Source organism: Anomaloglossus baeobatrachus, chromosome 5 (genome assembly GCF_048569485.1).
Source record: "Anomaloglossus baeobatrachus isolate aAnoBae1 chromosome 5, aAnoBae1.hap1, whole genome shotgun sequence".
NCBI classification, from domain to species: domain Eukaryota; kingdom Metazoa; phylum Chordata; class Amphibia; order Anura; family Aromobatidae; genus Anomaloglossus; species Anomaloglossus baeobatrachus.
The window spans coordinates 476,949,837-477,021,925 of NC_134357.1; the positions used below are offsets into that span (position 1 = coordinate 476,949,837).

At 43.6% G+C, this 72,089-nt stretch overlaps 1 protein-coding gene across 3 annotated transcripts; it reads left to right on the forward strand.

Moving 5' to 3' along the window:
- Nucleotides 1-940: 940 nt before the first annotated feature.
- LOC142310357 (uncharacterized) lies at nucleotides 941-59,240 on the forward strand. 3 transcript variants are annotated; one of them, XM_075347872.1, is made up of 7 exons: nucleotides 941-1,042; nucleotides 42,380-42,479; nucleotides 49,198-49,503; nucleotides 52,294-52,542; nucleotides 56,630-56,755; nucleotides 57,028-57,063; nucleotides 58,829-59,240. In XM_075347872.1, the coding sequence occupies exons 2-7, from the start codon at nucleotides 42,410-42,412 to the stop codon at nucleotides 58,876-58,878; spliced, it is 837 nt and encodes a 278-aa protein (XP_075203987.1). In that variant the 5' UTR covers nucleotides 941-1,042; nucleotides 42,380-42,409; the 3' UTR covers nucleotides 58,879-59,240. The 3 variants fall into 3 exon arrangements, with proteins under 3 accessions (XP_075203987.1, XP_075203989.1, XP_075203988.1); XM_075347873.1 differs by lacking the exon at nucleotides 941-1,042 and adding an exon at nucleotides 29,047-29,077; XM_075347874.1 differs by lacking the exon at nucleotides 57,028-57,063.
- The last annotated feature ends 12,849 nt before the right edge of the window (nucleotides 59,241-72,089 follow it).

Consider the following 72,089-nt stretch of genomic DNA (forward strand, 5'->3'; position numbering starts at 1 on the left):
ATGCCGCAAAGTTTATCGGACGGCGCTTCATGGTACAGATGGACAATGACCCCAAGCATACAGCCAAAGCTACCCAGGAGTTCATGAGTGCAAAAAAGTGGAACATTTTGCAATGGCCAAGTCAATCACCAGATCTTAACCCAATTGAGCATGCATTTCACTTGCTCAAATCCAGACTTAAGACGGAAAGACCCACAAACAAGCAAGACCTGAAGGCTGCGGCTGTAAAGGCCTGGCAAAGCATTAAGAAGGAGGAAACCCAGCGTTTGGTGATGTCCATGGGTTCCAGACTTAAGGCAGTGATTGCCTCCAAAGGATTCGCAACAAAATATTGAAAATAAAAATATTTTGTTTGGGTTTGGTTTATTTGTCCAATTACTTTTGACCTCCTAAAATGTGGAGTGTTTGTAAAGAAATGTGTACAATTCCTACAATTTCTATCAGATATTTTTGTTCAAACCTTCAAATTAAACGTTACAATCTGCACTTGAATTCTGTTGTAGAGGTTTCATTTCAAATCCAATGTGGTGGCATGCAGAGCCCAACTCGCGAAAATTGTGTCACTGTCCAAATATTTCGGGACCTAACTGTATCTCTGGCTGGGACACATGTGTAAACCTTTTGGGGTGAGGGTCTAATGGATCATCTATACCTGGGGTACTATTAGGTAGTAAGAAGTTGGCTTTGGGAGATTTTTTTTGGCTATAGCATTTATTGGGGTATTGTGGAGTGCAGTATTTGGGTTATACTGTACCTATTTTCCATTTCTTAATGCTGTGTAGGGCATGAGATATTCCCAGACTAAATTCCACAGGAATATATGACGGCTGTTACACAGCTATAGAAATGGAACAGCTATAAGACACACACACAGAAGAAGGAAAGTGAAAGTAGGAATACATTGCTTATTATGCTGAGAAGTTCACAACACAAACCAGTCTAATACCCTGCAGAGCTCCTATCTAATCCTGCGCCCTCCAACGGACCTTCCAAGACAGAAGTGAAGCCCCTATCATCCCTGCAGTGATCATACACATCTCAGGTAAGATACAAATGTTATATACCTCTATAGGGCAGGACACTAAAGAGTATATACCTGCAGGAATCAATATGAGTCTTAAGAAAAGGTTTACTGGGCGATCAGCTTATTGGTATCCAATAATACTCACCTCGTGTGCAGATAATGCTCCTACTCACTATTACTGCAGTCTGTCCTGTATATTGTGCATGTGAGCTATTGACATCTGTTATCAGCTGTTCTAATTGAAGTCTGCATTTTTGTAAAAATTGATATTTTGCCAATTTCCTTTCTGTACATACAAAGTAATCTCATATAAAACACAACAAGATATTTTGGTTTCTGTGCTGAGATAATCTTATATATGTGCCCCTGCTGTGTACTGTGTAATGGCCGTGTCTGACCGAACAGGGACACATTCTGATCATACCACAGCTCCTGGGCCAGGGAGAATTTAAAAAAAAAGTATACAGACTTTACAGGACAGCACAGAATCAAAGCTGCTGTTTTCTGTGAGGTAAAATATGTCCATGCCTGTTTAAAGATGTTTTACCTCACAGAAAGAAACAACTGTGATCCTGTGCTGTAATGTCTGCATACTTTTTTTACTTCCTCCCCTGCCCAGGAGATGTGGTATGATCAGACCATGTCTCTGTACAGTCAGACATGGCCATTGTATATATATACATATATACAGTATAGGGACACATATATCTCAGCATAGGAACATTTTTTTAACACATTCAATTGTTGAATCTCTTATTATTCCTGGGTTACGGTTCTATTGATTAACATGAAGTTTCTTTGTGGGACTATCCCTTTAAGAGTGGCTTGACATAAAGATCTGCAGGTAGTGTCCGACTAGACATGCTCGGCCTCTTTTATAGAAATGCATTGAGAGAAGCCTGATATGCAGGCATGCACATTGTATGTACTGTATGCAGTTACATATGTGGTCACTCGCAACAGCAATACTGGGGAATCCTGATAACATGTAGACCACACTGTCACAATTTAGAAGTCTGTGTCCTATAGAGTATCTACAGACTTTTTTGCCAAGACTGAGCAACCCCTTTATGCCTGGTAATACTGCATAAATGCACCACTCATTCAATTCAATATGTATGTTTAATACCTTTATATTCTTTTGTTCTCTGGTATCAACCATTATATACTAGGAAGAGTACAACATTTTGTATACTCTTCCCTTAGAGACTCCACCAGCAGAATAGTGAGTGCAGCTCTGGAGTATAATGCAGAATGCAACTCAGGATCAGTACAGGATAAGTAATGTAATATATGTACACAGTGACTGCATCAGCAGAATAGTGAGTGCAGCTCTGGAGTATAATACAGGATGTAACGATCAGTACAGGTTAAGTAATATAATGTAATATAATGTATGTACACAGTGACTGCACCAGCAGAATAGTGAGTGCAGCTCTGGAGTGTAATACAGGATGTAACGATCAGTACAGGTTAAGTAATATAATGTATGTACACAGTGACTGCACCAGCAGAATAGTGAGTGCAGCTCTGGAGTATAATACAGGATGTAACTCAGGATCAGTACAGGATAAGTAATGTAATGTATGTACACAGTGACTCCACCAGCAGAATAGTGAGTGCAGCTCTGGAATATGATACAGGATATAATTCAGGATCAGTACAGGATAAGTAATGTAATGTATGTACACAGTGACTGCACCAGCAGAATAGTGAGTGCAGCTCTGGAGTATAATACAGGATGTAACTCATGATCAGTACAGGATAAGTAATGTATGTACACAGTGACTGCACCAGCAGAATAGTGAGTGCAGCCCTGGAGTATAATACAGGATGTAACTCAGGATTTAGTAATGTAATGTATGTAAACATTGACTTCACCAGCAGAATAGTGAGTGCAGCTCTGGAGTATGATACAGGATGTAACTCAGGATCAGTACAGGATAAGTAATGTAATGCATGTACACAGTGACTGCACCAGCAGAATAGTGAGTGCAGCTCTGGGGTATAATACAGGATGTAATTCAGGATTAGTGATGTAATTTGTTAAAAACTGCTGCCCCTATGCAGATCATGTAAACGATATGTAACTTCCCATATTCCAAATCTGCTACCAGTTTAGCTCCTGGAAACCCCCATTTAGATTATATTACAAGTGGAGTTCAAAGTTTAAAGACTATAATTCCATTATCATGGTAATAGTCTTGCTGATTTGTTAAAGGTAAAAGTGACAGGTATAATGTCTGTACATCTCTATGTGATTGTAGCTCTGGACTATATAATACCGTTTGCACAGTGTGAATGTAAAGATAACATTTCCGCAGTAGAATGTGCCGTACCGTACAGTCCTGATTATATTTACATTAAGGCTGGGGCCACACGGGGCACTACTGCAATCCTCGCATGACACTCGGCTCACTCTGGCAGTACAACAGGAGCCGAGTGTCATACGAGGGTCCCTGCGACTGATGTCCGACTGTCTGAGCGGACCTCAGCTGCGGGGGGTGGGCCAGATCTGAGGAGGGGTGGGCCGGCGCTGTAGAGGGGAGGGAGGGATTTATCTCCCTCTCTCTTCCGTAGCCGGCTATTGCCATTCTCGCACTGCACTAGCGGTACACCGGTGTACTGCGAGTGCAGTGCGATTTCTCTCTCGCCCCTTACACTTGAATGGGTGTGAGAGAAAGAGTCTCGGCTTACAATCACAGCATGCTGCGATAGTTTTCTTGGTCCGATTATGGCTGAGAAAATAATCGCTCATGTGCGCTGACACACAGGCTAGAATTGGGCCGAGTGGAATGCGATGTTTTATCACACTCCACTCGCACCGATTTTCTGGCCGTGTGGCTTAGGCCTAAGGCTCATATTGCAGTAAAATCAATACACAATCTCAAAGTAATATTGTGTAGAGTGACAAATACTACTGTACATTGAATACAACTGGAATGTTGCTCAAAATTACACTCTCCAAAAGAAATAAGTCATTGAATCCCCAAATTACCGACATGTACGAAAGATTCCAAATAACATTCCGAAATGCTACACCGAAAGAATAGTCAAGTTCTCAATTTAAACTGTGATTCTTTGCCCAAAATCTACCATTACCAATTAATACTGTCAAATAGTACTCAAATAATGCCGCCATACATTGCCTGTTCACTATAAATCCCAAATTGTGTCCTAATAATACAGATATAGCCACTCGATGGTCCTCCAATGAACTGTTGCTTGCGTCATAGCATTTAAAATATCCTGAGAACCTAATTCACCTTTTTATGAGCAACTAGGGGATTTTTTGTATATGCAATTTTTGGCACCCTGTGTGGGAGGATGGCTATAATTAACAAGACGAGCCCTTCATGTATATACTTGTTAGAAGCTCCTTATACATAGATCACCACATTCACCAAACCAACCACATTTACGAGTAACCACTGAGCCAGCAGTGTTTATGGCTGAGCCAAGACATAGGCAATGTGACTTATGATCAAATATCAAATTTGATTTCTTTTGAACTTCTTGACCTTCCATTAGGTCTACAGTGGGTCAGAATTACGATAGCGGAGACATCAAACTTCACAATCTTTGAGATTGGTTTCTTTTTTGATTTCTTACAAATCTGAGTATCTAGTAAGGTATCAATACTTTTTCCAGGCTGTTATCAATCTAGAAATCCCCAAAACCTGTATGATTTTGCTAGAACGATAGCACAGATAAGGTTGTTGTCAATGTATATATACCAAATTCCCAAAACCCAGACAAACTCTGCTAAAACAAACTATAGTGAAGCTGCCACACCTTTAGGAAATATTCCGCAGGTAAACATTTACAAGAATGACATATGGTGACGGGCAGGTAATGTCGTGTATGTCTGCGTCTGTCTGTGTCTTTGACTGTGTGTCTCTATTTCTCTGTCTCTTTCCCTATCTGTCTGTCTCTGTCTGTCTCTTTCTGTCTCTCTCTATCCGTCTCCCCCCGACATCTTATTATCTCACACATAAGCTTCTTATACTAACAGTTTATTTTGTTTCAATAGCAACCACTCACAGCTGCTATTAATAACCTAATAGCTTGTAGCTCCATTGATTTTAATGGAGGCAGGTTTTTTGGAGAGTAACTATAAAGCGCAGGGTTACATTTTCCCGTCAAAACATAGTCTACGAAGCTCCCTGGGTCACATCAGGCGTCTGTGCAAAATTTTGTGATTGTAAATGCGACGGTGCGGATTCTTTTAGCGGACATACATACACACACACACACACTCACATACATACACTCATCTTTATATATTAGATTTCATTAAAATAAAAAGACATATATTGCATGGCAATTACAAATATTATTGTCTGTGGACGTACGTGTTTCGACCTGTGGTCTTAGGCCCTGTGCGCACACTGCATTTTTACCCGCGGTTTTACCCGCGGTTTTGCTGCGGAAATTTCTTGAGAAATGCTTGTGATCTTTCTGCAGACATTTCCTAGCAAAACCTTTGGGAATAAAAAATAGCTGTGCGCACACTGCGTTTTTTTCTCAAGAAAATTATTTCTGAAGAATTTCTTGAGAAAATTTCTTGAGAAAATGTGCATGTCACTTCTTTTCCGCAGGTAGCTGCGGTATACCCCCGGTATTTCACTCCATTCACTGTAATGTAATCGCAAAATACCGGGAGTATACCGCAGGTAGCAAATGATGTGCGGTATACCCCCCGGTATAGCCGCGATTTACCTGCGGTAATGCTCATCGCTCCCTGCGGTTTTGCAGGGAAGTGATGTCATTATGACAGAAGAGGAAGCGGAGCAGAGTAAACACACAGATCACACTCACTGGATGCCGCACAGAAGCACTTCCGTGTGACCTCCAGGTGCCCGTGCAGTCTGTGTCCCGCTCCAGCCCCGCGGCTGCACGCACAGCAGTATCAGTGTCTGCCCGCAGTATCAGCAGCTTGTCACCCTGCAGTGCGTGCTGCCGCGGGGATGCCGAGCGCTGCTGTCAGGAGGTGATATGAGATCATTACCTGCTGTGACGATCTCCTGCCTCCTGACGTCAGCGCGGTCACTGCCGTCTATGCCCGCGGCCAGAGACTGTCACTAGCGGTGATGTCACGGGCTCTCGCGATACTGCTGAGAATGCGGCGGGCATAGAAGGCAATGACAGCGCTGACATCAGCAGAGCAGGAGATCGTCACTGCAGGTAATGATCTCATCTAACCTCCTGACAGCAGCGCTAGTCATCCCCTGCAGTGACCTGGGCTGACCTATTGATGTTAGCTCAGGTCACTGCATTACTCTCCCAGCCAATGGGGAACATTCTGTTCTTCATTGACTGAGACAGTGACTATGGTATGGATCGCCGTGGGACCCCCTTATTGGATTACGCCGGACCCGGATTTGATTGTTCTTGTCAATAAATTGGTGAAAGATGGAATGTTTTGGGGAGTGTTTTTTCAAATAAAACTTTTATTGTTGTCTATTTTTTATTTATTACTGACTGGGTTTGTGATGTCGGGTATCTGATAGACGCTTGACATCACTAACCCCAGGGCCTGATGCCAGGTGACATTACACATCTTGCATCAACCCCATATATTACTCCGTTTGCCACCGCACCAGGGCAACGGGATGAGTTGGGGTGAAGCGCCAGGATTGGCGCATCTAATGGATGTGCCACTTCTGGGGCGGCTGTGGCCTGCTATTTTTAGGCTGGGGAGTGTCCAATAACAGTGGACCTCCCTAGTCTGAGAATATCAGACCCCAGCTGTCCGCTTTACCTTGGCTGGTGATCCAATTTGGGGGGGACCCCACGTTTTTTGTTTTAAATTATTTATTTAATGTAAAATAACGGGGTGCCCTCTGTTTTGGATTACCAGCCAAGGTAAAGCTGCCAGCTGTGGTCTGCAGGCTGCAGCCGTCTGCTTTACCCTAACTGGCTACAAAAGATGAGGGGACCTCATGTCGTTTTTTTTTAATTTATTTATTTTTTGTCTAAATACAAGGCTAGGCACCCTTTAGTGCCACATGAAAGTCACTAAAGGGTGCCATCTTAGAATATGCAGGGGGGTGGGACATTATATAGGTCTTTCTCATCTATTATCTATCTCTCTATCTATTTATCTATCCATCTTTCCCTCTATCCATTATCTGTCTGTCTATCTATCGATTATCTATCTATTATCTATATTGTTTATTGCAGTTACAGCATAAAAAAACCGCAGGGACCAACCTGCGGCAAAACCGCTGCAAAACCGCGGCAAAAACGTATGCATTTTTCCCGTGGTTTCGGTGCTGTTTTTACCACAGGTGCGGTAATCTTCAACTCCCAGAGGTTTCTCAAGAAATTTTCTTGAGAAAAACCACTTTTCTAGTGCGCACATAGCCTTAATTGTGATTTCAGATGCTGGGCTAGTTCCTGCATGCTGTGCACTGTGCGATGTGTGCAATGCTTCCTGTTGCCAGTTCAGATCAGCAAGAATGAGCCAGCAACAGATCAGTGCCAGAATACCCCTTGTGCAGAGACCAGTGACGTCAGTTGTGGAGGTGCGCCAGGTATTCTTATATCGCTCTTTTCCCAGCTCATTACTGCTTCTCTGACCCTGCAATAGAGAGTGCGCTGTCATTGTGCACAGTGCACAGTGATTAGCCCAGTCTCTATGACAAGTGTGACTGATGACACTTCATTTCATGGAGCAGACAGGCGGTGCGGCAGTGATTGCAGCCTCTGCTCCCTGATGATGTTTTGTTTGAGTATCCCAGCATGCATTGTTATTCTCAAGCAAAGTGTCAACAGAGAGGAAGTAGGGGGAAAAATACAATACAAATTAGATATTGTTTCCTAACTATACTAGGTAATTTTTAATGCAAGTATATTAGAATATAGTTTAGATTATAGCCCTAAATAGATAGGGATTTAGATGAAAATGACTTTGGCCTTTTGATACCTTTTTAAATATAAGAGCAAGATGAAGCTGGATTAAGACATTAGGTATAGAGCATTTACTACCGATATATTGGGTGCCAATGTGACGCCCTGGACCCCAGGGGTCACAGTACAGTAGCAACACACACACACGCCCCCTCCCCTGGTAGGGAACACCCGTCAACAAAACCCTTGTTGCCTCCTCCAGGGTCTGATGTCCACACCAGGTGGGGCGGAGCCAGGCGGTTGGCCCCACCCACGGAGGAGTACACAGGCCTGGAGGCGGGAAGGAGGTGGAGTGGAGTTGTGAAGTGGAGAGACTGTGTGCGTCTGGGTCGGAGCCCAGGCACAGTCAGCAAGGTCGGCAGACGGTGGTGGCCATCTGCAGGAGTTATTGGACGTCCGTGGAACTGTAGGACCGGGGTCGGGCGGTGGCCCGCCGGTACCGAACCGGGGAGCGGAGGGAAGCTAAGCACCAAGGCAGGGTACTCAGACCCCGACTGGGCTCGGAAGCCGCCGTAACGGTCAAATTCGCTGATTGCGGTCTGGACCTCAGGGGCTCCTTCCCACCCAAGTCCCGGCAGAAGGCAACAGCCCAACCCGTCCGGATAAGAGCCACCGCCAACGGCCAGAGATCCAAGGGCCAGCGCCTGCGGGCAAGACAGGCTCTCCCGACACGTACAAGCCGGGGAGCGGACCACCCGTGGGAATCCATAGGGGTCAAACACTTACACACAGGTGCAGGGAAAGAAAGCCGCCACCAACCCGTCCGGGGAGAGTGAAGAAGCCGCAGCCGACTTTGGGTCCCGTCCATCCAGCCATTTGGTTTACTACCTGAGTGAGTGCATCAGTGCCATCCGGCACAGCGCCGCACCGCTGCTCCGCATCCGCGCTGCCTCCCCGCATCGGCACCTGCACCTATCCCCTACCCACCAACATTCATCCATCCATCCCCCAACCGGGGCCCCGGGACCAACCGCCCCTTCTCACGGAGGGGCTAACACCTCAGCTGCTCCCCGCCATCGCTCCCGGGAAACCCCCGTCACCAGCAGCGGTGGTGCCCACCATCACCACAACCCCGTGGGTGGCGTCACAACCAACATCCCACCACCAAACCTTCCCCTTTCACTCATGGGCGAGGAGGCGCTGCTCGAGCCCCGGGTCCGGCCCCGTGCTCGAGCCACCGAGGAGCAGAAGCACAGGACCCGAGCGCCAGAGATTCCCCCAGGCGAGCGGCGTTCCCAGAAAATCCCCTCTCCACCCGCGGCACCAAGATCGCCATTTTGCACCTTTTAAAACTTGCTATCAACACGTAATTGAACAGAACTGGTACCAATAAACAATGCAAAAAAAGAGTTCTCGAGTTTCAACAATTTTTGCCTGATAAAAATCAAACAAACAAAAAGTTTCTCCACCTTCTCCTATGTAGCAGCCCGTGATGGCATCCAAATCCTGTACAAATTTTTCACGGACGCATAGACTTACATTGCCGAATTTCATCCCACAGCCGGATAAATATCGGACTTGTCGGTGCGATTTTGCGCCGATCAATTGGTCCGCAAACAAAATTAGCTATGTGCGATCTGTGAAAATCATAGATAGAACTAGTACGTGAAATATGTACATCTAAATGGGTCCTAAATATCTCAAGGTGGCACTGAGCGCGAAATACGTTTTTACTTGGCACCCGCTGTATCACTAGTATAAAGAATTAGAGGTGTAACGTGAACCTTCTAGGACCAGTGACAAACCTGTAATGGGACTCTCAAACCAACATGTGCACAGATTATGATTACCTTAACTCACGTGACCTAGATAAAAGCTACACCGATGATGGACATACCTTTACTAAATATCTGACATCTTCAGAGAAAAGGCGCTGTCAATAATGAGATATGGCGAAGGGTGGAAAATAAAGATAGATAGTTTCTTGAAACAAGAGCAAGACATATTGAGTTATTAATATATCAGGTGCCAAGTATCCAACACCCTTAGTAAATATCCTGCAGCTCTTCGTAAAAAAAATGGGCACGGGACAAGATCATTAATTGTGAAATGTGGTAAGGAAATAGAGAAGCAAAGCAATGTAAGCTCAAGGTGTTAGGTATAAAGCATATAGGTATAATGGTGCCAAGTCGCCAATTTATACCTTTTATATCTGCCAACAATTTGTGATTGGATGAAATAGCTTTCAATAAGGATTGCATAGAAGTTTTCTCAATTAAATTATCTGAAGGCAGAGGTGTCATTGAGTAATAAGCAGATTTTTACTTGGCACCTGATGTATCTCTATGAGAAATAATTAGCAAAGGTGTAACTAGGAGCGCCTGGGTCCGAAATCAGAATCTGTACAGTGTCCCTTGAGGTATCACGTGAACTGTATAATTAATTTACATGATCCACATAAACTGAAATGAAATTAGACTATACTGATGATGGTATATCTTGGTGGATTGGATGGTGGACTTTTGGTGGACTTGATGGTGGACTCTTGGTGGACTGGATGGTGGACTCTTGGTGGACTTTCTATACTGATGATGGTGGACTCTTGGTGGACTGGATGGTGGATTTTTGGTGGACTTTCTATACTGATAATCACATGCCTTTACTAAATATTTCAAAAATCTCCAAGAAATGGTATGAACTGGCAAGAAGGAGATATGGTGACAGGTGGTAACTGCTGCAAATTCAGGAACAACGAAAAACAGGCTCAGTGCTTTAGAGATAGAACAATGGTTACATGCATTCCAACCCTTAGTTGTTGGCATCGGGAAACCAGTCAATATCACAGAATGACAAACACCCTGTGAGGAATTGTGGGTGGCCACAACCCCAACATGCCTATTCTTTGCGCATCCATATCTATTCCTTCCATTCCATGCGTATTCTTTACAACTCCAAACCTGGCTCCTGCCCCCCTGAGAAGCTGGGGCACAAAACCCATGTAAAATCCCTAATTTCCTGAAGGTTTTATCAGAGTCCATGAGATTTAACAACTTTTCTAGAATTCTAGGAAGTGTACCTTTTTTTGTGAGCCTCCCTGACATTTCGAGAGTTGCCAAGTATAGATGTAATGGATGCCAGGTTCATAATTGACACTTGTTAAATCTGAAATCAATTTATCATTGGATGAAATAAGTTTCAATAAGCATTTCGCAAAGGTGTCCTAGATTTTACTTGGCGCCTGCAGTATCTGTAAGTGAAACTAGAAGCTTGTGGGACCTGGAACAAAATCTGTAACCTACCATGTGCAATTTATCATACTGGCATCTTACCCGCATCAGAAACCAGGACTCCGTGCCAACTACTGCCACCTATAGCAACTCATAATGAGGAATGATTTAGGAAATTGCACCACAATCTAAATTCTTGCTAGATCTGGTGTGAATCGATTTGCAGGACCACTTCGGTAAATTGGGGCTGTTGGATGGGAGCACTGGGAACCTCTTCCTACCTGCCAGGATCTGTGGCTCTTCTTTTTATTAATCGGCTTGGTGCAACGTCACATGCACATCATGCCATAACATTGAGGTTACCTAAGGTCGGGGAATCAAAAGAGGAATATGGAATGTCGTTATGTATAAAGCAGTTCACAGGGTAGCTGCCTGGAGGCCACAAATCACTGTAAATTTCCTAAATCATCATAAGGATAGGCCATCAATGTATAAGTAGTGGACAACCTCTTTAGTAGACGGAAAGTCTAGGGGTGTAGGGGTAGAAAGGTAGCCATCGCATCCAAGTCCTTGTACTAATATGGGTGCCAGGTCAACATTTGACCCCTTTTAAATTGGCTCTCAATATGTGATTGACAGAAGCTGTCATAGACGTGTTCTAGATGACCACTCCTTGAGGCACAAGTGGCGTCGACTACTAGGTGAGTTTTTATTTGGCTCCTACTATGGCTCCTTAATGAATCAGTAGAGGAGTAACTGGAAGATGCAATGGTTGACAACACCTGTATTATAAAGGGGAGTTCTGCTACACATTTTATTGGTGTTCCTGGAGTTTCAAGTTTCTAAATTTTGATAACAATAGGCAATAATACACAAAATTTTATGTACCTCCCATAATGATACAAGTGTAAACCTATACTTGGTTTTTATACCTTGGCCAGTCCAGGCCAGAAACGCGTTGGTATAAATAAAAAACGATTTGGAATCCCAAGCCTCTTCATTCCCTCAGAAGAGCATGCCTAAACATGACAGGCTCCATTTTTGTGACTGTTATCCTACTTAAGTCAAACATTCATTCAGGCAATGTCTCACGGAGGAGAAGTAAATAAACACGAGGGAGTGAGAGGTAGTAAAAGTCTAAACAGGTTGTGTAGGATGAGGTGACCTGAGAAGTCTACTCAGATGGCTGACTGATCAACACAAAGAAAAGAATCTTGCACTTTGTCTTACTTATAGTGATGAGCGAGTACTAAAAAGCTCGGGTGCTCGAAGCTCGGGCCGAGCCTCCCAAGATACTCGTGTACTCGGCCCGAGCAACGAGCCCAATGTTATCCTATGGGAGACCCGAGTATTTTTGTGAAATGACCCCCCGGCAGCATGTAGAAACCCTAAAAATGTCACAAAAGTCTCAGAAGAGTGCTCAAATGACATGGCAACAGCATGGGGAAGACCCCTTGAAGCATTTATCACTCAAAAGTCACAGCTGTGAACAATTTTGTCCGCGTTTCACGCCATTTTTACGGACTCACCAGAAAACCTTCCAAAATGACCCCAAAATGATTTTTCATGGCAGAAATGTTAAGGGCACATACCCAATAGTGAGATAGAGCTGGTGTATGTTACTTTTTGAGATTAATACATGAAAGATTTTACGTGAAAACATTGTGTGGCACTCCGATGTCCCTGAGAAGAGACGTACATGAAGGCCTCTTGAGTCTAATGTGCCCATTTTGAGGAAGTGAGTCTTTGTAGTATTTTCCTTTGCCAGGGCAGTCCAAAATTGTGAGGTTCACCAATGCCCCTGCATACAGACGTGCATGAGGGCCTGTAGACCTGAAGTGCCCATTGTAAGGAAGTGGGTCTATTGTAGTATAGCCCTTAGGCAGGGCAGCCAAAAATTGGGAGGCTCCACATTGTCCCTGGATAGAGACGTGCATGATGGCCTGTAAACCTGAAGTGCCCATTGTCAGGAAGTGGGTGTATTATAGTATAGCCCTTAGGCAGGGCAGCCAAAAATTGGGAGGCTCCACATTGTCCCTGGATAGAGACGTGCATGATGGCCTGTAAACCTGAAGTGCCCATTGGAAGGAAGTGGGTCTATTGTAGTATAGCCCTTAGGCAGGGCAGCCAAAAATTGGGAGGCTCCACGTTGTCCCTGGATAGAGACGTGCATGAGGGCCTGTAAACCTGAAGTGCCCATTGGAAGGAAGTGGGTCTATTGTAGTATAGCCCTTAGGCAGGGCAGCCAAAAATTGGGAGGCTCCACATTGTCCCTGGATAGAGACGTGCATGATGGCCTGTAAACCTGAAGTGCCCATTGGAAGGAAGTGGGTCTATTGTAGTATAGCCCTTAGGCAGGGCAGCCAAAAATTGGGAGGCTCCACGTTGTCCCTGGATAGAGACGTGCATGAGGGCCTGTAAACCTGAAGTGCCCATTGGAAGGAAGTGGGTCTATTGTAGTATAGCCCTTAGGCAGGGCAGCCAAAAATTGGGAGGCTCCACGTTGTCCCTGGATAGAGACGTGCATGAGGGCCTGTAAACCTGAAGTGCCCATTGTCAGGAAGTGGGTGTATTATAGTATAGCCCTTAGGCATGGCAGCCAAAAATTGGGAGGCTCCACATTGTCCCTGGATAGAGACGTGCATGATGGCCTGTAAACCTGAAGTGCCCATTGTAAGGAAGTGGGTCTATTGTAGTATAGCCCTTAGGCAGGGCAGCCAAAAATTGGGAGGCTCCACATTGTCCCTGGATAGAGACGTGCATGAGGGCCTGTAAACCTGAAGTGCCCATTGGAAGGAAGTGGGTCTATTGTAGTATAGCCCTTAGGCAGGGCAGCCAAAAATTGGGAGGCTCCACGTTGTCCCTGGATAGAGACCTGTTAGGTTCTTAGTGCCTCCGTGCTTGCATTTAAAAACCGCACGTGTGTGCCTGTTGGTGGCAGCTTTCCGCTGCATTTGTGTGAGTTTTGCAAAAACTTGGATATAACGCACAAGTCTAGTGAATACACATCAGCACAGCATTGCAAAATGCGCAAGGGCGTTGTCAACGAACAAGGAAGTGGACGTGATGGTGGTGCAGGCAGAGACCGAGGTTGTGTGCAAGCTCTAATTTCGCCACAACAAAGGGCCACATCTAGTCACTCGCACGTCCTGTCCCAAATTCTTGGGGACCGCAGCAGTACACTGCTCTTGAACCAAGACCAGTGTCAACAGGTTGTTAGTTGGATAGCGGATAATGCTTCCAGTCAGATTGGCACCACCACAAACACTCTGTCTTCCACACGGTCAAGTGTCAGTAGCCGTGATACTGCACCGCACATTTCAGAACCTGATCCTCCTTCCTACCACCAGGCCGAGTACACGTCCACGGACATTACTGATCCCACACTTGGACACTCGGAAGAGCTGTTCGTTCACGTTTCCATTCACAAATTCTGGCCTCTCGCCAGCTCCTGTTGAAGTGGGCCATGACGAGATTGTATGTACAGATGCCCAAATATTTGAGCAGCCACGTTCTCACGAAGTTGGCAACGTGTCTCAACAAGGGGTGGACAATGATGAGACACAATTGTCAGGAAGTCAGGAGGAGGAGCAGGGTGCGGAAGAGGAAGACGACGTGGTGGATGATCCAGTAACTGACCCAACCTGGCAGGAGGATATGCAGAGCGAGGACAGCAGTGCACAGGGGGAGGGAGGCGTAGCATCCCAACAGGCAGTAAGAAGCAGAGTGGTGGCCACAGGCAGACGTCAGGCAACTGTTCCCCGGAACAACACGACACAAGGTGCATGTACAAATGTTAGGTCTTCCCGAGTCTGGCTGTAATACTATTGTATGTATTGAGGATTTCGATTGCGTTAGGGCAATGACAACCAGAGACGAGTTCTTGGTGCAAGACGTTTATAATATGCAACCAGCAAATATGTACATAAACGGAACAAAAACACAGTAGAACATAAATACAGGAAATACCTTCCAGGAACGGAGCGAAAGGGAATTCCCGGGACCGCGCACCGGACTCCCCCAGGGAGACCACCAAGAGCGAACCCCTATACAGGGACTGTCTGGCAATCACCCCAGAAGCCCTAAATGCGCAGCAGCCGGGACACAAAAGGGCAATAGGTAAGTCCAAAAATGTCCGTACGTGATGTGAGTCCAGAGTGGTATTAAACGGAAGGAACCGGGCAGAAGTGCCGACCAAAGACGGCAAACGGAGTCCGGGCACAGCTAGATGATACCAGATGAAGTCCAGAGTCGGTGTCGGTTGTTTTCCAAGAGGATCCGAATAACAATCAGGAACCAAAAGCAGCAGGGCAGGAGCACACAGGAAGCAGTATACTCAGGCACTGGACTAAGCTTTAGGGGCGGCTTTTAAACAGATGGACAGGAAGTAGGGCAACAGAACAGAAAACTCCATGTTAACAAAGGGCAAGCTCTTTCAAAAGAAAACTGGAAAACCCGGAACTCTGACACTGGCAGTTTTTTAAGTTGGCTCCAGATGATTCTAAAAAGGCCATTTGCAACACCTGCCATGCCAGCATCAGCAGGGGTACCAAAACTAGCAGCCTGACCACCACCAGCATGATCAGGCACATGTCAGCCAAGCACCCGACTTTGTGGGAAGTACAACAGAGTCGAGGAGCAGTGCTTGCTGATGTCACTGCTACTTCTTCGCTGGTTGTGCATGTGAGCCAATCCCCTGTCCATGCTGCCTGCGAACAAGCCTCCTCCACTCCTGCACCTGCAGTTGCCTACGCAGAAAGAACACCATCATCAAGCACGTCCTTGTCCCAGCGCAGCGTTCAGTTATCCATTCAGCAAACCTTTGAACGCAGGCGCAAATACACTGCCAACACCCCACATGCCACAGTTCTAAATGCTAACATTTCGCGACTGCTTGCGCTGGAAATGTTGCCTTTTAGGCTGGTTGAGACAGAAGCATTCCGCGACCTGATGGTGGCAGCTGTCCCACGTTACTCGGTCCACAGCCGCCACTATTTCTCCCGGTGTGCCGTCCCCGCATTGCATAACCACGTGTCACAAAACATCACACGTGCCCTGAACAACGCTGTTTCAGCCAAAGTCCACCTAACCACAGACACGTGGACAAGTGCATGTGGGCAAGGCCGCTACATCTCGTTGACGTCACACTGGGTTAATATTGTGCAAGCTGGGACCCAGTCTGAGCGAGGGACGGAACACGTCCTTCACACACCAAGTTTTGCAGGCCCTACCTCAGTCAGGGTTTCACACACACTCTACAGCTCCGGAATGTCATGCTCCTCAGCCTCCTCCTCCTCCTGCGCATCCTGATCCACTTTACCCTCCACACCAGTCCCAAGCTGGAAGTGTCGCGGGCGGAGGAGGGGACGGTGCGCTCTCCCACTGCTCGGGTCCGGCTGACGCTGCTCTACGGCTGCTGCTGCTCGTTGGCTCGAGCGATGGCCGGATCCCGGGGACTCGAGCGGCGCTACTCGCCCGTGAGTGAAAAGGGGTGGTTTGGGTTTTGGGGATATTGTCCGTGACGCCACCCACGGTTGTGGTGATTGTGTGGACACCACCGCTGCTCTGGACGGGGATCCCGGGAGCCTGTGACAGGGAGCAGCTTTGTTGTTATTTCTCCCCTCCGTGGGTAGGGGGGTTGGTTGTCCCGGGGCCTGGTGATGGGGTAGAGATGGATGACAGGCGGGTTGCGGGGCCTGATGAGGTGCAGGGTCGCAGGGGCAGCGCTGTGCCGCACGGCACGGAGGTACTCACTCAGCCCAATGATGATGACACAGTTCACGGTAAAACAAGTGGCTGGATGGACGGGTCACTCGGACGGCTGCGGTTGTTCCTCCCTGCAGGTTAGTGATGACTGTCTCTCCCTGCACCTAAGTTAAGTGTTGGTAGTGATGGTTTCCCAACGGTAACCCGCTCCCCGACCTGGATATGGGCCGGAGGAGCCCCTTTTGCCCACAGGCGCTGGCCCTGGGAGACGGTTGCCCTTGGTGGTGGCGGTGTCTCCCCTTCACGGTTGTACGGTTGCCTTCTATCTGGACTTGGCTGTTTGGAAACCCTGAGGTTCCCTTCACTAACGGATTTGGCAAATTCACGGCGACACCAAGCCTTGCCGGGATCCGAAAGTCCTCTGCCAATGGTGCTGGCTTCTCTTTGTATACCGGTCCGGTACGGCCGGGTCACCACCCGTCCACGGTCCTTACGGCAGACTCCAATCGGCCTCCACTGCAGACGGTCACCACATCCTGCCAACCTTGCTGTCCTGTCCGGGCCACACACCCGGACCAACTTCAGGCTCTTTGCTGTCACTTTTCTCCTCTCTACTACTTTCCTCCTTCCACTTCCTTAGCTTAACTCTCACTGCCTGTGTTTTCCCTCCTCCTCGGTGGGTGGAGACCAACCGCCTGGCTCCACACCCTGGTGTGGACAACAGCCCCTGGGGAAGGCAACAAGGATTTTGTGTTTTGACTATGATATGCCTGCAGGGAGTGTGGGGTGTTTAAGTGTTGTGCTCTGTGGCCCCTGGCTTGTCCAGGGCGACACAGAAGCACTTCAGCACTGCCTCGGCGAAGCGGCAACAGGCAGTGCTGAAGCTAATCTGCATAGGTGACAAACCCCACAATGCAGAAGAGGTGTGGACAGCTCTGAAACAGCAGGCAGATCACTGGCTCACAACTCTGAACCTAAAGCCAGGAAAGGTCGTGTGTGACAATGGCCGGAACCTGGTGGCGGCTTTGAGGCGAGGCCAGCTGACACATGTTCCATGCGTGGCCCATGTGCTCAACCTCGTGGTTCAGCGGTTTCTAAAGTCATACTCAGAGCTGTCTGATCTGCTGGTAAAAGTTCGCCGCCTGTCTGCACATTTTCGAAAGTCACCTACTGCTTCAGCCGGCCTTGCCGGCTTAAGACGCCGTTTGCATCTTCCGGCACACAGACTGGTGTGTGATGTCCCCACGCGTTGGAATTCAACTCTGCACAAGTTGGTCAGGATATGTGAGCAGAAGAGGGCAGTTGTTGAGTACCTGCATCACCTAAGCCGTCGGGAAATGGGTCAAACTCCACACATAACACCTGAGGAGTGGAGATGGATGTCCGACCTATGCACCATCCGCCAAAACTTTGAGGACTCCACCAAGATGGTGAGCGGCGATGACGACATTATTAGCGTCACCATACCGCTTCTCTGCCTTCTAAAATGGTCTCTGCTCAAAAAACAACCATGATGCATTGCAGGCGGAGCGCGATGAGTTTGAGCAAGAAACAGTAGTGGGTGTGGGTGATGATAACACACAGCCCAGCCTCGTCTCATCACAACGTGCAGTGGAGGACTATGACGAGGAGGAGGATGAAGACATGGAGCAACTCTCTGGCCAAATTGAGGATATGACATGCAGTCATATCCTCGGTTCAGCGTGGCTGGCCAGAGGACAGGGTAGATGATGAGGAGGAGGAGGACAGCATGTTCAGTCATCGTGTTGGTCAGGATACTGAAGTGATGGCTGTTAAGAGTCTGGCACACATGGCTGACTTTATGGTAAGCTGCCTGTCTCGTGACCCTCGCGTTAAGAACATCTTGGCCGACAATCATTACTGGTTGGTAACACTGTTAGACCCACGCTAAAAGGAGAACTTTATGTCTCTTATTCCCGAGGCGGAGAGGTCAGGCAAAATGCAGCAGTTCCAGAAGGCCATAGTCACGGAAGTAGGCAAAGCATTCCCCTCACAAAACGCTAGCGGCATAGGTCAGGAATCAGTGGACAACCAAGGCGTACAGCCGAGAGGGGCACAAGTCCAATCCGCCAGAGGTAGGGGAACAGTCTTTAAGATGTGGGACAGTTTTCTCAGCCCCTCACATACCACAGCCCCTGAGGTGAGGGGTAGTGCCACAAGAAATCCTAAGTTTGGCCAGATGCTCAAGGAGTACCTTGCAGATCAAACAACTGTACTCCGACATTCCTCTGTGCCTTACAATTAATGTGTATCCAAGCTGGACACGTGGCATGAATTGGCTCTCTACGCCTTGGAAGTCCTGGCCTGCCCTGCCGCTAGCGTTTTGTCAGAGCGTGTTTTTAGTGCCGCAGGTGGAATCATTACAGATAAACGCACCCGCCTGTCAACTGTAAATGCTGACAGGCTGACTCTGATCAAGATGAACAAGGGTTGGATTTGGCCAGACTTCACCACACACACCAACAGCAAATTACAGCGGAATTTAAAGTTTGTAACGGGAATTTGCCATGTACCTCCACTCACCCATGGTAACACACTTCTGGACTTTGGCTAATCGCTGGACTGCTCCTCCTTCTCCTCATGCGCCATCATGGTGACCGTTACAATAGTTAAGCCGTTGTTTCAGGTATACCCCCAGTGGTAAATTTTTTCGCCCATTCTTTCTGAATGGGCATTACAACGACAGGAGACCCGCTCCTTTGCAATGGGAACAATGTTTTGAGGCCCTCATGCACATCTCTATCCAGGGAGAATGTGGAGCCTCCAAATTTTTGGCTGCCCTGCCTAAGGGCTATACTGCAATAGACCCACTTCCTTACAATGGGCACTTCATGTTTACAGGCCATCATGCACGTCTCTATCCAGGGACAATATGGAGCCTGACGCTGCCACCGACTGCCACACACGTGCTGTTTTTAAATGCAAGCACGGACGCAATAAGAACCTAACTGGTTTTTAGGAGCGACAATTACTGAGAAGTCTGACACTATCAGACACTGCTGACTGACGTGTATTATACACTAGACTTGTGCGTTATATAACAGTTTGTGCAAAACGTGCCCCTGTACGCTGCCACCGACAGACACACACGTGCTGTTTTTAAATGCAAGCACGGACGCAATAAGAACCTAACTGGTTTTTAGGAGCGACAATTACTGAGAAGTCTGACACTATCAGACACTGCTGACTGACGTGTATTATACACTAGACTTGTGCGTTATATAACAGTTTGTGCAAAACGTGCCCCTGTACGCTGCCACCGACAGACACACACGTGCTGTTTTTAAATGCAAGCACGGACGCAATAAGAACCTAACTGGTTTTTAGGAGCGACAATTACTGAGAAGTCTGACACTATCAGACACTGCTGACTGACGTGTATTATACACTAGACTTGTGCGTTATATAATAGTTTGTGCAAAACGCGCACCTGTACGCTGCCACCGACAGACACACACGTGCTGTTTTTAAATGCAAGCACGGACGCAATAAGAACCTAACTGGTTTTTAGGAGCGACAATTACTGAGAAGTCTGACACTATCAGACAATGCTGACTGACGTGTATTATACACTAGACTTGTGCGTTATATAATAGTTTGTGCAAAACGCGCACCTGTACCCTGCCACCGACTGCCACACACGTGCTGTTTTTAAATGCAAGCACGGACGCAATAAGAACCTAACTGGTTTTTAGGAGTGACAATTACTGAGAAGTCTGACACTATCAGACACTGCTGACTGACGTGTATTATACACTAGACTTGTGCGTTATATAATAGTTTGTGCAAAACGCGCACCTGTACGCTGCCACCGACAGACACACACATGCGGTTTTTAAATGCAAGCACGGACGCAATAAGAACCTAACTGGTTTTTAGGAGCGACAATTACTGAGAAGTCTGACACTATCAGACACTGCTGACTGACGTGTATTATACACTAGACTTGTGCGTTATATAATAGTTTGTGCAAAACGCGCACCTGTACCCTGCCACCGACTGCCACACACGTGCTGTTTTTAAATGCAAGCACGGACGCAATAAGAACCTAACTGGTTTTTAGGAGCGACAATTACTGAGAAGTCTGACACTATCTGGACTGTTTTAGACTGTGTACACCAGCCCCAGATATGATGAAGGCTGGTATACGGTCACCACTAGGAATGGCTATATACCCTGCCTGCCTGCCTGCCTGCCTGTATACTGCTACAATAGTCCTGACAAGGACTCTTCTGGTCACTAGCCTGTATTCCGACCTGGCTATACCCTGCCTGTATATAGCAACAATAGTCCTGAGAAGGACTCTTCTCCTGTACTCCGACCTGGCTATACCCTGTCTGCCTGTATACAACTAGAATAGTCCTGAGAAGGACTTTTGGTCACACTGTTTGCAGCCCTGCAACTGAAAAAGCTATAAAGGGCCGCAAAGCTTTCCCTGAATCAGCGACACTCTCCCTGCACTGACTGTCTGGATAGCTGTGAGCAGAGCACAGCGCGCCGGCCGGTATAAAGGCTCGGTCACGCTGTGCAGGCCGGCCAATCACTGCAATTCCACAACTAACAGGGCTGTGGCATTGCAGTGGTCTGCCAGCCAATCCCTGCATGAGGGCTGGCTCTCAAAAGAGCGCCAACATGCAGAAATGAAGACCACGAGTACAGCACGAGTATCGCGAGATTACTCGGTCCCCGCCGAGCAGCCCGAGTACAGCGATACTCGTGCGAGTACCGAGTAGTTACAAGCATGCTCGCTCATCACTACTTACTTAGGCTACTTTCACACATCAGTTTTTTTCCATCAGGTACAATCCGGAAAAAAACGGGGTAAATGGATCCGGTACCTCATCCGTTTTATCCCCATAGATTTGCATTGTTACCGGATTGTACCTGATGGCTTTGCGTTGCATCCGTTTTTTTCCGGATGCGGCAAAATTAATCAAAGCGGCGGCCGGAGGCAACGTGTCTTGCAACGTTTTTTGTCCGGCAAAAAAAACGCATCCGGCGCGATACGGCGTGTTTTACAATGAAAGCCTATGTACGCCGGATCCGGCGCAATGCGGTAAAAAATGGATGCGGCTACCGGATCCGTTTTTGTAAACTGCGCATGCACCAAATTAATTAAAAAAGCTGATCCTTCAAAAAAACGGACAAACCGGATGCAAAAACGGATGCAAACCGTATCCACCGGATCCGGTTTTGTACGCATCCGGCATAACGGATCCGTTAAAAACCGGATCCGGTGGATACGGTTTTACATTTTTTTGCCGGATCCTTTGGATCAGGAAAAAAAAGGATTGTGCCTGAATGCAGAAAACTGATGTGTGAAAGTAGCCTTAATTGCACTTAGTAAGAATTGATTTTCAACTTTTTAAGATGATTCAGTCATTCGCTCACAGGTTTGTGCCCATGAGGATATAATGTAGGTCACTGACATCTCATTTTTAGTAGTTTATCCTAATGACTCCTTTAACCTCTTCCCTCTGCTTCCAATTTTCCCTTTTATTTTTTCCTCTCCTTCTTCCAAGGATGTTATTTTTTCCATTGATATAGTATGAGGGCTTGATTTATTTTCCTAAATAGATATAGTTTTCATTCACACCATTCATTTTTGAAAAAACAATGGGAAAAAAAAGAATTGATTTGTGGCTTTCACTGTTCGGTAAGAATGACCTGGTGATACGATTCTTAGGGTCAGTATGATTAAAGTATGATTTATTTTTTTTATTATTTAAGTGGCAAAAAAAAAAATCTAATGTGTAAATGAAAAAAAAAATTGGAGACCCGTAATATTTTTTTGTTTTTTGTTGTTGGAGGTGTGCGAGGGCTTGTTTTCAGCATGGGCGAGCTGTAGGACAGAGAACCAATTTCCATTTGTATCTTTTATTAGGCTGTATGCTGTAATTTTGGTAAAATTAATATTTTTCCTGCCTCAATGAATGTTAAGATTTGTATAACCCTGCCCACAGCACTTATTGGCAACTTTCTGTGTACACTGTGCATAGCCAGAAAGCTGCTAATCAGTGGTGAGGGATTGCTTACACAGAGCAGGAGGACTACATAGTAGATAACAGTCCTCTAGTGATAATCTCCTGCTGCTAAAACAGTGATTTTATTAAACCTACAGTAAACAGCCCTACCAGTGATGCATTGCTGGAATCATGGTGATTTAATTGTCTGTAACGATGCATACTAAAAATCCCCTTTGTTATTTATTCCTTAAAAGGAACCTGTGACCTATTCACCTTTTGGGCAGTCCGATATGATCCGGTCGAAGGGGTGTCTTTAGTCTCGGTTTGGCACCTCCTCCATCCTTGAGATTGCCGTCCTTCTTGCTTCGTGTGGATGATATGTTCTACGCCATATATATATATAAATAAAAGAAACAATCTTCTATGATGCCCACGGCAATCAGCACATTATCACAATGAAGGTGCAAACTTGGTGCAATACCAATAAAGTAATGTCTGTGTGAAGAGGAAGTATGGTAATTAGAATTATAATCTCTCCCCTCCCCCACAAACATAAGAATCTTTCCCCAACAACAGAACTTGTCAGACAGCGTCCGACTAATCTGTTTGCACAAGTTTATGATCAAAATAAGGAGAGCTTGGAAACATTTACATCCAAGTAATAGATAGATAGATAAGCCTGGTCAATGACCTGAAGAGGGCTGGGATCACAGTCTCAAAGATTACCATTAGTAGCACAATATGCCATCATAGATTAAAATCCTGGAGGTCACACAAGGTCCCCGTGCTCAAGCCAGAACATATCCAGACCATTTGAAGTTCCCAATGACCATCTGGATGATCCGGAGAAGGCGTGGGAGAAGGTCATGTGGTCAAATGAGACAAAAATAGAACTTTTTGGTATCAATACCACTCGCCATGTTTGGAGGAAGAAGGATGAGTACTAGTTCTAGGGAACACTGTCCCAACCGTGAAGCATGGGGTTGAAAATATCATACTTTGGGGGTGCTTTTCGGCAAAGGGGACAGGACGACTGCACCATAAAGAAGGGAGGATGGATGGGATCTTGTATCACGAGATTTTGGCAAACCACCTCCTTCCCTCAATAAGAGCATTGAAGATGGGTCATGGTTGGGTCATCCAGCACGACAATGAGCAGAGACACACAGCCAGGACAACTAAGAAATGGCTCTGTTAAAAGCATTTCAAGGTCCTGGAATGGCCTAGCAAGTCTTGATAGATAATAAGAGTAATAGTAAATAAATTACTAAACTCATACTCAACTCTTCTCGGCCCTCTCCCTAGCTGCACCGCCTCAGCTGCTTTTCTGCCTTCTACAGATCAGCTCCTCTTCCTTCTTTTTCTATCTGGCCTTCCATCCAGCAGGCTACATCACTGAGTAGGCCTCACAACATTTATTATTGTTGTGTGTCAAGCCCCAAATGACTGCACAAGGCCTAAAGGGCTCGCACTGGGGGTAATAACAGCGTGATCGAATGTAGTGTGCACCCCCAAAAAAATTAGAAAAAACTTGCCCACCTGCTCCCAGAAGTATTCTGTTATGGCTGGCAGCATGTGAGCAGAGACGTGAACTCACCAATTAGTGATTTCTATTGATGTTCAGGTCAAGTCCGGTTCCCAAACCGAACTTTATCTGAAGTCCGGCTGCACACGCTAAACCAAACTTCAACAAGTCCACTCATCTGTACTTACAATACAAATAATTGCAGAAACACGTATTAAACTTGATAAATTTAAAATTAATTTGCTCATCTCTGTATGAGATTAATATAAAAATATAACATAGAGAAGATGAAACATAGATAAGTGGATTGATATGAGATATATATATATATATATATTTATATATATATATAACTACTATAATACTGCCTCGTGCGTACAAGAACTATAATACTGCTCTAATGTACAAGACGATAACTACTATAATGCTGCCCCTATGTACAACAATATAACTACTATAATACTGCCCCTTATGTACAAGAATATAACTACTATAATACTGCCCCTATGTGCAAGAATATAACTACTATAATACTGCTCTAATGTACAAGACAATAACTACTATAATACTGCCCCTATGTACAACAATATAACTACTATAATACTGCCCCTTATGTACAAGAATATAACTACTATAATACTGCCCCTATGTGCAAGAATATAACTACTATAATATTGCTCCTATATACAAGAATATAACTACTATAATGCTGCCTCCTACAGTGCCTACAAGTAGTATTCAACCCCCTGCAGATTTAGCAGGTTTACAGATTCGGAATTAACTTGTGATTGTGACATTTGGACTGTAGATCAGCCTGGAAGTGTGAAATGCACTGCAGCAAAAATGAATGTTATTTCTTTTTTATTTATTTTTTTTTTAAAATTGTGAAAAGTTTATTCAGAGGGTCATTTATTATTCAACCCCTCAAACCACAAGAATTCTGTTTGGTTCCCCTAAAGTATTAAGAAGTATTTCAGGCACAAAGAACAATGAACTTCACATGTTTGGATTAATTATCTCTTTTTCCAGCCTTTTGTGACTAATTAAGACCCTCCCCAAACTTGTGAACAGCACTCATTCATGGTCAACATGGGAAAGACAAAGGAACATTCCAAGGCCATCAGAGACAAGATCGTGGAGGGTCACAAGGCTGGCAAGGGGTACAAAACCCTTTCCAAGGAGTTGGGCCTACCTGTCTCCACTGTTGGGAGCATCATCCGGAAGTGGAAGGCTTATGGAACTACTGTTAGCCTTCCACGGCCTGGACAGCCTTTGAAAGTTTCCACCCGTGCCGAGGCCAGGCTTGTCCAAAGAGTAAAGGCTTATCCAAGGACAACAAGGAAGGAGCTCCGGGAAGATCTCATGGCAGTGGGGACATTGGTTTCAGTCAATATCATAAGTAACGTACTCCACCGCAATGGTCTCCGTTCCAGATGAGCCCGTAAGGCACCTTTACTTTCAAAGCGTCATGTCAAGGCTCGTCTACAGTTTGCTCATGATCACTTGGAGGACTCTGAGACAGACTGGTTCAAGGTTCTCTGGTCTGATGAGACCAAGATCGAGATCTTTGGTGCCAACCACACACGTGACGTTTGGAGACTGGATGGCACTGCATACTACCCCAAGAATACCATCCCTACAGTCAAGCATGGTGGTGGCAGCATCATGCTGTGGGGCTGTTTCTCAGCCAAGGGGCCTGGCCATCTGGTCCGCATCCATGGGAAGATGGATAGCACGGCCTACCTGGAGATTTTGGCCAAGAACCTCTGCTCCTCCATCAAGGATCTTTAAGATGGGTCATCATTTCATCTTCCAACAAGACAACGACCCAAAGCACACAGCCAAGAAAACCAAGGCCTGGTTCAAGAGGGAAAAAATCAAGGTGTTGCAGTGGCCTAGTCAGTTTCCTGACCTTAACCCAATTGAAAACTTGTAGAAGGAGCTCAAGATTAAAGTCCACATGAGACACCCAAAGAACCTAGATAACTTGGAGAAGATCTGCATGGAGGAGTGGGCCAAGATAACTCCAGAGACCTGTGCCGGCCTGATCAGGTCTTATAAAAGACGATTATTAGCTGTAATTGCAAACAAGGGCTATTCCACAAAATATTAAACCTAGGGGTTGAATAAAAATTGACCCACACTTTTATGTTGAAAATTTATTAAAATTTAACTGAGCAACATAACTTGTTGGTTTGTAAGATTTATGCATCTGTTAATAAATCCTGCTCTTGTTTGAAGTTTGCAGGCTCTAACTTATTTGCATCTTATCAAACCTGCTAAATCTGCAGGGGGTTGAATACTACTTGTAGGCACTGTATGTACAAGAATATAACTACTATAATACTTCCCTTTATATACAATAATATACCTACTATAATACTGCCTTTATGTACAAGAATATAACTACTATAATACTGCCCCCCTATGCATAAGAATATAACTACTATAATACTGCCCCCTATGGACAAGAATATAACTACTATAATACTGCCTCGTGCGTACAAGAACTATAATACTGCTCTAATGTACAAGACGATAACTACTATAATACTGCCCCTTATGTACAAGAATATAACTACTATAATACTGCTCCTATATACAAGAATATAACTATTATAATGCTGCCTCCTATGTACAAGAATATAACTACTATAACACTGCCCTTATATACAATATTATACCTACTATAATACTGCCCCCTATGCATAAGAATATCATAGTATCATAGTATTATAGTTTTTAAGGTTGAAGGGAGACTCTAAGTCCATCTAGTTCAACCCGTAGCCTAACATGTTGATCCAGAGGAAGGCAAAAAAAAAACAAACTACTATATAACTACTATAATACTGCCCCTATGTACAATAATATAACTACTATAATACTGCCCCCTATGGACAAGAATATAACTACTATAATACTGCCCCCTATGTACAAGAATATAACTACTATAATACTGCCCCTATGTACAATAATATAACTACTATAATACTGCCCCTATGTACAAGAATATAACTACTATAATATTGCCCCTATGTACAATAATATAACTACTATAATACTGCCCCTATGTACAAGAATATAACTACTATAAAACTGCCCCTATGTACAATAATATAACTACTATAATACTGCCTCTATGTACAAGAATATAACTACTATAATACTGCCCCCTATGCACAAGAATATAACTACTATAATACTGCCCTCTATGTACAAGAATATAACTACTATAATACTGCCCCCTATGTACAAGAATATAACTACTATAATACTACCCCAATGAACAATAATATAACTACTATAATACTGCCCCTATGTACAAGAATATAACTACTATAATACTGCCCCTATAGATAAGAATATAACTGCAATAATACTGTCCTCTATGTACAACAATATAACTACTATAATACTGCCCCTATGTACAAGAATATAACTACTATAATACTGCTCCGATATACAAGAATATAACTACTATAATGCTGCCTCTATATATAAGAATATAACTGCAATAATACTGTCCTCTATGTACCAGAATATATCTACTATAATACTGTCCCCTGTGCACAAGAATATAACTACTATAATACTGCCCCCTATGTACAAGAATATAACTACTATAATACTACCCCCATGAACAATATTATAACTAGTATAATACTGCCCCTATGTGTAAAAATATAACTACTATAATACTGCCTCTATGTACAAGAATATAGGATAACTACTATAATACTGCCCCTATGTACAACAATATAACTACTATAATACTGTGCCAATTCACAAGAATATAACTACATAGAATCTATAAAGTTGGCCAAAGCCACAAAGTTGCTATGTGTTTATCAGTGACAATTATATATCATAGAAAAAACAGCCATGTTAACTACCATGATACATCAAAATAAATGTTATTTTGCAGATTTAATAAAATAATTGGATCATCTTAAAGGGTAATTGGTCCATTTATATAATTTACATCTTGGTATGCACAAAACAATTACACTATGTAAATAATTTCACAGGTTTTATTCAGTTAAATCCTATTTTTAATAAGGTACCCAGTGCAAAGTCAGTGAAAAATATGAAATTTACACTGAAATGGGCAAATACAAAGAATAATCTATACATACTGTACATAAGGTATCATGCACTCCTATTATATACAGTATAAACAGCCATTAGGCCTTAAGTGCTAAATTCATTATTTCCTGAACCATTGTGGAATTTGTTCTAAAAGTATTTTAGATCCTAATAAGAATAAGGTAATAATTCTCAGACCACTAATCCTCTGCTGTTTACGCCCACGCACGTTTCGCCTCTTACTTCCTCAAGGAAATTATCTTTTCTTGTAGTCAAGACAACAACAAACTAAGGATTAAATCTGGGCTTGGCTCTTTTGGACAGAACAACAGAATGATTAGCAATGCAAATGACTGAATTATTGTAATTAACACTCTATTTAAGGAAAGAAGATGCGTGACACCAATGTGTTATGCTCTGCATTAATACATTTATTTAAGGAGGTGAAAGTTAACTTTTCTTTGAACTAAAGGAAAAGTATATTTCATAGAGCTACATATTATTCTCTCTGGACATCCTTCAGGAAGTGCACAAAGAAAATTGAGAAACAGTAAGAAACGTAAAGGGAGGGACAAGAACCAGCTTTTTCAGCTTTGTTTTGGCAGAGGCAGAACATTCTGCATGTCCATGTGTCCACATGATGTCTACCTTGTAGTATTTGGGGAAGGTAAGTGAATCCAATGATAGATTAGCAGATTCAGCTAAGAAAGTTTATGTGGAACACATAGAATGGGGTCTAATCCTAACTTAACTTTAGGATTCCTAAGGACAAACCCACAATGTAGGTTTATTGGCTTTTTTCCTTTCTTGGGACCAATATATTGAAGGAATAGAGCATCTCTTTTCTTGAAGCCAGCCACCTTCTCCGCAAACATAAGTACCGTACTACTCTCCTCACATTCAGAAAATGAACATCTTGATCTTAAGGGGTACTTTGCGCACTACGACATCGCAAGCCGATGCTACGATGCCGATCGCGATAGTCCCCGACCCAGTCGCAGCAGCGATATCTTGTGATTGCTGCCGTAGCGAACATTATCGCTACGGCAGCTTTACATGCACTTACCTGCCCTGCGTCGTCGCTCTGGCCGGCGAACTGCCTCCTTCCTAAGGGGGTGGGTAGTGAGGCGTCACAGCGACGTCACACGGCAGGCGGCCAATAGAAGCGGAAGGGCGGAGATGAGCGGGACGTAAACATCCCGCCCACCTCCTTCCTTCCGCATTGCAGCCAGGACGCAGGTAAGGTGATGTTCCTCGCTCCTACGGCTTCACACACAGCGATGTGTGCTGCCTGCTGGAATGAGGAACAACATTGTACTGTCGCTGCTGCGAAATTAGGGAAATGTCGGACCCTACACCGATCATACGATAACGACACTTTTGCGCTCGTTAATCGTATGTAAAAGGATTCACATACTGCGATGTCGACAGCGACGCCGGATGTGCGTCACTTTCGATTTGACCCCACTGACATCGCACTTGCGATGTCGTAGTGTGCAAAGTACCCCTAAGGGTCAGTGGAATCTGAATGAAAAACTGGAAAAATAATTTCCTGTCCAAAGAAAGATAAGAAGACACTTTTGGTCGAAGAAGGAGATGGCATTTCATGCCAGGCCACCTTTAAGATCTCTAAAATAAGGAGCTTTACATGCTAGTGTTCATAGCTCATGCATCTTGCTGAGAAGATTGCCACTGAAAATGCTGCCTTCCAAGAAAGATACCTTAAAGGGAAGGTGTCATCAAAAAAAAAAAAAGATTCCAATAACTGAAAAAATGTAAAGTAATAATGTTTTAATGTTTAGTTTAAATATTATTTTTTTTTAATTGAGCAAAATAAAAAAAAAATGAAAAAGTTTGATATTTTCCACTGTTAAACACTAGGGGGAGCAGCTACTGAAATCCTACTGATTTTCCACTGTAGAAAAAGCTCAGATTACAGCCTGCCGTAAAGTGGGCAGAGTCTGCTCTCCTGTGTGTGATGTCGCCTCCCCCCTCCTAATCTGAGTGTTTACAACAGATAACAGAGAATGACATGTAAGGACACAGTGCACAGCCATTTTGTTGATGACCAGAAATGTCTAAAGTGTCACCAAGGACAGCAGGAGTATCACTCAGGACAGGATTAGATACATGGCCCTGCAGACAGTATCACACAGGATAGGATTAGATACACGGCTCTGCAGACAGTATCACACAGGATAGGATTAGATACACGGCTCTGCAGACAGTATCACACAGGACAGGATTAGATACATGGCCCTGCAGACAGTATCACACAACATAGGATTAGATACACAGCTCAGCAGACAGTATCACACAGGATAGGATTAGATACACGGCTCTGCAGACAGTATCACACAGGATAGGATTAGATACACGGCTCTGCAGGAGTATCACACAGGACAGGATTAGATACATGGCCCTGCAGACAGTATCATACAGGAGAGGATTAGATACACGGCTCAGCAGACAGTATCATACAGGATAGTATTAGATACACAGCTCAGCGGACCATAACACAGGCTAAGATTAGATACACAGCTCAGCACACAGTATCACACAGGAGAGGATTAGATACACAGCAGTGCAGACCATATCACAAAGCAGAGGATTAGATACAGCTCAGCAGACAGTATCACACAGGAGAGGATTAGACACACAGCTCAGCAGACAGTACCACCCAGGAGAGGATTAGATACACAGCAGTGCAGACCATATAACACAGCAGAGGATTAGATACACAGCTCAGCAGACAGTATCACACAGGAGAGGATTAGATACACAGAAGTGCAGACCATATTACACAGCGGAGGATTAGATACACAGCTCAGAAGACAGTATCACACGATAGGATTAGATACACAGCCCTGCAGACAGTATCACACAGGAGAGGATTAGATACACAGCTCAGCAGACAGTATCACACAGGAGAGGATTAGATACACAGCTCAGCAGACCATATCACAGAGTAGAGGATTAGATACACAGCTCAGCAGACAGTATCACACAGCAGAGGATTAGATACACAGCAGTGCAGACCATATCACACAGCAGAGGATTAGATACACAGCTCAGCAGACAGTATCACACAGGAGAGGATTAGATACACAGCTCAGCAGACAGTATCACACGATAGGGTTAGATACAAAGCCCTGCAGACAGTATCACACATGAGGATTAGATACACAGCTCAGCAGACAGTATCACACAGGAGAGGATTAGATACACAGCTCAGTAGACAGTATCACACAACATAGGATTAGATACACAGCTCTGCAGACAGTATCACACGATAGGATTACATACACAGCTCAGCAGACAGTATCACAGGACAGGATTAGATACACAGCTCAGCAGACTGTATCACACAGGAGATTAGATACACAGCTATGCAAACAGTATCACACAGGATAGGATTAGATACACAACCCTGCAGACAGTATCACTTGTACACACACAGGTACTCACATGCAGTGGCTCGCACACACACACACACCCCACCCCTGATGGGGACCTTGTGCGCCACACACACACACACACACACACACATCACCCCTGATGGGGACCTTGTGACACTGGCACACACACACACACACACACATCACCCCTGATGGGGACCTTGTGACACTGACACACACACACACACACACATCACCCCTGATGGGGACCCTGTGACACACACACACATCACCCCTGATGGGGACTTTGTGACACACACACACAGATCACGCCTGATGGGGACCTTGTGACACACACACACACACACACACACATTACCCCTGATGGGGACCTTGTGACACACACACACACACACAGCAGAGCCGGGTGAGCTGCGGTGGCGGGCAGAGCCGGGTGAGCTGCGGCGGCGGACAGAGCTGGGTGAGCTGCGGTGGCGGACAGAGCCGGGTGAGCTGCGGCGGCGGGCAGAGCCGGGTGAGCTGCGGCGGCGGACAGAGCCGGGTGAGCTGCGGCGGCGGACAGAGCCGGGTGAGCTGCGGCGGCGAACAGAGAGGGGGCTTGGGAGAACGAAGGGAGGGAGGTGTCATTGGAGACGGTAACAGCGGGGGGAGGGGCGGCGTCAGTAGCTGGGGCAGAGCAGGGGCTGGGGAGAACGGAGGGTTGGGGTGTCATCTGAGACTGTAACAAGGGGAGGAGAGGGGCGGCGGCCCGTACTCACACATTTCGGCGGGTGACAGGGGTAAAGTGGAGCAAACAGCACACGCTGTGAGCTCCACAATAATGGCGCTGAACTCCTCCCTCTTGTGTTCTGGACAGCCCAGGGGGCGCATCCACGTCACAGCAGACGCCCACTGTAACGTATGGCAAGGGGTCGGAGCCCGACTATCAGAGTCTATGCACAGGGGCTGACATAAAGGAAGGAGTTACTGTCGTTACACACATGGAAAATCCAGCATGGCAGCCCCCAGTGCCTCCAGTAAAATAAGAATTACATAAAAACTAAATAAGCTGCGATTTTCATTTTGTATTAGAAATACTTGATTTCATAATCACTATTTTTAATACAAAAATAAAAAAACGCGATACCTTCCCATTAAGCCAGCATCTTCCAAAAGTTGAAATGAAGGAGAACAAATGATAAATCCTACAGAAGAGCTTGAGGATGAATAGATCAAGGTTCTGAATGTCTTTAAAAAGTTTTCCTGAACAAAGAGGTAAGGGAAATGCAAAGGAAAATGCAAAAAGTTAATTTATGAGTGTTATACTTAATTCTTTATTAAATTATTCTTTATGGAAGAATTTTCAGCATCTTAAGGGAGGAATTTTTGGGGCAGGACACCCTTAAATTCTACTACATACTTTAGTATGTCTCAGTACTCAGTACTGTCTCAGATGGGTACACCGTGACGAGGTGAGACAGCTTTTTACCTTTTTGCAAAAATGTATACACTAAGTACCCTGTTATTAAGCACTTGCAATTTATTTATTTATATTCAGGGTATTTTTCATACAATTTTTCTCCTTGGTTTTTTCTAGTCTTAAGGCTGCAATTCACATGCTTAAAGTTGCATGTTTACTGAACGTTGTTTCAGCTCAGGTTTTTGTGTTTTTTGTATGTTTTCTTGCTTGGTTGCAAGTTGGGGGCGCAGCCCTCCTAGTACTGAGACTGAACAGCTGATTGCGTCTCACTTTGCTGTGTATTTTATCTGGGACACAGCTAACCACTTGCCACCATCCATATTGGAGTTCTGACATGACACAAGTCAGGTATTGATAATGTTTTTAACTTCAGTAGGTTAGGGACTGTCTCAGATGGGTACACCGTGACGAGGTGAGACAGCTTTTTACCTTTTTGCAAAAATGTATACACTAAGTACCCTGTTATTAAGCACTTGCAATTTATTTATTTATATTCAGGGTATTTTTCATACAATTTTTCTCCTTGGTTTTTACATACTTTAGTTGTTGACGGAGAATGATCAGCAAAAATGGTGGAAATTACTTCTTCTGAGTAGCCCAGGTTGATGAAACGTCTCCTTTCAGTTTCCAGACTGTAAGCCATAGAGTTGTGTCTATGTAGCAAATGCTTGTGTCTCAGGAGATCTTTCTTAATAATTTCCCTTTGAAAGATCTAATAAAAGAGGCAACCAACATGGTCAAAAAGGAGCAGTCAGGATGGCTGTTGTTATTTCCTTCTTGATTTTATGCCGAATCTTTAGAATGAAGTGTAAATCAGCAATCCCAATTAGTTAGTGTGCAAAAAAGCATTAAAATATACTCCTTTATTAATATAGACCTAAAAAGAGCAACGTTAATTACTCTAATACAAACAAGTCAAACTCATAAAGCCATCACCATCTACGGTGAATACACCATGGTCACTTAGGTCAGCCAATTAAAGGACATACCCAACAGGGGTCCTAGTTGTGGTCCGTCCTTGTGAGGACGGAAGTCTGGGGCAGCAGTTATTTCTTTTTTTGAACCCAAGGAGTGGTAGGGTCAGTATATGGTGGACAACTCTACTGATTGGGATCAAGAGACTGCATGACCTCACACGAAAAGGGACTGGGTGAGACCATTCCTTTTCTAATACCTGAAAATCTATTGCGTAATAACGTATTTGTATGACTGACCACTGTCAGGAAGATGAATGCATATTGATTTGTTTTTTAGGTATTATTTCTTTTGTTGTGTTTTTTTGTCAATTGGACCACTGTCCTTTGCTCACAGCAACATCACTTTTTGGTTTTGTTTGTTTGGTTTTTTTCTTGTGTTTATTTTCTCTTGTGGCCATGGTGTATTCACCGTAGATGGTGATGGCTTTATGAGTTTGACTTGTTTGTATTAGAGTAATTAACGTTGCTCTTTTTAGGTCTATATTAATAAAGGAGTATATTTTAATGAATCTTTAGAATGAAGAGAAATTGAGGAAACAAATAAATGAACCGGTCTGTCCAATTGTATGGTTAACTGAATAGGATAACTGAAGTGAGCACTAATATATATATTATGAGTGCTAGCCAAAAATTACATACTGTATACGGATAAGGCTGCACATCAAACTTAGATAATAGTATAATGCCTCAAGCATATGGACAAATATTGGAATATACAATGAAAAATGCTACTTGCTAATTTGAGCATGTGAATAATGAATTGCATACCTGCCATGAATATTAGGAAAAAGGAGATATTTAGCAATCGCATTGATCAATGTAACTGAGCCCCAAGGCCTCGTCAAGGCATATCTCTATATTGGGGTCCCTAGCTCTGTGACCCTAACTGTGTGTCATCTCATTGCAATTAAAAACTGCTATGGGTGGAGAGGGGTAACTAAGGACTTTCTTATATAGGAGATGGAAAAAACATGGCCGAAAGGGGCGGAGCTGTGTTCACATTCAGAAAAAAACTACATATAACTGAATAGGATAACTGAAGTGAGCACTAATATATATATATTATGAGTGCAAGCCAAAAATTACATACTGTATACGGATAAGGCTGCACATCAAACTTAGATAATAGTATAATGCCTCAAGCATATGGACAAATATTGGAATATACAATGAAAAATGCTACTTGCTAATTTGAACATGTGAATAATGAATTGCATACCTGCCATGAATATTAGGAAAAAGGAGATATTTAGCAATCGCATTGATCAATGTAACTGAGCCCCAAGGCCTCGTCAAGGCATATCTCTATATTGGGGTCCCTAGCTCTGTGACCCTAACTGTGTGTCATCTCATTGCAATTAAAAACTGCTATGGGTGGAGAGGGGTAACTAAGGACTTTCTTATATAGGAGATGGAAAAAACATGGCCGAAAGGGGCGGAGCTGTGTTCACATTCAGAAAAAAACTACATATAACTGAATAGGATAACTGAAGTGAGCACTAATATATATATATTATGAGTGCAAGCCAAAAATTACATACTGTATATGGATAAGGCTGCACATCAAACTTAGATAATAGTATAATGCCTCAAGCATATGGACAAATATTGGAATATACAATGAAAAATGCTACTTGCTAATTTGAACATGTGAATAATGAATTGCATACCTGCCATGAATATTAGGAAAAAGGAGATATTTAGCAATCGCATTGATCAATGTAACTGAGCCCCAAGGCCTCGTCAAGGCATATCTCTATATTGGGGTCCCTAGCTCTGTGACCCTAACTGTGTGTCATCTCATTGCAATTAAAAACTGCTATGGGTGGAGAGGGGTAACTAAGGACTTTCTTATATAGGAGATGGAAAAAACATGGCCGAAAGGGGCGGAGCTGTGTTCACATTCAGAAAAAAACTACATATAACTGAATAGGATAACTGAAGTGAGCACTAATATATATATTATGAGTGCAAGCCAAAAATTACATACTATATACGGATAAGGCTGCACATCAAACTTAGATAATAGTATAATGCCTCAAGCATATGGACAAATATTGGAATATACAATGAAAAATGCTACTTGCTAATTTGAACATGTGAATAATGAATTGCATACCTGCCATGAATATTAGGAAAAAGGAGATATTTAGCAATCGCATTGATCAATGTAACTGAGCCCCAAGGCCTCGTCAAGGCATATCTCTATATTGGGGTCCCTAGCTCTGTGACCCTAACTGTGTGTCATCTCATTGCAATTAAAAACTGCTATGGGTGGAGAGGGGTAACTAAGGACTTTCTTATATAGGAGATGGAAAAAACATGGCCGAAAGGGGCGTAGCTGTGTTCACATTCAGAAAAAAACTACATATAACTGAATAGGATAACTGAAGTGAGCACTAATATATATATTATGAGTGCAAGCCAAAAATTACATACTATATACGGATAAGGCTGCACATCAAACTTAGATAATAGTATAATGCCTCAAGCATATGGACAAATATTGGAATATACAATGAAAAATGCTACTTGCTAATTTGAACATGTGAATAATGAATTGCATACCTGCCATGAATATTAGGAAAAAGGAGATATTTAGCAATCGCATTGATCAATGTAACTGAGCCCCAAGGCCTCGTCAAGGCATATCTCTATATTGGGGTCCCTAGCTCTGTGACCCTAACTGTGTGTCATCTCATTGCAATTAAAAACTGCTATGGGTGGAGAGGGGTAACTAAGGACTTTCTTATATAGGAGAAGTCCTTAGTTACCCCTCTCCACCCATAGCAGTTTTTAATTGCAATGAGATGACACACAGTTAGGGTCACAGAGCTAGGGACCCCAATATAGAGATATGCCTTGATGAGGCCTTGGGGCTCAGTTACATTGATCAATGCGATTGCTAAATATCTCCTTTTTCCTAATATTCATGGCAGGTATGCAATTCATTATTCACATGTTCAAATTAGCAAGTAGCATTTTTCATTGTATATTCCAATATTTGTCCATATGCTTGAGGCATTATACTATTATCTAAGTTTGATGTGCAGCCTTATCCGTATACAATTGTATGGTTAGACCGTCTAGGACCATACTATTATCCAATTTTTAGAGAGAGCAACAATTAGTAAGCTGACTTGTGTATTTGGTTGTAAAACAATCCATGGAAAAAAGGTATCCCTCTTGGAGGTGATGAAACAGAAGCTCTTCTTGTTCACGGTCCACTCTTCTAGTTTGACATTCCAACTCTACCAGGACTCTCTCATATTGTAAGTCCCTTTGATAAGAACTGATTCCTATCAAACATCAAATTCTTTTCTACTATTTTCTACTATTAATAGAGCACAATCCCTAGAGTTGAGATTTGGTTTTTGTCCCCTCTTTGCTTGTTCAGGTAGATGGAGGCAGATTATTATTTATTTATTTATTTTATTTAATGACCTTCAGCTCGATCTTGAGCCATGGCAACTTGATTGTTGAATGCTCTGTAGGAAGATCGATCTTGTGCATACCAAAATAGGTGCACCAGGGTCTTCTCTGCCATTGTCTTGATAGTATCAAGCCATTGGTTTGCTGGTCTTCCACTTTGCCATTTTCCTTCTATTCTTCCAATCAGGATGTCCTTCTCCAGTGATTGCTGTTTTGGAATGATGTGTCCAAATTAAACAAGTTGTAGCTTGGTGATCCTTTCTTGGAGTGACATGTGTAACTTGATCTGTTCCAAAATTGATTTGTTTGTTCTTCTTGCCATCTATGGTATTGATAATATCCTTCAAGGAGGCAGATAGATTGTCCATTTATACTAAGACCCTCCTATTTGTAAAGAAGATCTTGAAAATGATTCCACCTGAATAAGAACATTTAGAAGAATCAGATTGTTCCAAGTTCTTTGAGATGCGAGGTGATGAATAGATTTTGAGGTTTCGATCTCTGCTGTACCCATGTAATACCAACATAGTTACTACAATCCTCGTTTCACTGAAGTTTACGACTGAAGACTCCAACCCTTGAAATCTAGCTTTTGCCACCATGTAAGATCTTGGACTATCTTATAATGGGATCTCATAATTGAATCAGAGCATCAGATAAATATCAGCCATGAAGTTTATAGTCTGAGAAAAAATTGCATTGCACTCAGATGCCATTCTAGTGCTGTCTGATTTTCACTGACTGTCCATTAGGAGAAGGTGGACAAACGCTTCTGTACCGCCCCGCTCTCAGCAGCCGAGCTGCTCGGATCCGGACCTTCTGTGGGTGGCTCAAGGGTCTTCGGACCCGGAGGTCTCGCGGTCACTTCAATCAAAAAGGGGGGGTTATAGTGGTGGATGTAGGACGTATATGTATGGGCTGAGCCGTATTAAGTTTGTGACGCCACCCACGGTATGTGGTGAGGTTGGACACCACCGCTGCAGTTACGGGGCACCCGGGGGAGATGTTATGCAGCAAGTGGTTAACCCCTCCGTGGGCAGGGATGGTGGCCCTGAGACCCGTTAGGGTTTGGTGCGGGGAGATGGGCGACTGCAGGGTGCTGGTGTACTTGATATTGAAGGAAACACACGAGCCTCTGGTAAACCAAGGTGATGGTGGTCGGTGCCCGCAGCCGGCTGTGTTCTGGTCCCCCACCCAGCTGGTGGTCTCTGTCTTTCACCTGCACCTTTGTAAAATGGTGGACTGCCTGTGCTTGCAATTTCAGGAGTCCGCTCACAGCTGGATGTGGCCTAAGGAGCCCTTGCCTGTACACGCTGGCCCGTGGGATCTCTGAGCCCTGGCGGTGGCCTTTTATCCCCCTCGGTGGGCTGTTGTCTTCTAATAGGACTTTAGGTGGGGCAGGACCTCTAGTCCTTGCCTCAATCGGTTAATTAACCAGTTCCAGTAGCTTCTGGACTTGGCTTCAGGGTCCGAGTACCCCCCTGTGTGCTCCGGTCTCCGAGTCGGTTCCCCGGGTCGGTACCAGTGGGCCACTACCCTGTCCCGGTCCACCGAGCCGTCTTACCGGCTCCTGCAGACGGAGACCGCGGTCTGCCTCCTAGCCAATGGCACCAGGGCTCCTACCCTGGCGCCATTCAATTTGGGGTATTCGCCTCTGCTGGAGCTGGACACAGCTCCAGCCCACACTCTTCTCCAACTTGAACTCTAACACTCGTCTCTAGACTAACTGTTTTCCCGCCCCGGGCTGTCTAGACTCCTCGGTGGGCGTCTTCCAACTGCCTGGTTCCCCCCCCTGGTGTGTCTACCCAGCCCTGAGGGGGGGTGACTAGGGTTTTAACCCCTTAACGACCCATGACGTACTAGATACGTCATGGATCGTGTCCCGGTAAGCCCCGCCCCCTGCCGCCGGCGGGCGGCGGCGAGACGCGCACATATCAGCTGTTATCAACAGCTGATATGTGTGCCTGCTAGCCGCGGGTGGAATCGCTTCCAACCGCGGCCATTAACCCCTTACATTTCGCTGCCAAAGTCTTGGCAGCGATATGTATATGGGCGCCGCCATGACAGTGACTTACCCCGCCCCCGCCGGAAGTCACGTGACATGATCACGTGACTTTCGGCGGTTGCCATGGTAGCACAGGGTCATGTGATGACGCCTGTGGCTAACATGAGTCACTTCCTCTCAATGCCGGAATACAGCCGGCATTGCAAGTGAAGCAGCAAATCTGCAGTTCTCAGCTCTGTAGCTGAGATCTGCAGATTGTGCAAAGCGATCGGATTGCTGATCGCAATAGCCCCCTAGGGGGACTAGTAAAATAAAAAAAAAAAGTAAAAAAAAAAGTTTTAAAAAATTAAAAAAAAATAAAAAAACCTAAAAGTTCAAATCACCCCCCTTTCACCCCATTGAAAATTAAAGGGTTAAAAAAATAAAAAATACACATATTTGGTATCGCCGCGTTCAGAAATGCCCGATCTATCAAAATATAAAATCAATGAATCTGATCAGTAAACGGCGTAGCGGCAAAAAAATTCCAAACCCCAAAATTACGTTTTTTGGTCGCCGCAAATTTTGCGCAAAATGCAATAACAGGCGATCAAAACGTAGCATCTGCGCAAAAATGGTACCGTTAAGAACGTCAGGTCAAGACGCAAAAAATAAGCCATCACTGAGCCTCAGATCCTGAAAAATGAGAACGCTACGGGTTTTGGAAAATGGCGCAAAACGTGCGCCACGTTTTTCGGACAAGCTTGTGAATTTTTTTTAACCCCTTAGATACAAGTAAATCTATACATGTTTGGTGTCTATAAACTCGCACTGACCTGAGGCATCATACCCACACATCAGTTTTACCATATAGTGAACACGGTGAATAAAATATCCCAAAAACTATTGTACAATCCCACTTTTTTTGCAATTTTTCCGCACTTGGAATTTTTTTGCCGTTTTCCAGTACACTATATGGTAAAACTTATGGTTTCATTTAAAAGTACAACTCGTCCCGCAAAAAACAAGCCCTCATATGGCAAGATTGATGGAAAAATAAAAAAGTTATGCCTCTCGGAAGAAGGGGAGCAAAAAACAAAAACGCAAAAACGGAAAGTGCCCGGGGGATGAAGGGGTTAATGGTCGGCTGATGTCACCTGTGAGGGAACGGTGTTGTGCAGGGGCCTGCTTGTGACTACCTGGCCCGGCCAGGGCGTCACACTTCTTCTTCTCCACGTATTTGAAAAGCTGATGACACTCAGGTGATAATCTATTCAAACTCTGATTAAAGGCTGATCAAAATAATTGGTCCATTTTTCTTGTATCTGAAAAAAAACAGACATCTCAATGAGGCCTAACACTATGGTGAATTTGTTGTGGACAGGTGACAGTCCCATTTCCCAGGAATCACTGAGGTGCTTTCTTTTCTCTTTTTGTTAGCACCCAAAACAGTCCCACCACCCCACCTCCCCCGAATTAACTGTTCAACGCAGTATAGATATAGTGAGGGCTAATGCTTATATAGCAGAAGCGCAAAGTCCTGTACTCATTTTGACTTACCTCCTGTATTATACTCCAGAGCTGCACTCACTATTCTGCTCGTGCAGTGACTTTGTATATACATTATACTACTTATCCTGTACTAATCCTGAGTTACCTCCTGTATTATACTCCAGAGCTGCACTCACTATTCTGCTGGTGCAGTCACTGTGTACATACATTACATTACTTATCCTGTACTAATCCTGAGTTACATCCTGTATTATACTCCAGAGCTGCACTCACTATTCTGCTGGTTCAGTCACTGTGTACTTACATTACATTACTCATCCTGTACTGATCCTAAGTTAGATCCTGTATTATACTCCAGAGCTGCACTCACTATTCTGCTGATGAGGCTTACTCCATAGATAAGTGGATGAGTCTTTTTATCCATGAAAAATGTTATGACTCCCAATTAAGAGTCAAGCTTCACCAATAAGTGATTAATATATGTGGAGACATGTTCAAAGTTATGATAATAACATGGAACACTGAATATAGGTCATGTTTGAAGCATCTTGGAAAAGCTTGTTCCCACCAGGTTCTTACCTGCCTCACACACCTAATGATTGCGGTTATAGTCATGGCTTATAGCAATGGATGGATAAAAATCATTAAACAATCAGCTAGTTCTACTCCATATAGAGCTTTGTCTTACAAACACTATGCCATAAATGTCACCTATGGGACCTGCACCTGAAGAATGGGCCTTGTTTCATAGGGTTGTATGAGGTGGCCTCTAATGGTCTCGTTATGTCTTATCTTCTAGGCCACCTATAGTTTCCTTGTGTAGCCTCCTGGTTGTTTACTCAGATTTAAATGGGCCCCCTCTAAGCCCAATGAGATCTGGCAGTTGCCAAGGGTTGTCGGGGGCTGATATTCTCTTATATTTACCCAATTGTACAAGTCAAGTCTCAGTTAGATTTGGTGTGACATGACATGTGCTTCAAGCCACAATGAAGTTGCCCAAGGCCAACTAATCAGAAGAAGATGTTGTTAGTGAAGAGGCGATTCTACTGCTTCCATTCAGCAGCCACTGTTGTGGCCAATTGACTGGGACGGGCTAATATAATTTGCACCAACTTTACTCCCAGTCTAAACGTTTGTTTTTTTGCAGCATCACTGAATCCTTTTGTGTGTTTTGTTCTCTTTGCAGGTCCTTGTCTACAAATTAAAAACATCTGAAATGTTTTGGGGTCAAACAAGGTCACTCCTACTACAACTGCTCATCATCCATGGAGTCTGGTGTGCTGATCGTAAGTATGGTTCTGTGGAAGGTGACGTGGTTGGGGTTGCATGTAGTGCCAGGTGCCTAAAGGGAACTATTTGTGTATTTGGACCATGGAACAAGACATGGGCAGTGATTGAGATAGAATGTTCTGGTAGTGGTGAGAAAATGTGCTAATATTAGACCCTATGCAGAGTGAGATACGTAGAGATGAGGGAGGGCTAGTTTTGGGACCACCAGAAGTGCTAATTCTCTGTGAGTAGTAACGTAGGGGATCAATATCAATGCTGGTTTTGGAGATTAAAAAAAAAAGCACATGCCAAATTAAATGTCCTATTTTCATTCTTTGTGGTTTGAAGTTTAGCTCTCCTCCAGAAGGAAAAAACACCATAACTACTACTAACTACAGTATATGATGTTTCAAAGGGCTCCGATAGAGAGCCAACCAAATTCAACCCTGTACTGGAAAGGAGCAAAAAATTATCAACTGTGCTGTCTAAATGTGGTGTGAAAAAGTTTGTCCCTTCATGATTTCTTATTCTTTTGCATGTTTGTCATACTTTAATGTTTAAGATCACAAAACAAATGTAAATATTAGAAATAGATAACGCAAGTAAACAAATAATGTAGTTTATAAATTAAGGTCTTTATTATTAAGGTAAAAAGAAATCCAAACCTACAAGGCTCTCTGTAAAAAAGTGATTGCCCCCTAAACCTAAACAACTTTGGGCTACCCTTAGCAGCAACAACTGCAATCAAGCATTTGCAATAACTGGCAATGAATCTTTTACAATGCTCTTGAGGACTTTTGGCATTTAGCTTTGCAGAATTGTTGTAATTCAGCCACATTGGAGGGTTTCGGAGCATGAACCGACTTTTTAAAGTCAGACCACAGCATTTCAATTGGATTAAGGTCAGGACTTTGACTAGGCCCCTCCAAAGTCTTAATTTGTTTTTCTTAAACCATTCAGAGGTGAACTTTGCTGATGTGTTTTGGATCATTGTCCTGATGCATAACCCAAGTGCGCTTCAGCTTGAGGTCATGAACTAATGGCCGGACATTCTCTTTCTGGATTTTTTGGTAGACAGCAGAATTCATGATTCCATTTACCACAGCAAGTCTTCTAGATCCTGAAGCAGCTAAACAGCCCCAGACCATCATAGTATCATAGTATCATAGTTTTTAAGGTTGAAGGGAGACTCTAAGTCCATCTAGTTCAACCCGTAGCCTAACATGTTGATCCAGAGGAAGGCAAAAAAAACCCAATGTGGCAAACAAGTTCCAATGGGGAAAAAATTTCCTTCCTGACTCCACATCCGGCAATCAGACTAGTTCCCTGGATCAATACCCTGTCATAAAATCTAATATACATAACTGGTAATATTAAATTTTTCAAGAAAGGCGTCCAGGCTCTGCTTAAATGTTAGTAGTGAATCACTCATTACAACATCATGCGGCAGAGAGTTCCATAGTCTCACTGCTCGTACAGTAAAGAATCCTCGTCTGTGATTATGATTAAACCTTCTTTCCTCAAGACGTAGCGGATGCCCCCGTGTTCCAGTCGCAGGCCTAGGTGTAAAAAGATCTTTGGAAAGGTCTCTGTACTGTCCCCTCATATATTTATACATTGTGATTAGATCCCCCTAAGCCTTCGTTTTTCCAAACTAAATAACCCCAAGTTTAATAACCTGTCTTGGTATTGCAGCCCACCCATTCCTCTAATAATCTTGGTGGCTCTTCTCTGCACCCTCTCCAGTTCAGCTATGTCCTTCTTATATATCGGTGACCAGAATTGTACACAGTATTCTAAGTGCGGTCGCACTAGTGACTTGTACAGAGGTAGAACTATATTTTTTTCATGAACACTTATACCTCTTTTAATACATCCCATTATTTTATTAGCCCTGGCAGCAGCTGCCTGACACTGTCCACTAAAGTGAAGTTTACCATCCACCCATACATCCAAGTCTTTTTCTGTGTCTGCTTTACCCAGTGTTCTAAAATTAAGTACATAATCATAAATGTTATTTCCTCTACCCAAGTGCATGACCTTACATTTATCTACATTAAACTTCAATTGCCCCTTCTCAGCCCAATCCTCCAATTTACATAAATCTCCCTGTAATATAAAATTATCCTCCTTTGTATTGATTACCCTGCAGAGTTTAGTATCATCTGCAAATATTGAAATTCTACTCCGCATGCCCCCAACAAGGTCATTTATAAATATGTTGAAAAGAAGCGGGCCCAATACTGACCCCTGTGGTACCCCACTATGAACTGAGACCCAGTCCGAGTACGTACCATTAATAACCACCCTTTGTTTCCTATCACTGAGCCAGTTTTTAACCCAGTTACACATATTTTCCCCTATCCCCATTATTCTCATTTTATGTACCAACCTTTTGTGTGGCACCGTATCAAAAGCTTTTGAAAAGTCCATATACACAACATCCACTGCATTTCCCTGGTCCAGGCTTGAACTTACCTCTTCATAGAAGCTGATCAAATTAGTTTGACAGGATTGATCCCTCATAAACCCATGTTGATATTCTGTCATAAGGTTATTTTTCTTGAGAGACTCCAGTATAGCATCTCTCAAGAACCCCTCAAGGATTTTACCAACCGTAGAGGTTAAACTTACCGGCCTATAATTTCCCGGCTCAGTTTTTGTCCCCTTTTTGAATATTGGCACCACATTTGCTATGCGCCAGTCCTGCGGTACTGACCCTGTTATTAAGGATTCTGTGAAGATTAAAAATAATGGTCTATCTATCACAGAACTCAATTCCTGTAGTACTCTGGGGTGTATGCCATCCGGGCCCGGAGATTTGTCAACCTTAGTGATTTCGAGGCGGCGGCGTACTTCCTGCTGGGTTAAGCAGGTAATATTCAAGGGTGAATTTATGGTATCACTGGTCATGTCATCTGCCATGGCATTTTCTTGTATAAAAACCGTAGAAAAAAAGTCATTCAGCAGGTTGGCTTTACCCTCATCCCCTTCCACCATTTCACCAAGACTATTTTTAAGGGGGCCAACACTATCGCTTTTCAGTTTTTTACTGTTTATGTAGTTAAAGAATATTTTAGGATTATTTTTACTTTCTCTCACAATGAGTCTCTCTGCCTCAAACTTAGCTAACTTAATTTGCTTTTTACATATTTTATTTAATTTTCTATAATTATATAATGCCTCATCACTACCTACCCTCTTTAATTCTTTTAAGGCTTTCTGTTTTTCTTTTATTGCTTCCCCTACAGCTCTATTTAGCCATAGGGGTTTCCTCCTATTTCTAGCATGTTTGTTCCCATAGGGTATATATTCTGCACAAGCCCTATTCAGGATGCTCATAAAAGTCTCCCATTTGCTTTGTGTACTTTTATTACTTAGTACATCATCCCAGTTTATTGCACTAAGATCATCTCTCAACCGTTTAAAATTTGCTTTCCTGAAGTTTAGTGTCCTTGTAGCCCCTCTACTAGACATCTTACTAAAGAATACGTGAAAACTTATTATTTTGTGATCACTATTCCCCAAGTAACCGCCAACTTGTATATTTGATATGCGGTCTGGCCTATTGGTTAGTACAAGGTCTAGTAGTGCTCCCCCTCTTGTGGGGTCATGTACCATTTGTGAAAGGTAATTATCTTTCATTGTTATCAAAAATCTATTTCCTTTGCTGGAACTGCAAGTTTCTGTTCCCCAATTTATATCAGGATAGTTAAAGTCCCCCATAATAATTACCTCTCCGAGATTCGCTGCTTTATCAATTTGCTTTATGAGGAGATTCTCTACCTCTTCCATAATATTCGGCGTCTTATAACACACCCCTATCAGTATTTTATTATTCATTCTCCCCCCCCTTATCTCCACCCATAGGGACTCTACATTCTCAGTACCCTCACATATGTTGTCACGCAGGATGGGTTTTAAGGATGATTTTACATATAGACACACACCTCCCCCTCGCTTATTTGTACGGTCATTCCTGAATAGGCTATAACCCTGTAAATTAACAGCCCAGTCATAGCTCTCATCCAGCCATGTCTCTGATATCCCCACTATATCATAATTTTCTTCCAACAATATTAATTCTAATTCCTCCACCTTATTTGTGAGGCTTCGGGCATTAGTGTACATGCACGTTACGTATGACTCTGTACCTGTATTCCTGCTTACTGTATTAACTGTCCTAACCCTTCCCCCCGTACCACCCCCAATTTCATTACTTGTGCCCTGGTCACTATCTGCACTACATTCGCCTTCTATAAAGTGAATACCCTCGTCCCCCATTCCTAGTTTAAACACTCCTCCAACCTTCTAGCCATTTTCTGCCCCAGCAGAGCTGCACCCTCCCCATTAAGATGCAGCCCATCCCTAGCATAGAATCTGTAGCCAACTGAAAAGTCGGCCCAATTCTCCAGGAACCCAAAACCCTCTTTCCTACACCAATTCCTGAGCCACCTGTTAACCTCCCTGATCTCCCTTTGCCTCTCTGGTGTGGCTCGTGGCACAGGTAGTATTTCCGAAAATACCACCTTTGAGGTCCATGCTTTAAGCTTACAACCTAATTCCCTGAAATCATCTTTAAGGACCTTCCACCTACCTCTAACTTTGTCATTTGTGCCAATGTGTACAATGACCGCTGGGTCCTCCCCAGCCCCTCCCAGTAATCTGTCAACCCGATCAGCGATGTGCTGAACTCGAGCGCCAGGAAGACAACACACTGTTCGGCGATCCCTGTCTTTGTGACAGATTGCCCTATCTGTCCCCCTAATAATTGAGTCCCCCACTACTAGTACCTGTCTTGTCTGCCCTGCACTCCTATTCCCCCCCTTACTGGAGCAGACACTCCTCTGGCATTCAGAGGTCATGCCTTGCTGCAGCAATGCTACCCCTGTAATGACATCCCCCTCATCTGCCAAGTTTGCAAACCTATTGGGGTGTGTCAGTTCAGGACTAGCCTTCCTAGCACTTTTACCTTTACCCCCCTTTCTAACTGTCACCCAGCTACCTACCTCACCGTCCTGCCGCTCCCTACTACGATCCTCCCCCACATCTGACCCAACAAGCTGCTGCTCAGTGAGCAGCAAACTCCTTTCCATATTGCTAATGCATCTCAGAGTTGCCAGCTGCTCATTTAGATCCAGTATCTGGGCTTCCAAATGTGCAACTTGCGCACATCTCGAACAACAGTATGCACCCTTGAACGGCTTTTCAAGGACTGCATACATGAGAAATGTAGACCATCCCACTACCACCACATTCTGAAATGCTGTGTTATTTTTATGCCAGATGTAATGGGACATACACCTTCCAAAAATCTCGTCTGTCCACAAAGTATTCTTCCAAAAGTGTTGGGGATCAACAAGATGTTTTCTGACAAAACTGAGAAGAACCTTTATGTTCTTTTGCTCAGCAGTCGTTTTTGTCATGGAACTCTGCCATACAGGCCTTTTTTGCCCAGTCTATTTCTTATGGTGGAGTCATGAACTTTGACCTTAACAAAGGCAAGTGAGGCCTACAGTTCTTTGGTGGTTGTTGTGGGATCTTTTGTGACCTCTTTGAGGAGTCGTCGCTGCGCTCTTGGGCTAATTTTGGTCTGCCAGACACTCCTGGGAAGGTTCATCACTGTTCTATGTTTTTCGCCATTTGTGGATAATGGTTGTCACCGTGGTTCACTGGAGTCACAAACCTTTATAAATAGGTTTATAATCTTTCCCAGACTGATAGATCTCAATTTCTTTATTTCCCATTTGTTCCTGAATTTCTTGAATCATGGCATGATGTCTAGCTTTTGAGGATCTTTTGGTCTGCTTCACTTTGTCAAGCAGGTCTAATTTAAGTGATTTCTTGATTGAGAACAGGTATGGTGGTAATCAGGCCTGGGTGTGGCTGGAGAAATTGACCTCAGCTTCCCAAACATTTGATTACCCTACGTTAATTTAATTTATGTTTAAAAGGGGACAGGCAATCATTTTTTCACTTAGGGCACTGTAGGTTTGGATCTCTTTCTCCCTTAACAATATAAATCTTCATTATAAACTTCATTTTGTGTTTACTTGTGTTATCTTTGTTTAATATTTAAATTTGTTTGGTATCTGAAACATTTTAGTGTAACAAATATGAAAAAGAATAAGAAATCAGGAAGGGGCAAAAACGTTTTCATACCACTGTAGCTTTTACATGTCTTAGACATTGACATACAGGGTACTCACCTATAGGGGGCCTAAGAGAGACAACTTTTATCCTTTAGTACTTTGTACCAAAAAGATCAAAATATCTTGACATGAGACCCTTACTAACACAATTATTGGAGTGGAGAGGACCCACATGAGATCCTTGTATTCTGTTATACATGTTTGTCCTGCTATAGTCTAAAAGTACTGGCTGACAGTTGTTATGTGGTGGTCTCAAAGGAAACCTATTTTGTTGAAATACCATGCACTTTACAAACCCCAAGTTAAAGAGCTAAAAACATTGAAAAATTGATAAATATTTTGTGGGTATAGGTTTAGTAGAGCTAGAAGATCTAGAACTACTGACAATTCTGGGCTTAGGAGTCCAGCGGATGGTCAGTCACTGAGTAGGACCGCCCACTGGACTCCTAAACTGAGAATAAGCAAATATTTAAATAAATAAGTTACTAATTCCATTTCCACAAAACATATATCAGTCTGCTGATCTCCTACTGCTCTATAATGGATTCTCTTTAATGTTTCTTCTCTTTCTCCTTTTTTCCAGTGCTTGAAGCCAGTTGCAGTAGAGTGTGTTATTTATATGGGAATTCCGTGACCCTCACCTGTGATGTGACGCACAAACTTGAGAACATCACAGTGCTAAATAAAACGGATAGTCGTTTGTTTGAATATAATTTGCTTACAATGGGAAGTCAGACCACAAAAGATGGAAAAATGACCATTGCATATGCAGATAATAAAGTGACGGTGACCACCTCCAAGGATCAGTTTTGTGGTGAATTTAAATATTGGCTGTTTCTGGACTCAGGTAACTCCAGTTTTCACAATGAACCCATCGACATCGTTTCTGGTAAGAACTTATTTTTTTTTTTACTATCACCTTAAGAGGAATTTGCTTGCCATGAATAAATGCTCTTTTAGCAGGACATATTAGAAAGTACTGATCCCCATAAAAAAAACCCCAGACTATTCCAATGAGCATTTAGTGCTTGTACGTAAGCGCCAGACAAGTGCAATGACAGTCCTCCCATACTATGAGACTGGGAGTATTGGGCTCTTCTCTAGACCTCAGACCATTATTATCTCCCTGGTTTTCTAGTTAGGCCGGGGCCACATGGGGACTAATGTGACCCTCGCATGACACTCGGCTCAGGCTGGTAGCACAGCAGGAGCCGAGTGTCACTCTGACTGAGGTCCGATCATGCGATCGAACCTCAGCTGCGGGGGACGGGCCGGCACTGAGGAGGGACGGGCCAGCTCTGAGGAGGGAAGGGCCGGCACTGAGGAGGGGAGGGAGGGATTTATCTCCCTCTCTCCTCCGTTGCCGGCTATTGCCATTCTCCCCCTGCACTCGCGATACACCGGTGTACTGCGAGTGCAGTGCGATCTTTCTCTCGCCCCATAGACTTGAGCGGGTGTGAGAGAAAGAGTCTCGCATTACAATCGCAGCATGCTGCGATTGTTTTTTCAGTCCGATTGTGGTCGAGAAAATAATCGCTCATGGGTGCTGGCACATAGGTTAATATTGGTCCGAGTGGAATGCCATGTTTTATCGCATTCCACTTGGTCCGATTTTCATACCGTGTGTCTTAGGCCTTACTCTCGACTTTGAGTAAGGAAAACTCAAGGTCAACCGTAACCGGACAGTGACCTTCAACAGTAACCGTTCTCTCTCTCTCTGATCTCACCGGTTCCCTCATGGCAGTAATTCTGAGATCTCACTCTTTGCGCAGTATTGGTCAGACTCTTAGGACCGTCAGGACAACAAACTCTTAATGGAAACCATGATGTGTCGCTGCACACAGACACACACACTCATGATGTAAGCACAACTTTATGGACGTCAGCCTGTTCTGTCCTACCGACATTGTGAGGCAGATTTCGTCACCACAATCCTCACCATTACCATCTGCTCGCTTTCATTGACACCTGATAGCCCCACATGCTATAATAACTGGGTATGGCAACTCTACTGAGAATAGCGGCCCACCAGACTATTGCACTCAAGACCCCCAAGGGTGAACAAAATGTTCTAGTAAATACAAAACATGGGACACTTTAATGGTAACCATTGTTTTAATTTGTATTTTCTAAATCAATAGTAGACCTGAAAATAAGTAACTTTATAATATATCTTATGACACAAATTTGCTTCTTTCTCTGCCAGAGTTGATCAGTCATTATCAAAATTCTCAATTGTGAGGTAAAATCTTTATTCAGTGAAGACTTTCCCATTGCTGAGATAAGAGATGGCGGTTGGTGATGATGAGATTCTATGATGACGGGAAGAGCTAGTGGCAGAGGGAGGAGCTAGAGGGAGGCGCTAGAGATAGAGGGAGGTGCTAGAAGCCGAGGGAGGGGCTAGAGGCACAGATCCACCCATTCCTCTCTGTTCTATCTACATAGAATCTCATCAGCACCAACTGCCATCTCCTATGTTAGTAATGGGAAAGTCTTCATTGAATTCAGATTTTACCTCAGAGTTGAGAATTTTGAAAATGACTGATCAATACCAGCAGAGAAAGAAGCAAATTTGTCTGATAAGAAATATTACAAAGTTGCTTATTTTAATGTGTACTGTTGATTTATGAAAAAAAAATTAAAACAACAATTCCACTTTATATAAAAACAGACTTCTAGACAAAAGTCTCTGAGCATACAGTATAAAAAAGCCACAATCAACATATACCAATATATATATATATATATATATATATACAATATATGTGTTTCCAGGTTACTAACTGTAGGCGTACACCTAATAGATATGCCAACTCTAAAGCGGGCTTTACACACAGCAATCTCGCAAGCAATATCGCTAGTGAGCGTACGCGCCCCGTCAGTTGTGCATCACGGGCAAATCGCTGCCTGTGGCGCACAACATCGCTAACACCCGTCACACTATACTTACCTGCCTAGCGACTTCGCTGTGGCCGGCGAACCGCCTCCTTTCTAAGGGGGCAGTTCGTTCGGCGTCACAGCGACGTCAATAGAAGCGGAGGGGTGGAGATGAGCGGGACGAACATCCCGCCCACCTCCTTCCTTCCTCATTGCGTGCGGCTGCAGGGACAGTGATGTTCCTCGTTCCTGCGGTGTCACACATAGCGATGTGTGCTGCCGCAGGAACGACGAACAACATCGTACCTGCAGCAGCAACGATAATCGGGATAGGAACGTCTGGACAACGATCAACAATATGGTGAGTATTTTTGATCATTACCGGTCGTTCCTGCGTTTCACACGCAACGACGTCGCTAACGAGGCCGGATGTGCGTCACGAAGTCCGTGACCCCAACGACATCTCATTAGCGATGTCGTTGCGTGTAAACCCCGCTTCAGGCTGTGTGCACACATTGCATTTTTGCTGCCTTATTTTTAGGCTTTTTTGCTTGCAGATATGTCACAAGCAAGTCCTGATGCCAGCAAAGTCAATGAGAATCTTGAAGTCTTGTTCAGACACTGAGAATTTTTGCCTTGCAGATTTGGTGCAGAAAATAATCGGCAGCATTTCCATTCTTTCTGCATTTTTGGCTGCGTTTTCAATGAAGTGTTGGGGGTGTAAAGTCTAAACCCCCAACACCACTGGCACTACCCCAGTACAAATTACTTAAAATTTAATAGTTTTACTTTTACTTCCCAGGTTGTTCTCGAAACAGCAAAAACAAGGAGCTTGTATGTGAAGTAGAGACTATGCAAGAGAATGCAACAATAGTCTGCAAAGATAATGATGCACGTGTGTACCAGGAGATCAGAAAAGAAAAACTGTCTGAAAAGAATTTACAGATTCATCTGAATACTACTAAAGAGATGGAGAACAAGGATATATGCTGTGCTGTGTCATCCGATATAGATAGTGCAAAAGAAGAGAACAGCTTCAATCAATCTTTAGGTAATTACTGCTACCATTTGCTTGTTCTATGACATGATCCTAATGGGGCAACATAAGGTACTAAAGCCAAACAGACAATCCATGATTCCCCATGCAAATTGCCTCTTAAAGGGAATCTGTCAGGTGATTTTCTAGTACAATACTAATGTTATGTTTAAATAGGGCTTAAGGAGACCTTTTAAGGTGGTGTCACACATAGCGACGCAGCAGCGATCACGACCAGCGATCTGACCTTATCATTATCGCTGTTGCGTCGTTACATGGTCGCTGGTGAGCTGTCAAACAGGCAGATCTCACCAGCGACCAGTGATCAGCCCCCAGCCAGCAGCAACGAGTGGAAGCGTAACTAAGGTAAATATCGGGTAACCAAGGAAAGCACTTCTCTTGTCTTGGTTACCCGATATTTACCTTAGTTACTAGGGTCCGCCGCTCTCACGCTGCCAGTGCCGGCTCCCTGTTCACAACACTACTAGCCAGAGTACACATCGGGTTAATTACCCGATGTGTACTCCAGCTACGTATGTAGGGAGCAGGGAGCCGGCACTGCCAGCGTGAGAGCGGTGGACGCTAGTAACTAAGGTAAATATCGGGTAACCAAGGAAAGGGCTTCTTGGTTACCCGATGTTTACCGTGGTTACAGCTTACCGCAGCTGCCAGACGCCGGCTCCCTGCTCCCTGCTCGCTTCAGTTCGTCGCTCTCGCTGTCACACACAGCGATGTGTGCTACACAGCGGGAGAGCAACATCCAAAAAATGAAGCAGGACATTCAGCAACGACCGGCGACCTCACAGCAGGGGCCAGGTCGTTGCCGGATGTCACATACAGTGACAGCGACGGGACGTCGCTGCTACGTCACAGAAAATGGTGACTTAGCAGCGATGTCGTTGTCGTCGTCGCTATGTGTGACACCACCTTTAGGATTGGCAAATGTTTTTGGTCTTCCTTATCCTGTAATCATGTTGTAAGCTCCCTAGAATTAAGTGTGAGGTAACTAGTTAAACATATCTAAATACAAACTGCATATGCACTGCTCCCCACTCCCACCTCTGGCATTAATGATAGTAAATCTGAACTGAGATTGCACTGCTAACTCCACCCAGACTCCCATAGAGGTGGGTGGAAACAGTGAATATGCAAATTGTATTTTCATACACTTAACTAGGGTGCAGGAGACATAAAATTCTAAGGAGATTCTAGAAAGATAACATTAGGTAGAACAATAAAAGTTAAGGATCCTAAGGGTAAGTTCACACAGTGCGTTTTTCGCGGCGTTTTTGCACGTTTTTCGGGTGCGTTTTTGGCCTCAAAACTGCATGAATTTGCTTCCCCAGCAAAGTCTGAGTTTTCATTTTTGCTGTCCACACACAACTTTTTTTTTTAAGCTGCGTTTTTGAGCTTAAAAAAAAATTGGACATGTCAATTCTTTCCTGCGTTTTTCTGCGTTTTCCCCCCATGCAATGCATTGGAAAAATGCAGCAAACGCAGCCAAAAACGCACCAAATCGCGGTAAAAACGCATGCGTTTTTTTCATGCGTTTTTAAAGACGCGGGTGCGTTTTTGTGCGTTTTTAGCGGCCAAAAATGCACAAAAACGCAACGTCAAAAAAACGCAGCGTGTGCACATAGCCTAAAAGGTCTCCTTAAGCCCTATTTAAAGATAACATTAGCATTGTACTACAAAATGAACTGACAGAGTCCCTTTAATGAGGAAGAGGACTATTGGAGTTAGCAATCCTAAAAGTCAATGTCAACTTTTTAATGAGTCTTGCCATTGAGTTTCCCAGAGGAAGCATTAAATGACTGATAAGCCTCCTCACACAGGCATGCTTAGGCATGTCACTCTCCACAAGTAGAAACCTTACCACTTAGACCATAGTCTTAGCTTCTCAACTAGCCAGATCTTTTCCTTTGCAGTGATGATTGGCCACACCCTTACTCACCATTTCTGCAAACTGAGATTCTGGTTTGACTTTTATCCTGTTATATGGCAAGTGTTACGGTTGCTGTGGCACTGGAGACTATGTTCGGATTTCTTCCTACTGCACATGTGCGAGCACTGGAGACTATGTTCGGATTTCTTGCTACTGCACATGTGCAAGCGCTGGAGACTAAGTCCTATCTTGGAGCCATTGCACATGTGCGGGTGACATCATCGCTGACACGAGGTCACATGTCTCTGACACCTTCTAAGCTGATTGGCCGCTGGTCATGTGCTTGTGACACGTGGTCACATGTCTCTGACACCTTCTATGCCAATTGGTCGCTGGTCATGTGCTTGTGACGCTTTGCTCGGTGATAGGCCAGCATGACGTCATTGCTGTCGTTCTAGCAGCGGATTGGCTCTGGTGTCCTCCATCTTGGATGAGGCACAGAGTCTATATAAGACCCTGACGCATGCCGCCCGGCGCTCAGTCTTCTTGGTTCATGCATGAGAGTAGACGCTCTGTGCACGTCCCTCTAGGCATCTCTCTGTCTATGCTAGGTGAGCGCTACCGGCAGGGTAGCGTTCTTATACCTTACAGCTTCGGCTGCGGTCCGTATCCTTACATCTTAGTGGAGCGGACATAGGCAGGTGCCTGAGGCACATGGTCCGGCTGGGCCTTGTGATTCTACTCTTAGGTGGACGTTGCGCTAGGGTAACGTTCCTTATACTGTGTCTGGCAGTTGTTCGTGTCCTCGCACACTAGTGGAGCGAACGCAGGTAGGAGCTTTGTGTGGCTTATGCTGCTGTCCGTCTCTTTTGCACCACTAGTAGAGCGGACCTAGGCAGGTACCATATCTAGTGGTTCGTGTCCTCGCACACTAGTGGAGCGAACGCAGGTAGAAGCTTTGTGCGGCTTACGCTGCTGTCCGTCTCCTGGCACCGCTAGAGGAACGGACCTAGGTAGGTGCCATTTCACACTCACTGGTTTTGTCTCTGTGACCATTAACAGAGACCATACCACACACCCTCCAAGCAAGGGAGGAATTGCTTTATTTCCTAATTGTATTCCTCTGTGAGTTTAACAGAGGTATTGCACTCTGCACTTGTGCTACTACTATTTACAGTGGCACACTTATATACCCCTTATCCTCTACCATAGTCTGCAGCAGAGTCTTTGCACGGTGGACCCTGACTGTCTGATATTCCTTTGGGTTTTATTATCAGACAGCCCCCCGTAACAGCAAGACTCATTGATATTGACTTTTACGATTGTTACTTACAGTTAGTAGCACTAGAGTTTCAGTTCTCTTCCTCCCTGAAGTGACAATTTGCATGTTTTGTATATCCCAAAGGAGCATTGTATGGCTTATAAGGAATGATTAGGCATGTCATTCTCCACAAGTAAAAACCTTACCCCTTACATCACAGTCTTAGCCTCTCAACTAGCCAAAGCAGATGGGCACCACCCTTACTCACCGTTTCTGCAAACTGAGATTCTGGTTTGGTTTTCATCCTAAGTCATATGGCAAGACTTGGTAAAGGGTTGATATTGACTTTTAGAATTGCTACTTCCAGTGAGTGGCACTAGAGTTCCAGTCCTCTTCCTCTCTGAAGAGACAATTTGCATATTTTGTAAAGGAGCATTGTATGGCTCAGAAGCCTCCTCACATTGGCATGCTTAGGCATGTCATTTTCCACAACGAGTAACGTTACCTTTATGATTCCCAATGTGATGCCTTCTATGTATACCATCACTATGGTGTGTCAAAGAAGTGTTATGCATTGGCCAAATAATATAGTGGTTGAAATATAAGTGTACACTGTAAAAGTAATGTACTGTACAATTAGCGATGTCACATACTCTCTATACAAATAATACCATACAGTGTTTGAATATCTATATACAGTGCAAAATAACTATACAGTATGGCACCCAAATGATAGTGCCATATACTGGTCAAATAACACACACTATACCGCTGTCTAAATGAAAAAATGCTAAATATGACCGCTACCTGTGTACAATGCACAGTGCTTGGCACCATAAGTAACCGTGCTACGCTAATCATATAGTACACAATAAGTACTATCAAATAGTCTCTTACTATAAGACCATTGGATTATAGTGAATAAAAAAAGTAATAAACTGAACCTTTCTTTTCAGAAACTAATTCCTTATCAGACACCAAGACTGCTCCTTTCTTAAAAATCGGCATTCTCGCAGCTGTTGCTTTGGTCGCTACGGTGTTTGGTTACCTGATATTAAGGCGCAAAAGGATCATTTTGATAGGTAAATTTATTCTAAATTTCACAAAATGTATAAACGTTCCAAACCTTATACTAATCAGCTTTAATTTATTTTAAGGGATTTGTAGAATATTAATTGCCCTCCCTAAGGCTGGGCGATCATTACCTGTTTGATGGTGGTTTAATTCCCGTCATCCCGGCCAATCAGATATTGATTTAAAAATGAATTCCACTACAAAAATGCATATTTTTTTTTTTTACCTGCTTTATTATCATTTTGATGTTTCATTTACATGATATTTTAATTCCTTCTAGCTCGTCGTTTCTCACAAGAACCCCTCATGGGGCAAGGTGAGTACCACAAATAATAAGAATAACATTCAACCCCCAAATAACAGGTAGGGTAAAAATGACTCCTCCACTAAGGTATACACATTTATTGGGAGATACATCAATTTCTCAAAAACCCATATAACTAAAAAAAAACAACAACTGGATAAGCTTTTTACCAAATTGACACATGTAGATGACTCAAAAACTGAAGTTAAAGTAAAGGGCGACATCGCTAGCGATCTCATTAGCGATGTAACACGCCAGATTGCACATACGATCTGTCGAGATCGCACATGTGACCGGCGCTACAAAAAATGACCTATGTGCGATCTCGGCAGATCATATGTGCGATCTGGCGTGTTACATCGCTAACGAGATCGCTAGCGATGTCGCAGCGTGTAAAGCACCCTTAAGAGTTTTTAGATTTATGGACAAAAGTTTTTAAAGCTACAGTACAGACGAAAAGTTTGGACACACCTTCTCATTCAGAGTTTTCTTTATTTTCAGGACTCTGAAAATTGTAGATTCACATTGAAGGCATCAAAACTATGAATTAAAACATGTGGAATGAAATACTTAAAAAAGTGTGAAACAACTGAAAATATGTCTTATATTCTAGGTTCTTCAAAGTAGCCACCTTTTGCTTTGATTACTACTTTGCACACTCTTGGTATTCTCTTGATGGGCTTCAAGAGGTAGTCACCGGAAATGGTTTTCCAACAGTTTTGAAGGAGTTCCCAGAGATGCTTAGCACTTGTTGGCCCTTTTGCCTTCACTCTGCGGTCCAGCTCACCCCAAACCATCTCGATTGGGTTCAGGTCTGGTGACTTTGGAGGCCAGGTCATCTGGCGTAGCACCCTATCACTCTCCTTCTTGGTCAAATAACCCTTACACAGCCTGGAGGTGTGTTTGGGGTTATTATCCTGTTGAAAAATAAATGATGGTCCAACTAAACGCAAACCAGATGGAATAGCACACCGCTGCAAGATGCTGTGGTAGCCATGCTGGTTCAGTATGCCTTCAATTTTGAATAAATCCCCAACAGTGTCACCAGCAAAGCACCCCCACACCATCACACCTCCTCCTCCATGCTTCACGGTGGGAACCAGGCATGTAGAGTCCATCCGTTCACCTTTTCTACAAAGACACGGTGGTTGGATCCAAAGATCTCAAATTTGGACTCATCAGACCAAAGCACAAATTTCCACTGGTCTAATGTCCATTCCTTGTGTTCTTTAGCCCAAACAAGTCTCTTCTGCTTGTTGCCTGTCCTTAGCAGTGGTTTCCTAGCAGCTATTTTACCATGAAGGCCTGCTGCACAGTCTCCTCTTAACAGTTGTTCTAGAGATGAGAATGTGTGTCCAAACTTTTGGTCTGCACTGTATGTGTATGGTGGTGTGGAAGGATGAGACGATATGAATTATGGATGCTAAAATTAGGTTCCAAAACCCTACTTTTAGCATACTTCTTTCTGAGAGGATCTGTCATGGTTTTCCCCGATTGCTGTTGGTCCAGCCATAGTAAACAGCTCATTTAGTAAGGTTAAACCACATATGAATGCTGAAGTACTCAAAATAGCAATTCAGGACCACATTTCACCAAAAGGACCCTTTTTGGAGGATTCTCCAAGAAATCTTTCAAACCATGGAGATCACCGATCAAGAAAGGGGAAAATATCATGCATATAAATGATTAATGACTCGTAGAATATTCTGTGTTACCCATAAGACAGCTTGGGTAACCTCTCACTTACCTAATGATATGTTCCTTTCTTTCTAAACAGATGATCCTGAAGCAGAGAACACACCCAAACCACTATTACTGCCACTATAAACTGTTTAATGGAGAAACCTAAGAGCAATCAAAGGAGGAAAGTGGTTGCTCTAAGAAAATACCATGTGTGACCCAAAGTGTGTAGAAAATGCTTGTCTTACACTGGACTACAAAAAATACACAGGACTGTTAAGCCTAAATGGTGTAACCCAGTGTCGGACTGGCTACCGGAGAAACTGCCAGTAATACCAGGCCTGGTTGTGGTTACCTGCATTGAACTCCGTAGCTCTCACCCAAGCTCCAGAGTTCAGCCCGGCATGTCCGCAGCTGTCATGAACTGAAGCGCAATCGCCAGGGAATCAGTTGGTGCTCGCGGTTCAGTCCAGACTGCCCTCCGGAGCTCAGGTGAGAGATCTGAAGTTCAATGCAGGTAACCACAGCCAGGCCTGGTATTACTGGCGGTTCCTCCGGTAGCCAGTCTGACACTGGTGTAACCTATTACTATTAGTTGATTCATCTCTACATTTTGTCAAGAAATATTTTCGATTCGTCATCGAGTAGTGTCACCTCTTTCCACCATCTTTAGTGACACATTGGTTTAAAGGGATTGGGGGTGAAAACATCCTAACCTAACTTGTTTTACTTTGGAGGTCCAAGAGTGGAGATGCACATACAATGGTAGAATGAGGAACTTGTATCCCCATTAGTATAGAGTGACAGTGTACATTAGAAACCTGTGCTCCATTTATTCCCTATGTGGCTGCCAAGTGCTGTGCTCAGCTTTTTCCAGCTGCCCCGAAGAGAATTAATGGACTCATTCCTGGTCATCTGAACATTTTGTACTGGGTATAAAAGTTTCCTATTCTGCCGATCAGTGTGAACCCAGTGAGCAACATATTATCTATCCTATGGATGGGCGATAGCTAATTTTCACTGAACAACCCCTTTAAGTTCATAGAATCATAGAATGGTAGAGATGGAAGGGACCTCAAGGGCCATCGGGTCCAACCTCCTGCGAGTGCAGGCTTTCCTGCCAGTAAAATAGTGCCTTCACCATATCCCTATAATAAGAAAAATAAAATACCACCACCAAATCCTCAACATACCTGAAAATATATAGTAGAATTGTGTCAAACTGTTCAATCTGCAAAATTGGGGGCTCGTCCTGGATTTAAAGAAAAAATCCTGTTTTTTCCATAAACATTATTACTTCTGTCTATTGGCAGAATTCAGTTATCCGGTAATTCTGGTAATTCAGCTCATTCTTATTCAAGTGCATCATGCTGACCAGAAATAATACATAGCATAGTTGTGCATCTATGTACTGTAAAGTACTAGATGATGGATGCATTAGTTTTGCATTAGTTGCTATATTTGGTAATAGATCTAGCATCTGATGGTCAGTTAAAGGGGTATTCCCATCCCATTTTTACCAGTACATATACACCTGGGTATTCCTATCTGCAAGATCCTATCCCAATATGTGGTAGGGTTTTTTTTATTATTATTATTATTATTATTATTATTATTAATAATAATAATAATAATAATAATAATAATAATAAGTGATATTAATTTGTAATAATAAAATGAGCAAATACCTCCAATTAGAAATGTAGTATAGTTCTCCTGATTAGCTATGTCTCCTACCTCATGTGGAGGGCATTGCAGTAGCTTAGGTAACCATGGTTATGACCACCAGTAGCTAACTGTCACTATATGAGTGGTCGTAACCATGGATACCTAAGGTCCTGTAATACCCTGCACATGAGGAAAGGGACATAGTGAATCAGAAGAGCCATACTACATTTCTAATTGGAGGTATTTGCTAATATTATTATTACATCTACTACATATTAGGATAGGATATTGGAGATGGGAGTAACCCTTTAATGCCTATAATATCATAAGTCAATAAGTCATAAGATGTAGGTTTTCCCATACAATTAGAGAATCCTGACTCAACTACATATTATATACAGTATCTGTATGCCATGAAGTAGTTTTAGAAAAGTCACCCTGATACAACACTATTTTTCATGTAAAAAGTGAAAAAAATATTTTTTATATAAATATTAAATAATGTGAATGTGAACGGGTGTTGTCTTGGGCACCTCTCGTCTCACCATGTAAATAGTGTATCTGTAATTGTAACAAACCGCAGCAAACAAGCTACTACTGTAGATACGTATGGTATAATAGGCCATACAGACGAGCCTTCCTTAAAGGGAACCTGTCACCGATTTTTTTGGCCTATAAGCTGCGGCCACCACCACCGGACTCTTCTATACCTCAATCTAACATGCTGTATATAAGAGCCCAGGCCGCTGGGTATAACATAAAAAACACTATATAATACTCACCTAAACCAGTCGCTCCAGTGCACAACGGTCGGATGGGTGGCGCCGTTCTCCAATAGCGGCGCCTCCCCTTTCAGCCATCTTGGTCTTCCTTATTCTGAAGCCGCGGTGCATGATGCGTCTACGTCATACACACGCGCCGGCATTGAGGTCCTGCACAGGCGCACTTTGATCTGCCCTGCTCAGGCCAGATCAAAGTTTTGTAGTGCACCTGCGCATGACCTCAATGCTGGCGCGTGTGTATGACGTACACGGGCCATGCACCGGGCTTAAAAAGAAGGTAGACCAAGATGGCTGAAAAGGGAGGCGCTGATGCAGGAGAACGGCGCTACCTATCAGACCACTGTGCACTGGAGTGACCTCCTAGGTGAATATTATAAAGTGCTTTTTATGTTATACCCAGTGGCCTGGGCTCTTATATACAGCATGTTAGAACGCTGTATATCACAGCCCAGTGGTGGTGGCCGCAGCTTATAGGCTGAAAAATCGGTGACAGGTTCCCTTTAACTTGTTTCTAAACCTAACATATCTAGAAATGCAAGGTGTGAATTATGTCCAATGGATGCCATCCATTGGCCAACCATCACTCAAAAAATCCCATGTTATAAAAAGATCTATATCAACATACATTGTTTTACTGGATGGATATTGTTTTGATGAATGCCTTTGCTGGATGTCTTTTGCTTCCCATAGGCTCCCAAGCATATACGGTAGGTTAATGTATTTTTTTGATTGAATGGCATAAGATAGTATCAAATCAAATAAAATAACAACAAAATATAACAAAAAATTAGAGCAGACTCATCTGTAAATCATGCAATAGGACAATATTCTACTGTAAATAACAATGAACATTTGTACATGGTAGCAGGCATAGGGAATAGTAGTGGGCATAGGAATCCAAAATGTGAATTTTTGTATAAAAAAAATCTGTAAAAATGTAAATATATACTGTATATATATGTCATCCAAAAATGAGATAAAGAAAACAGGTGTTTCAAAAATCAATGGGCTACTGATTACTATAGGGCACTGAAAGTACATGTATATATACTGTATAGTGAAAATGTACAATCATGCACATGTATGTTTGAAATCTCACAAGCAAAACTTTCTACTTTTTTTATTTTAAATAAAGTAAATAAAATTAAATATTGTATTTGTTTCTATTTCTTTCTTCTTCGCATTTCCGTAGAAATCATGGTGGCAATTGTTTCATTGCATTGTTGCTAACAGTCCTGAAATCAACAGGATGAGTAAGAGAAAATTGCTCAAAATGCGTTGGCCAGCGATTCCTATGTTTTTAAAATTGTCAAAAAAAAAAAAAGATGTTTAAATATAACAAGTCTGGAATGCCATTCTATACTATTACTGCATTAGCTGGATTTTTTTTCCTTCTGACCTTGGTAAGTTTTTTTAAAAAAAAAAAATCTGTGTGGTTGTGGAGGCAGGACCGAGGTGTATGAGGGAGGTTTTTTATATAATAAAGTACCCACTTAATATATACTGTTGTAAAACTTCAAATTGTTTCTAAAGAAAATGTAATGTCGAAAGGGTTATCAGTGATATAAAGAGAAAATCATTCAATACCCATATTAAGAAAAAAAATTAATTGCCCTTTGTCGCAAGAACTTTTTGAGATGTCTGCAGAACTAAGAATCTCAATTACCCATGATTCACATTCCTGTTCGGCTGCAGATATTCCGCCTTTGTCTCCATTTCTTCAGAACATCATGCTTACAATAAAGGGCTTACCCTAACTTTCAAAGTTATATTAATTAAATCGGCAAACTATTTTTATTCCTCAAATAGGGTTCTTGTCTGAAAGACGATTTGCAATCCTCTTACGTGACTGTTCTCCCCGTCTGTGCCCCAGGTCAGTAAGGCTTTGCATATTGATCATGTGCCCCTTTCCCAAAACTTCCAAATGTCACTGATCATATAATTGTTCCTCATCTGGTTAAACATCCCTCCAGACCTGAAAGTCACATGTGACGTCTTCTCTCTGTGACCAAAAATAAAGACTTATGGGGACAAAAAAGGCAGAGTCTATGTAAATCCCAACCAAAATTGGGTGATTTGGTTCCAGTCTTGGAGACGGGACTTAAAAAGGACCCAAATACCTCTAATTTAACCAATAGTAGTGCAGTTTTGACCTGGATGAAGGCAACACAACACCATGAGGTAGGAATCGCTCATCTTGAAGAGAAACTCAAGCAGCAACAATAAATAATTACCACCAACTCATAAATCCCCTCATTATGACAATGTTTAACATCCCTCAACCACCTACCAAAATGTGGCTAGTCTAGATATCAACTGGGGTTGGGGAAGACTGGATCACAGAAGCTATAATTTAGAAGATAGTACCAAATTGTGAGCTGGAATCTGGAGAACCCCAAGTATCTACAAGGCTATATATGTTCAGAATGGGGAGAGGGAAGGAAGGTGATGCTACACCTCTGATCACACCTTATCTCCCCTGAGAAGAAACGGATCAGGCATGTAAAAATACAATGGCTCAATTCTTCTTTTGCTCTATCTGCCATCAGGGAAAAGTTGGGACACTATCATACACATTAGCCAATAAGTCTGTCCGGATACAATTGCTAGGTTCTGCTGATAGTTTTCTAATGCACAGGAAAGGTTACTGACTGTGCCTACTGCAGCTGCTTGCATCTCGCATGCAATGTGCAAAGATCAGCCTAGTGCAAGGAGGCCTAAAGATGACTGGTGGTCCCAGACCTGATATCTCAAAAAACCAGGACTATGTCAATTTGTGGTTGTCAACCCATGTGTTCCATGATGGTAACTACTTAACAATATTTCTGATGTTATTCGAAGTCCTTGGTAAGAACTAAAACACAATTGACCTCAAATAACATTGAGTAGTAGCTCAATAGACCTCTAGTGTTGTCTAACCAGCCGAGTAAGTTTTCTCTAACTTGGGAAAACCCTGTCCTCATCATTCGTGTTTACTAAAACATAAAAAAAACTTCTAATAGGTGCCAAATAGATTTGATAAGATCATATTATTAAAATCTAAGATCTTAGACTTCCACTGATTTTTAGATTAGGCATAAAAGTTCATTTTACACACCTTTATGATAGTCTGAGAACACAGACCACTAATACGATCGTCTTGTGTATCTATGACATTTCAGAAATTTTCTGCTCAATCTCTTTTACCTCAATTGATCTCCTGATGATCGGCTGTGACTAGAAATAAGCAGATCATGCAAAATTCAAATTTGTCTATTCATACTGTTCATTTCATACTGGGAAGTTATTCTCCATGAATTTAATGTTCATTAAAAACATAGTATGTAAAAAAATAAAAAAATCTTTATAACTTACCAAACAACTTGCCCTTTTGCTCCTCACCACCACCCATCATGTCCTTTACATATTTTCTTATCACTACCACAAGGGCTGAATAACCACCTCCGTATGCTAGGTCATGACTTTTAATTGTGGTAAAGCCCAGAGGAACTAGTCTGATTGCCGTATGTGGAGTTGGCAATGATTTTTTCCCCCCTAATCTGTCTGCCCCATGGGGTTTTTTGCCTTCTTCTGGATCAACATGTTAGGTCATGGGTTGAACTCGATGAACATAAGTCTACCTTCAACCTTAAACACTATGAAACTGTGAATTCTGCGTAAGCCCACAAAATGTCACCATCATGGGTACTTGTCATGATTTTAGCACTCTCTGTGCTGATAAGAATATGCAAGGAGGACCAACTGGGTGATGGTGGGGAACAGGAGAGGTGAGTGGTAAGGTGAGAAAATGTATTGTTCTCATTTTTAAACTTTTTCCTGACCCCTTACAGTTCAGAAAAATATTGGGCAGTGGCTGTCATTTTGCTGAATCAGTACAGGAGTGAATTACAAAAAAAAACACATTATGGCAAATGCTACTTGTCATATTTAAAAAAAAATAAAACACGGTGTCAAAACAGTTTTTTTGCATTTTTTCCCCAAGAGATACAAATTTGGTGCTGAAATATTTACACCATATTCCTGCACACAATCTACACCTCCTGGCAAAAAACCCACATCAAAACTTCATCATTCATAACGCATGTGGCTTTGATGCATTTTTTTTTTTTGACAGGCGGTGTAGATTGTGTGCAGGAATATGATGTAGATATTTCAGCACTAAAGCTGCATATCATGGCGAAAAAAGCAGTTTTCTGCCAGGAGATGCAGGTCTGTGAACTCAGTAACTTCACCTGAGGTGAAGTCACTGTGTTCATTGAGGTCCCCTGAGGTCAGGTTAGCTGCAGTCACAGGTGGAGAACCGTGGGAACTTCCAGCTGTGGCCGCAAAACTGAGTGAGCTGAGTGATGTTGTGCCGCCCCAACGTCAGCAGCCGGGCCGCTGCTCGGATCCGGATCCGCGGTGGTTCGAGGGGGTCTCCGGACCCGGAGGGTCGCGCAGCCACTCGATGAAAGGGAGAAGGATTATATACAGTGGGATTAGAAGTTCGTGATGCCACCCACGGTGCGTGGTAAGATAGGGTACCACCGCTGTTGTTAGGGACACCCGGTGGCGGTGGTGAGGTAGCAAGATTTTTAACCCTTCCGTGGGTAAGGTATGTTTGCCCCAGGAGACCGGTGATGGAAGTGAAGGGGTGCCGTTGGGGAGGAAAGGGTTTCTGCGTACTCACTCAGTCCAAGAATACTGACACCGACAGCTTGTAAACCAGAATTCTGAGCACCGCTGCAGCAAGGAGGGAGCATGCTGGGATCTGTGCCCTTGGTGTTGCTTGTTAGCCTGTGACCTTTTCCGTGGCACCTTCTTCACTATTTGGACACTGTAGTGTGGAACTAGTCGGGTCCCGCTCACCCGTATGGCTAACGGAGTGACCTTGCTCTCAGGGTTCACACTCGGGATTTTTTGGACTGTGTTTGGGAAAGTCCTATCCCATCGGTGCGCTAGTACCCTGATTTTGGAGCGAGTGAGAGATGAATCCTGAAGATTTCACCCCCGTCGGGTAAATAACCACCTGCGTGAAGCTACTTCCCGGCCTAGGGTCCACGTACCCCATCGTCCCTGGCCCCTGCCCGGAGATGGCTCAAGGCCGCTGGCTGCCCTCCTCGGCAGATCCGTATCCTTTGACACGATCCCCTGCGATCAGGGTTCCAGCTCCTACCAGGCCCAGACCAACGTCTGCCACCTAGTATTCTACAAGGAGCCCAGCTCCTGACCTCCTCTCTCCTCTCCTCACACTTCACTTCTCTCTTTTCTTCTGACACTTTTCACTTCCCCTTACCAACCGCCCAAGTGGGTGGCCCTATTCCCTTCAGGCCCCCCAAAGGCGTGTCTGGTGGGTGTGGTGCAAAGTGTTCCTAGGATTTTGACTGGCTTGGCTCTTAGCAACACCAACAGACATGGATCCGTTACCAAGGAGGATGCGGATACTGTGCAGAAGAGCAGATTGCACAATACCCTGTGACGACCTGATAGGCCAGGGCTTCACAATGTCACCACTGATTGCTGTGGCTCAGTCTCTGCCTGAAGTTACAGCATGCAGTCATGTTCTATGGCCGCTCACTGTGAGTTCAGATGTATCAAAGCCAGGATCATTGTGGAACCTCATGTGGATTACATCTGAACTGTGAGTTTGGGGGTAAATAAAGTGGTGAAATGGTGTTTTTTGTATTTTATTTCAACTAAAGGATTTTTTCAGTTTTGTGTTTATGTCTTTTCAATTACAGATAAGTAATGGGGGTATCTCATAGACCCTCCCCATTACTATTCTAGGGCTTAGTGGCAGCTGTGATTAACCCCTCATTAACCTGATTGAACTCACACCAGGGCAATCGTAAAAAGCCAGGTAAAGTTCCAGGACTGTTGCATCTAATGGATGCAGCAATCCTGGGCAGTAGCAGGTTGCTATTTTTAGGCTTGGGGGCCCAATAGCCATGGATCTTACCAGACCCCAGCTGTCGGGCTTCATCTTGGCTGGGTATCAAAATTGGGAGTAATCGCACACCGTTTTTAAAAATTTATTTATGTAAATAATAAAAAAAAGCCACATGCGGTTCCTCTTATTTTGATACACAGCCAAGATAAGGAGAAAGGGAGAACAAGGAGTTTTTGAGGTGAAGTGGCTGCCCTTTCCCTGCTCTGATCTGGATACCTAGAGTGTGAGAGACAGCCTGCCAATTGCTGTGCGAGGAGAGGCCACGCAGCTGCGTGTCAGTGTTTATAAATGTCTGCCAGAGAGAGAACTGTGAGCGGAGCGGTTGTCCTGGTGATCCGTACCTGAGACCATCTCACTGGACCTGACTTCTGCCCTGAGATGATCCATGCTTGAGGCCTTCTGACTGGACCTGACTTCTGTCTTGAGGAGATCTGCCCCTGTGATTCCGGTTCCATAAAGAACTGTTGCGGAACTGAAAGCTGCCTGGATTCCTCTTTGTATAGGAGACCTTCCCGGATCTATCCATTGGTACTGTAAGTCCTGATCTCAGACCCCACAGATATCTTTCTGTTTTTGAAGGCAAAATGTGCACACTTATGTGGTAGTGGTTTTGGCGCCAAAAGGGGTATAATACGCAGCAGTCACTGCTGCAGAACTGAACTTTAACTACTGTTGTATTGCTTCTAGCAGGTGTTTAACTCCGGGTTACTTCCCTGTTTGTATAAGTGTATGAGAGGAAGTGAGGGGGATAGAGATTTAGTTAAGATTGTTAATTGATGTGCTGGTCAAGAGACAGGTCTTATTGCACCCCTTGATTTACACACTCTAGTTTTTTTCCTGGAGTTCCTTGATAGGTAAATTGTGTTCCGGTAGTTCCTGACCTATTAGAATCGGTCCCTTGACCAACATGCTGATCTTGGTTTAGTAACCGGGTGTTTGTACATTTTTAGGTGTTGATATTTATTTTCCGTACCAAGTTCCACTTCTCGTTTTCCTTATTGGGTTATAAAGAGTTTGCACTTAACCCTTCTCTGGTCTCGTTCGTCGTTCGTGGCCCACTGTATTCTGAAGATAACTTTTCGGCCTCACAAGCCTATGCCCTGTGTGCCAGGGCTACCAAAAATTAAAAGGAGGTATTTCAATTCTCCATGGAAGACACATAGAGGAGGGCCTCATAATAAATTATTTAACAATTGTTAAGCTATTGTAAATTTTAAATTGTAAAATTATTTGGAATTTTACATTTTGAAAAGATTGTACAAACAGACAGAATCTGTCAATGTATGCATGGAAAAAATTAATCATGGTATGGATTGTGAAAGAGATTTTTTTGTGACCAGAAGGAACACTCATTTCCATCATTCATTAGGATACTTACATGAGACAATGAAAAAGAGAACAAGACGTGAAAAAGAAAGAACTTGACTTTAATGAAACTAAAGCGGTTTATGTGGACAGTAAACATCTTACCATCATTGTTGTATTAAATATTAAAAAAGCAATAAAAAACGAAAGAAAGAAGGCAGCATTCACTGTAACTGGTGAAGAATAGAGGGTCAGAGCAGTTCAGTTGACCAGTGTGCAGTGCGTCAGCAGACCGACACCTAAAAAAGGTGGACATACGTCAGTAGGAAGTCACTGTCCATGGCCATTTTCTCAGAGACTCATGTCCAGACAGAGAAGTTTAAAAACATTGAGTCTCCTACATTGATAAAGCCTATGCACTTAGTGCAAGGCATAGGAAATATTTAAAGAATGCATTGCAGTACACCCTGGAAGAGACGTAGAAGACGGCCTAAGAGAGCATTTTTTCCAAATTTGGAAGGTGTGGGACTCCTAGACTGTTAAAGCGTATCCACTATGTGTAAGGGCTGCCAAACATTAGAAGGAGGCACTGCGATACATCCTGGAAGACACAGAGTAGGGCCTCAGATTTTTTTTCCCATAATTGGTTATGTGCACTAGATTCTGGGATTGGGCATTGAATCAGGGAACTAGTCTGATTGCAGAATATGAAGATGGGAAGAAAGTTGTCCCCTAATATGGCGCTTACTGTCTACCCCAATGGGTTTTGGCCTTTCTCTGAATCAACTTCCTACACTATAGGTTGATCTTGTTGGACTTAAGTCTACATTCAACCTTAAAAACTATGAGACTATTAACAAGGGGGACTCCTATACAGGTAAAGTCGATGCACTAAGTGCAAAGTCTGAAAAACATCCTCTGGGGGTATAAATATATAAGACAATAATAGAGGTAGGTCTCTAAAAATTATGTATTAGGGCATCATACAATAATAATAATCATACAAAAGATTATTATTATTATTATGATGCCATTTATTTTATGGCAATTTACATGTGAAAAGGGGTATGCATAATAAAAACAAGTACAATAATCATGAAAAATACAAGGCAGATTCTGGTACAGGAGGAGAGAAGACCCTGCCCACGAGGGATCATAGTCTACAGGGGATGGGTGAGTATAGTAGGTGAGGGTAGAGCTGGTCCTGCAGTGGTATCGTGGACTAAGGGTTACTGCAGGTTGTTGGCTTGTCGGTAGAGGTAGATCTTCTGATTCCTTTTGAAGGTTTCCTCGGTAGGTGAGAGTCTGAAATGTTGGAGTAGAGAGTTCTAGAGTATGGGGGAGGCATGGGAGAAATCTTGTATACGATTGTGGGAAGGCGGCATAAATGCTGAGTATTACAAGGAGATCTTGTGAGGATCGGAGGTTACTTGCAGATAAGCACCTTTGTGTGACTGGGAAGCGGTGCATGAGAATACACTGCAGTAAAAGGAACATTACAATTGCCTTTAGGTTATTCTGCTGTCAACCGATGGGGTTCAGAAGTCTGGAATATTCCACGCTTTGTTCATTTTGATAAGAGTCAGCCTGTAAGCATGTTCAGTTCACAGGCAGATGCGCCTATCAGTTATTATGCCTCCTGTGGCACTAAAAACTCACTCAAACAAAACACTAGATGCTGGGCAGGACAGTATCTCCAAGGGGTAGCGCCCCTCAGACCCTCAGGGCAGTACAGGGAACTGCATCCTCTTGGGGATGCAGGACCTACCCCCTGGGACCTGGAGTACCAGTACCGATTCCACCAAAACACAATCTAAGTCCTAGTTCTCCACTCCACACTGGGCATAGAGGGTTAACCATGTAAGGGGAATGAGTCCCTGGGTATAGCCAGCCAGCTGTATGGCTTTATCTGGCTGGTATTAAAATGGGGGGAACCGCACGCCGTTTTTTTAAATTATTTATTTATTTATTTTACTGCACAGTATAGACACGCCCACCGGCTGCTGTGATTGGGTGCAGTGAGACACCTGTCACTCAGCGTGGGGGCGTGTCTCACTGCAACCAATCATAGGCGCCTGTGGGCGGGGAAAGCAGGGAATATGAGATGGCTGTGTGCAGAGCACAGCGCGCCCGCCGGTATAAAGGCTCGGTCACGCTGTGCGGGCCGGCCAATCACTGCAATTCCACAACTAACAGGGCTGTGGCATTGCAGTGGTCTGCCAGCCAATCCCTGCATGAGGGCTGGCTCTCAAAAGAGCGCCAACATGCAGGGATGAAGACCACGAGTACAGCACGAGTATCGCGAAATTACTCGGTACCCGCCGAGTAGCCCGAGTACAGTGATACTCGTGCGAGTACCGAGTAGTAACAAGCATATTCGCTCATCACTATTCATTATCACCCAATCCACACTGAGAAGAGGATCTGGGGAGTAATATCTCACTGTGTACTTTCTTCCTCCATCTCCATCTGGTCCGCATGCAAAGTTTCCTCTTTAGTTGTGAGCAGCAAGCATTTGAGTAGACACATAATGGGGATGATTAGGCTGATTATGGATCACCATCTTGGTTGAGTTCTCAAAGTTTTGGAGAACTGCACAGATGTCAGACATGCATAGCCACTCGTCAGTTCTTATGTGGTGCTGGTGTTCAACTACGGCCCTCTGGTAACAATACCTTGATAATATATGTCATGTTGAGTTCCAGCATATAGGTAGATCGCAAATCAGTTAATGAGCTGGCACTTTCAAATACAGCTGGAGCACTGCAAGACCTGTGGCAGCTGTATGTGACCTGCGGGAATGGTCACACACGTGGCATACCTTGACAAGTAGCTAAGGCAAATCTGGATAGGTTTTCTGTAAGCACTGAACCACCAAGTTGAACATGTGGGCCAGGCATGGTATGTGTGGCAGCTTGCCAAGCTTCAGAGCTGCCACCAGGTTACGGTCATGGTTTTGTATCATAAACAGATGACCATCCATGGTTGGAGGTTCAGCAGTGAGAGCAACAGATCTGTCTGCTCTGTTAGACCTTTCAACAACTATGTGGTGTTATGATGTTTGTAAAATGAAGATATTAATTTCAGCAGAGCATGTTGCTGCTTCCATGAGGCAGTACTGCAGTGCTTCCAGCTTGTGATTGATAGGTACGACAATTCAGAAATGGAGGATGAGGTGCAGGAACTGGTATAGGAGGTGAGGGAAACCCTGATGGAACTAGGGCCAGTTTTTGAGTCAGATTCTTTTTCATATTGTACTATCATTGAATCAGAGTCTCTCCACTATGTCTCTTGATGGCTATTTTGCAATCTTTCCTTCTAATTTGTAGCAGCCCTTACTCTCTGTGCATAGGCTTTACCAGTCTAGGAGTCCCATTTCTTAAAAATGATGGCTGAGGCCCTCTTCTATGTGTCTTCCAGGGGGTATTGCAGTTCCTTCTTCTAATGTTTGGCAGCCCTTGCACTTCATACATAGCCTTTATGAATGTAACAGTCCCACTACCTAACACTTTTAACAGAACGTGTACGAGGCCCTCCTTTATGTCTAACACAGGGTGTATTGGAGTCCCTCTTCCTTTTAATTTTTGACAGTTCTTGCATTGTGCACATAGGCTTTGTTTCAGAGTCCCCTCTTCATAGATTTAACAGGATGTGTCTGACCGTGTCACACATAC

Excerpts from the sequence above, each read along its gene's own strand:
- LOC142310357 (XM_075347872.1), top strand. The coding sequence starts at position 42,410 with ATGTTTTGGGGTCAAACAAGGTCACTCCTACTACAACTGCTCATCATC. Across the intron at positions 42,480-49,197 it reads TGGAGTCTGGTGTGCTGATC|TGCTTGAAGCCAGTTGCAGT; the intron begins GTAAGTATGGTT and ends CCTTTTTTCCAG. Across the intron at positions 52,543-56,629 it reads CAGCTTCAATCAATCTTTAG|AAACTAATTCCTTATCAGAC; the intron begins GTAATTACTGCT and ends CTTTCTTTTCAG.